We start from the raw sequence: 72,089 nt of genomic DNA on the forward strand, positions 1-72,089 counted from the left end.
TTTATATCGATGATGTAGCCAAAAACAGCATTATGAACAAGCTCATGTCACATTTCAACATAGTACCCGAAGAGGGGGGTGACGCTGAAAAGGCCAAGATGGAGCAGGCCCTCCGCGAGTTTGGCAAGAAGAAGATGGCCGAACTATTCAAGCACCACAAGAAAAGATTGCGCCGCCTTATCAAGGTAAAGAAGACTCCGGACAGTGAGAAGGTAAAAAATCACTGGGACGAATTCGTGAAGTACAGCACGGAGTCAGAAGAATTTAAGAGAAGGTCGGAAATAAATAAGGCAAATGCTGTGTTGAAGCTATATCACCAAATTCTGGGTCCAGGTGGATACAGGGCTAACCGTCCTAAGTGGCAGGCAGCTAAGGCGGAACTGACCAGTAAAGGGATCAGATTAGGGACACACGGTTGGATCGAACGGTGCAAGGAGTGGTTCTACGGGATTGGGGGAACGTTGGATCCAGAAACAGGGAAGTGCATCTATAAGAAAGCTCATCTGAAGGTTCCCATTGATGCCCTGGAAAGAGCACATAGGGACGTGGAGGCGGGGTTGTTCCAGCCCGAAAGAGAGAACGATGAGCTGACACGCGCCCTTGGGAACAAAGAACACGCCGGACGAACACGAGGCACAGAAGGCTCCGTTCCGTGGAAGTATGGCTTTCCTGCGGAAAGGAAGAGATTTCCTGATAAAAGCCATGAGAGGAGGAAGGCAAGGGAAACAGACCGCCTGGCTAACTTAGAGGAGGGTATGAGCACCATGAAAGCCCAATTAACCATGGTAACCCAAGTATTTACATCTCAGATGGCTCAGGGGCAGGCTGTAGATCCTGCATTGCTCAATGCCCTCGCCCCGCTGCAATCTCAACCACACCGGAAAAGCAGCGTGGCTTCCTCTCAGCAGGTGGATAATGATGATGATGACCAGGTGGTCGAGCCTCCTCGCTACCCCCCCGTGGATGATCTCACTGAGAGCCGTCCTTGTGAGCTGCATGTTAAAGTTTTCAACCTATCCTTCAAGGCGGCGGTCGGCATCCTCTTACCTACAAGGTCTTACCATTGCCGTCCGGTCCAAGACGACTTTGCTGTTGTGATGGTGGATGAAGTGTTGAGAGATTATGAGGGGTTGGTGCTTGAGCACCCTGCAGGTGAAGATGGGGAAATCAAAGAACTGGGAGAAGCCCGTAGAACCACCGTGCAATGGCGGAAGGAGAACATTGTGTTTCCAGGTGAGAAGCCAACAAGCAGGCCACCTCCGCCTCCTCCGCCACCTGTGCAGTCTCCTCCGCGTGATGATTCTCCTCTGCGCGATAATGATTCCCCTATCCATGACCAGTCTCCTCCGCGTGAAAATACTCCGCCGCCTCCTCCTCCTCCTCGTCAGGAGACTCCGCCGCCTCCACCTAAGCAAAAGAGGAAGCGGTCCGCGGCACCTCCTATAGCTCCGAAGAGATCATCAACTCCAATGAGGGCACAGACTCCAGAGTTGTTACCACATGAGCAGACTGAAGAGCAAAAGGCGTTTCTTGCGCCGAGGAAGATGTTTATTCCACCGCAGACAGTGAAACACTTTGCCGAGACGAGAATGAAGAGACCTGAGCTGAGAGCTGATTATGACCGCTCTCTTGGACAGTCCTCTAGAGCGAGCAAAGAAGCAAAAAAAAGTCGCCCAGCTTGGACAGCACGACATTCAGGCCGTACCCCACTTCATCGTGGAGCCCTATCATGATCCAGAGACGGCATCGATGATCGAACGGGCGGCTAGAGCTCAGGGAGCATCAGTTGAGTACGAAGATTACTATCCAACGGCTCAAGTGGTAAACAAGTATAGATACGGATCTGATCTCGTCAAACCTGGCGAGCTCGCGCGTCTAGGGACTCAGATGCGAAGCTTGCATGAATGGTACCCGAAAGCCTGTCGAAGAGGTGATGCCTACCTCACAGTGTATCTTAGAGATGAGCATTACTTCCGGGGGAAAGACGAGATAAACCTTGAGTTAGAAGAACTGTTTCAGTTATTCAATCAAGACGCCCTCGACAAAGCTGTCATCAGTTGCTACTGCCTGTAAGTGATTTATTTGTGTAATTAAGTTTGTAGCTCATTCATTTGCACTAACAATTATCCTCATTATATTCTTTGTGTATGCTATACATTTAATTATGCAGAATGAAGAAGCTGGAATACAAAAGAGGCAAGCTCCTACCGCTGGGGTTCATAGACCCAAACACAGTTCATGAAGTTACGGTTCGAGACTTCGCCAAGGACACAGAGGACAACATCGTAATGTTTTTAGAGAAGCAAGCAGACAAAGAGGATATATTCTTTCCCTACAACTTCAAGTGAGTGTTATATATAACATACATTATGCTTGTGCACCTTCCACTTTATTCTCGTAATCATTGAGCTATGCTTGTGCAGTTTCCACTTTATTCTCCTAATCATTGATCTTCACCTTGGAGTCGTAAAAGTCATGGACTCGAAACGTAAAGAATATGCGGAATGGGCGGACATGGCTGCCATCCTCCAGAGGTAGTTTCAATCAATTTCGTATTGGCATCTTCATCTGCTCTAATTCGAAGATATCATCAACTAATCAATTACTCATTTACTCATTATTTTTTGCCGGGCAGGGCTTGGAAACGGTTCATCAATACTGTTCCGGGTAAATGGAAACCGGAGCTTACATTTGAAGATTACCCTGTAAGTAGTACTATATATATAGCTATGTCCGTGAAACTTTATATATGATATTTACTTTCAATACGATGCTTGATTATTAGTTTGATCGAACTATTTTTTCGTAAAGTGTATGAGGCAGGAACAAGGGAATAACTTATGTGGATACTACGTCTGCACCTTCATGCGTGACATGGCCTGTCCCAAGGGTGGGGATGCCCGTATACACCACACTCGTGTACGATAACAAAATTTCACAATTAATCTTAATTAGTACCATCTATTGTATTGAGTTCCATTCATATATTGATCTCCTTTTTTAAATATAGATGACACGCCTGCGGGACACTCTCATAACAGCGGATCAAATAAAAGCAATTCAAGAGGAAATCGCGGGATTCTTTATTACCGAGGCCCTTACCCCAGGTGGAGAGCACTATCGGCAGATCGTGACGGCGGAGGATATTCGTCGAGGAGATGTTGTATTGTAAATATGCATGCATTACGTGTACTGTGTTGACTATGTCGTGTACTGTTGACGATGTCTATATATATTCATGACGATTTTTTGTGGTTTCTTGAATGATATATATGCATTGCTGAAACTCTGCGCAGCAGAAACGCCGGTACAGCCTAAATCTGTGCCGCGCAGAAATAGCAATTCTCTGCCGCGGCAGAGAAACCTAGGCCCGGTTCGTACCACGAACCGGGACCAAAGGCCTTCCACCGCGAGCTCCCTGGCCGCACCACGTGTCGAGGCCTTTAGGCCCGGTTAATCTTTGAACCGAGACTAAAGGGTACCCCTTTAGTCCCGCCTAATTGGTCCCGGTTCGGGAACCGGGACTGAAGGCCCAAATGGACCGGGCCTATTGCCCCCTTTTCTACTAGTGTACGTGTACTTGTGTAACAAATATCTCAGTATATATTTATATAGTGAATTTTTGTTGTCTAGATTATGTGTGGCTAGACATGTTAGCATAACATAGTATATATATGAGATGTACACAACTACACAACTCACCTTAGATCATTGGCATTGCTAATTTCCTGGTTTTCTAATATAAACCAAATAAAGTTCTCAAATAGTACCTGCTGCCAACCCACATTTGCTTTGCACTTGGTGCCGAATTGGATCTTTTTTAATACAGACAAGATAATTCCGGATACAATATATAGCTTTGACTTTTTAGACATTTTGATACACGATGATATTTTTTCAAACATTCTTTTTCAGAATACAGATTTGAACCATCTTACTTACATGGTAGGTCACTCGCGACAGGCGACGTAAGCTATCAATACACGTACACACACGAACCGGATGAAGTGTACGATCCGATCGATGGCACGAGACGGAAGAGCCAAGAATGGTTGCAAGCGCTGATTCTGCATGAATGTGGCGCTACGTACGCCGCGTACCACGGCCGCAGTTCCAGGGAGCACGGGAACGGAAAGGAGAAGACTTTCTGAGGCTTTTACACGTCCGGTGTGCCGCCGGAATGGAAACCGGTATGGCGCGCCCCGCAATCGTCGCTCCCCTCGCGTGCCGGTGCCGGGAGCAGAACGAGCCCAATCCGAAAACTTCTTTTTACAGTCAACGGTACCTACAGCAGTGACGTCAGCAATGACGTCAGCCATGTGCTGACCAATTTTGTCACAAAATTGTGAAACAAATTTGAAACATAACTGAAACACTAATATTTTTGTGAAATAAACCGTAGTGACGTCAGCAATGATGTCATCAGTTTCACTTTTTGTCAGACTGTTTCACAATATTTTCCATGTATCACTTTAGTTTCAAAAAAGTTTCACTTATGTTTCAATTATTAGTTTTATATTACACAAATGTCAAAAGGCTAACCAATCTCAAAGCAGAGAGTGGATGGTACCGGCTCCTTTAAAATCGCCGCTCTCGAGCCCAATCCTCTTCTCCAGGAGCTTCCGCGTGGAAACCGGTTTGAGGACTCGTGCATGTGATGCTTATCTGCTTGTGTGTAAGTTTGGGCCGAAAATGTATAATTGACACCAAGTTGACCTTCTTCAGAATTTTCTTTGTAAAGGGAACAGTATTAATATCCAGCAGATACCAATTGCATCTACTTTTTGCACCAACATAATATTAACAACTTTCTCAAGGTTGGCATACATGATACATAGCATAGAAAGGTGGCGCTTGAGATATCAAGGATGCACACATCCATAAAACATTAGAAAAAAGGAAAATGATGGGAATCCCCCGGGGCTGGAACGTCAAGCAACCTCCTGCGTCCGCGCGTGACGCGTGTCCACAGGACCCACCAGACCGCACTCCTCCCTTCCTTCCCTGGCCACCCATTTCCTTGCCTTATCCTCCCACGTTCCCCATTCTCTAATGGTTTTCCTGCATACCATGGAGCTGAGGCGGAGGAAGCCGGCGGAGGAGGCTAGCGAGGGAGCCTCCCCTCCCTACACGAACTCGAGCTCCAGCGGGGGTGGCTGCTCCGCCGCCGGGGAGGGCATCACAACGCGTGGGCCGCCCTTGCGGGTGTCGGCGGCGAGCTCCGTGAGCGCCGCCAGGCAGAGCCCCGCGGGCGCGACCCGCGCCACCATAGCCGTACGTGGCAGCGCCATCGTGCGACCCTGCGGTATCGTTCGACAGACCTATCTGTCACCGAATCCGGCAACGGCGGCGGCGCTCCTCGCGGCGATGGCGAGGCCTGCACGTGCGGCAGCTGCGGCCGCAGCTTCGGCTTCGGCGGGACCCATTTTTGTGGCTGCTGTCGCGTCTGCGGATACAATGGTGTCGGCTGCTGCTGCCTAGGAGGAGGGCGGCGGCGGTCCTTGGTGCGGGTGCCGTTCCAGGAGTACCACGACCGGCCTGCCACCCAGACCTCGTCTCTTCCTCAAGTGCGGCAACCTCGCCACAAGTTTCTCCGCCCTTCGTTGCCATGGCCGCCTCGATCTCACGCTCCTTGCTTCGTCAGAAGTTTTGCTGCCTTAGGCCCAGCGGCGTTGCTACATGCAGAGGCCGGCAAAATCGAGATTTCTTTTGCTACCCGGCAGCAAAAAAAGACACGTGTCAACACGGGGACCCGGGGGCTGGGAAATCAGATCCCCGGGGGACGCCCAGCACTGTCAACCCTGCCAAGTGATTTGCTACAAGAACACAGTCTAGATGTAGATATCGCCACGCTAACAGAAACGTATTCGCACAATAGATGTGAAGCATCATCTCCATCACGATCCAAAAACCCTGCCTCCGCCAATGTCTCGAACTCATCATGAGCCATCGAGAGAGAGGGGTATTCCGCAACTAGTTGCGCCCGCACCTTATTTTTGTTGTGACACTTCCAAGTTTTCGAAAAATGCAAACTAAAATTTTAGACATACATTATGTTGGGTTTTGTGCATCTGTGAAGTTTCATTCAAAAATATAACAATATGTGACCTACACAAAAAGAACAAATGATGTGTACATAGTACGTTACACTATTTACGTATGTCTTCTCTTTTTTTTACACAGGTCGCATATTGACATAGTTTTAGATGAAACTTTACAGATGCACGAGATACAACATAATGTATGTCTAGAATTTTAGTTTGCATTTTTTACAAACTTGAATGTATCACAAAAAATATGCCAACGTGTCCAACTCAACATGAGCCATCGAGAACCTTTGGCCATCCAGGCATTACCGCCATGATATTCCCCACCCCTTAAATATCCAAGCGCTGGCTGAGTTCTTTTTGTTGTGGCACATACTAGCCGATGTTGTTCTCACCCATGAGCGAGAGGATAAGCTAGTATGGAGGTGGTCTGGCGATGGCTGCTACTCTTCTATGTTTTTTTCGTCGGGATCAGAGTCCCAGGTGTGGATGAGATTTGGCGCTCCAGAGCGCCCTACAGTTGTAAGTTCTTCGTGTGGCTGGTGTCGAAGAACCGCTGCTGGATGGCGGACATATTATAGCACCGAGGTATGTCGGCTCCCGCGGCTTGCCCTCTTTGCGATCAGGAGCCGGAGACACTGCAACACTTGCTCCTTGGGTGTGTCGTCGCGCGGGAGGTTTGGTCGTGGGTCCTCCGCAGGTGGGACATGACGGATTGGCTTCCGGCGGCTAATTCGGATTTTGTGGAGTGGTGGACATCTAGGTCCTTCCCACTGGCGCATGGGTGGGACCTATGGACGGCTATCATCCTAGTGTTCTGGTGCATTTGAAGGCTTCAGAATGATCTGTTCTTCAAAGGGGTTGTAGCTTCCCAGGCGTGCATTAAGAAGAACATAAAGAGAGTTCGATAGATGGAAGCTCGCAAAGCTCTTTCATAGTTTTGTTTTTTGTTTTTTCAGACCCTGTAGTAGCACCGTGGCATTTAGGAGAGTAGGCTTATGGTGAGGAGCTGCCACCTCTTGTTGGCAGTCCAACTTTGCCTTCTTGGCACCCCTTCTATGTGATTGATACACCTCTCCATGGTGTATTCTCGAAAAAAATAACACCATGGTAATTGTGGCGTTGGTGAGGTCGTTGTGACTGATGGCGCAACCAAAAAGTATGTTTTTCGCAACGCGCCACCTCATACCCGCACGGGCAGAGGTTTGCAGAAGCCCACGACCAGATCTTCTCCAATCCAGAGGTCTTGGAGCGCTATGCGCTTGTCATGAACTCCACCGGCGAAGATGGTCCAGAATTGGCCATCGAGACTATGGACCAAGATGACGAGTCGACGAGCCTTAGCCCAAGGAAGTACCTTCAGCTTGGATGAGTCGCCATCCCCTAGCAGATCGGGGTCGGCATGCTACAAAGGCAGCATTGTTCTTTATCTAGCTCGTTGGATGGTGGGGGCGAGGTGGACTTGACGGATACATTTAGGGGCTTGGAAAAGGGAGAAAAATGGCTACACGAGATCCCTGGCCGCCGCCAGATAGCCTCTTCCAACATCGGTGGGGGTAACTAGGCGGCGAGGGAGCGGGGTTGTAGCTGTCGGCGGCGGTGCCTCTGGAGCGACGTCTAGCAACATGGAGGTTATGTCTTTTCAGCTTGGATGCTAAAAAAAAAGAGAAGTTCAGTAGCTCATTTGAATGAAAGAATAACCTTCGTCAGAAATCTCTCGCATGATTCCCACGGTGAAGCTAATTAGTCCAAAATTTTGGTAAGGACGAACTAAACTGGAACAGGAAAATCTTAGTTTCTCTCGTCTACTTTTCATCTTCACTTAACGTACTAGCGCACGAGTTTGACAGCTGAAACTTGGAAGAGCATGCAGAACGTGACACGTCCCTCTCCAATGTGCTAGTGCTAGGTCGGGCCTGAATGCCTCGCCGTCAAGATTGGGCTCAGGACAACAAGACGTCGGAGCAGCCGTGGCGGGGCCACGCCGGAGCAAGAGTTTCCGTTGCCAGTGCGGCGTGGTCATTGCGAGATGGGTCCAGTGCAGACAGCCCAAGCTTTTCTCCCTCGCAACCTTTCCTTTACTCTTTCGCAAAAAAAAAAAAAAAAAAAAAAAAAAATCCTTTACTCACTTTCTACACCTGCTGCATCCTCGCAAACTTTTTTTAGGAACACAGAAGACGTACGCTCACAAATACTACTACTCCATTTTAATTAATATGGCATATAAATTTAGTCAATATTTAAAACTTACAAAGTATTGCCAAATATACAGTTATAAATATTTACAACAGGACACAAATATATTGGAAAGTATTTTTAGATGAATTGAATAATATAGATTTGGCATCGTAAATGATCATATTTTCATCTATATGTGATCAAAACAATAGGACGTCAATTTTGTACAAAACTTGCACGTCTTATTTATTGGAAAAGTGGGAGCAAACATATACTCAAACACTTTAAACCTATGAATACACACATAACCTCAAAAAATTGGCGAAGCCACCATAGAAATCTCATCATTGACAACACCAAATGGTCAACCATGAGGTTTGATCCATGCTTGACTGCCCTCCGTACCATCAACCACATGTTTGGTTTTCGCGAACTTCTTTTCACCACTACAATGTACGACAATTAATTCACTCTAGGAGGTGTGTTTCCACCATTGAGAGTCCCGGAATTGAGAGCGTGCCCCTGAGCTGCGTTTGATTTTCCCTCTGGCACTTTATTGGGATAGTAGCTTCCTACGACAATCCTTCATGCAAAGGAGGGAGTAAGACTAGTCGCAATCGGAATATCATATATAATATCATACATATGATACTAATACCTCCATTCTAAAGCTTAAGATTTATATTATTTTGAAAAGTCAAACCAAGTAAAGTTTGATCAAACTTTTATAAAAATCTATCAACTAATATAATATTGTGTACATACCATACAAAAATATATTTCATTATCAATTTAATGATATTAATTTTGTATTTTACGTGTGAATGATTTTTGGTAAAAACTTAGCCAAACTTGACATAGTTTGACTTTCTAAAAATAATATAAGTCTTAAGTTTTGGGATGGAGGTGGTACTATATTATACTACCTCTCCAATGGATGGTATCATGCACTCCCTCTGTCTTAAAAATAACTTTCTCAACTTTATCTAGATACAGAACGATAAAGATGCATTTTGGTTATAGATAGATCATCGAGTAGGTTATTTTGGTACAGAGGGGTAGTAGTAGTATCATAGTTTTTGCATATTTATTGATTTGCACAGTATTAATGCAAAATTGTGTACAATCTCTATTTGATACTACTATTATTTTTAGCTCTGCACGTTATGACATAGTATCTAGTTATCATAACAATTGACATCTCTTATCATTCACTATACGGACATATTAGATTTTACATGCATGATACTACCAATAATACCTATTGTTTGTAGGAAAATACATCTACGCTTATGGGTGACAAGCACCAGGTACATTCAAGAAAAAGAATTAGTAACTAAATTTTATTTTAAAAAATAGGTACTTTTAGAAGCCAATGATGACAAAGTATTGTACTTGTATAAAAATATTTTGCGATGTCCATGTATTATTCACGCTATATTTGTCATAAATTTGCCTTTTTGTCAAGAATACCATGAGAATCAAAAATCCTGATGTCCATGTATTATTCACGCTATATTTGTCGTAAATTTGTCTTTTTGTCAAGAATACCATGAGAAACATTTCAAGCCCATGAATTTTTATACGAGTACAATACTTGATCATCTTTTGTTTTCAGGAGATTAGGATTTTTTCTTAATTTTTGAAATTACTACGAATTTTAGGATTTACAATATGTATAGCACCGATGTGCCAAAAAAATTGTGTCCTTGTTTGTTGTTTAACATTAGAAGTGTAAGGGCATCTCCAGCGGCGCGACGCATTAGCGTCCGCGCGCGTCCGTTTGCGTCGACCCTTTTGGTCGAAATCGACCGCGCGTCCGTTTGCGTCGGGGGTGGCTCCAGCGGCACGACGCATTTTTTTAGGACGAATCCTTTTTTTTTAACATGAAACATAGTTTACATACTTAAAAAATAAACCTAAAACGCCTACTGCTCCTCGCCGTTGTGCTGCTCCTCGTCGCTATCGAGCACGATGAGGTCCGGTACGACCCAAGGCCAGTTGGCATCCGGGGGAGCGTACGTCGGGCGCGCTGTCGGTGCTCGAGGTTGAGGAGGCTGCGGCATCCATTTGCCGTGCATGAGCCTCCCCACCGAGACGGGGAGCGGGATCTTCTTGCTGCCGCTGCCGGAGGTCTCGAAGTCATTCTTCTTCCCCATGGTTGCTGCGGCGGTGGTGGTGGTTGTGGAGGTGTGGGCGAAGGAGCGACGAGGCCGGTGGACTTTTATGGGCGGGCGCGCGCGGGATACGATGCCATTGAAGCCACCGCAGAAGCCCAGCCGCCGTCCGCCAGTGCGCACGCAGAACAGGCAGCCGCGCCATTGATGGCGAAGGCTGCGGCGCAGACGCGGAAGCGCTGACCGCCTGAATCGATGCCCTCGATGCAGACTCGCTGCCAGGCGGGCCCGGTGGGGAAGCGAGCGGACACTTTGCGCGTCCGTCCGCGGAGACGCAAACCTGGCGCATATTTGGGCCAGGTTTGCGTCTCCGCGGACAGCCCGGTCACTTTGCGTCGCCCCGCTGGAACAGGCCCCAGACGCATTTCCGGTCACGGCGGACGAAAACGGTCGCTCAGCGACCATTTGCGTCGCGCCGCTGGAGATGCCCTAATACTAACTCCACTGCTACACGCTGCCGGCCACATCACTACATCCCCGATTTAAGTAGCGTCCAAAATTTTCGCTGGGTTAAATCAGGAGTTGTCGATTCTTCAATTTGGCTTTATAGAATCACAACAGCAGTGTAGCGCCACCACCAGTTTTCTTGGCGAGTTGGCTAGGCATCCAAAACGATTTGTGCTACATGTCGGGTACGGACCAGATGAGATCTTTCAAAATTTAGACTGTTCTTTCACTCTGTGAATCAACACCCGGTAAGATTTCCTTCGAGAGGTTCTACTCCGCAAGGGGTTCTCAGGGATGATGGTCCACCGCCTGATGCAGCTGGTCATGGGAGACCAAACTGCTATCAACGTTAACGGGGAGGTCGGGGCCTTCTTCCGTAATGTTCGGGGTGTGCGTCAGGGCGACCCACTCTCCCCCATCCTCTTTGATTTTATGGTCGATGGCCTGGCAGCTATGCTGTCTAAGGCCAATGAGGCCGGCCACATCGAAGGGGTGGTGCCGCACCTGATCCCCGGGGGGGTTACTCATTTGCAATATGCGGACGACACGATGGTGTTGATCCAGCCGTCCGATCTGGGGACCGCTAACCTCAAGTTTCTCTTATTAAGCTTCGAGAACATGTCGGGGCTAAAAATCAATTTCGACAAGAGTGAGGTCTTTGTGACAGGGGTCACTGCTGTGGAGAAGCATAGAGTAGCGGACATGCTCAATTGCAAGCTGAGCTCGTTGCCAATGAAATACTTGGGACTGCCAGTGAGCGATCGCCCGCTTAGGGTAGCGGACTGGTGCTTCCTCCCCGAGAAGGTGGGACATAGGGTCAACCCATGGCAAGGCCTTTTTTTGGCCTCGGTCGGGCGCCTTGAGCTGACTAACTCGTGTTTATCCAGTTTACCTATGTTCGCGATGGGCATTTACTTGCTCCATGACGCGACCCATCTGGCCATGGACAGACCGAGATCCCGCTTCTTTTGGGAAGGAGTGGGAAACAAGCGTAAATACCATATGGTTGATTGGGCTACGGTCTGTAAGCCGAAAGAAGTGGGGGGTTTGGGTATCCTCAACACGAAGCTTATGAACATCGCGCTAATGCTAAAATGGATATGGAAGCTTTATCAGAACGCAGAAGGGCTGTGGGCTGATTTGATACGCGCGAAGTACCTAGGGGATAGGGACTTGTTCGATAAGGAGGTGCCAGTTAGGGGCTCCCAGTTTTGGAACGCCATTCACAAGATCAAGTGGTATTTCAAATTGGGAGCAAGGCACAAGGTCCGAAATGGGAAAAGGACCTTTTTTTGGCTCGACTGGTGGTCGGGAGCCGGCCCCCTCAGGGCGAGATTCCCTAGGCTGTATAACTGCTATGATCAATCGTTCATTACGGTGGATGTGGCAAGGGTTAGGGGCGGCGCGCCAGGAGCGTGGCGCATCCGCTTTAGAAGGCAATTCAGCCTGGCGGAGACGGTCGAGTGGGACAACCTTTGTCGCGAGATACAGGATTTACCCAGTGATGACCAACATGACGTAGTTTCCTGGTCCTTGGAGCCCTCAGGGGTGTTCTCGGCTAAATCGGTTTACTACGGCCTGACGCAGGGGGCGCCGGTGTCACACTTTAGAGATGTTTGGCGGGCACGGGTGCCTCCAAAAATTAAGGTGTTTCTTTGGCAGCTTATTAGGGGCAAGCTACCATCGTCTGAGCAAGTGGCCAAGCGGCATGGCCCGTCTAATGACCGTTGCTCCTTGTGCGGAGAGGTGGAAGACTGCAACCACATCTTCTTCACTTGCCACATGGCGGGATTCATGTGGGCGGGAGTTAGGGAACTGCTGCACTGCGAATGGAACCCGGGCGGGATAGGGGATTTCATTGCGCTAGCTCAGGGCATTTCAGGCCCTCTTCGTAGTTTAGTTTGGTTCACCTTTGCGGCCATGTCTTGGTCTCTTTGGAATATTAGGAATAAACTAACTATTGAAGGAAAGCTGATTAACAACCCGACTGACGCCTTCTACCATATGATGCTTCACATGCAGTCTTGGAGGGTACTGGTCAGACGGAGGGACAGGGCGCTGCTGGACGAGGCGCTCGAGGCGGTATGACTGCTGCACGCGAGGAGTAGAGCTGGAGGGTAGAAGACGCCATCAGAGACTTCTTATGCTACTACTTTATTCGACCCGCTCCAGGGCTTTCCACTTGATGTATCTTTGCGAGACCATCGTGTGGGCATGTGTGCTGGCCTAGGCAGGGTTGCCGTGCAGACTTGATGAGATTGTGGGTGTGTTGTATCTGACTCTTATGCGGTTCCGTTGGGGCTTTATATATAAAGCCGGGCTCATAGCCTTATGTTTAAACTAGTAAATTGCCCGTGCGTTGCTACGGGATAAAACAAATGAGACATATGAAAACATTTCATCATGGCAAACACTACATCTCTAGTTCCTCCCTTCTCAACTGTCGAGCGCATGGGTAACATCCAATTTATCCCCTGGATGTCTCATTCGTTTACCCTCTCCTCAAAAGAATGCAAAACATCATTTACCCTCTTCTCGAAGGAAAGCAAAACATCAAAGTGTCAACTTTGGATTTTAGTCTGCCTGTACAAACATTGTTTCTTTCATGTGAAAATGTCTCCTCGTTGAGATCCCTCCTTAAAAAGAAACAAAAATTGTGGCCCAAGAATATCTCATATATATAACTGGAATATCATTCATTGATAGAATGCTGCAACATCAACATATCAACTTGGGAACAAATCCAAAACCGCAGCAAAGAAACAAAATTCCATATCAACCGGTGCAAAAGTTCATGATGCAAAGGAATTAATAAAATTTGAACAGATCTCAATCAATTTCATAATATATATTCCGATGTCGTGATGAGTGCAGGGGTGCAGATTAGTAACATATGCTATACATATATAGAAGCTGATGAGGCTCAAGATAACCCAGCTCCAGACTCTCTCTAGCGTTATCCCCAAAACAATTTAAAAAAATACCTAATCAGTCTCCATTTCCACTCGTTCCTCCTATGTTTGCCACTCGCCTCCAGCATTCAGCTCCAAGCCTCCAACGCTGCAGCATTATTGTTGATTTGTGTGCAGAACTCGACTTACAACGACAAAACAGTATAAGATGTTGTAGCATTATCGACGGAGGTCATGGTGGTGCACATGACACACCAAATGATCCCTTTATAATGGGATGTCACCATAAGCAAAAGAGCAGAAATTTAATGTGTCGACCACAAACCTGGATCCTTCATTATTGCATGACAATGAAGTAAATCTCCAGAGTTTTGCACTTGACAATACACACACTCATCTTGTGTTTATAATCAAGATTGAAGTAGATATTGAGTATTGTCTTCTTAACTTTTTTCGCTGGAGAATCTCACTCGAGTTCAGAAACTTCTGAAGAAGTGAAGAGCATACTATGCCAACACTTGGCAATTGATCAAAATATGCAGTAGTGCACCTTGGAAATAAATAAATAGTTAAGTAAGCATACTGACCAAAATAATTCGAAGTTATCTAACAGCCAAGAGTAAGCAACAGACAAAAGAGCAGAGACAACAATGTATTTTGACATAAGTGCAACAATTGAATGTTAGGTCATCTAGCATCGATGCTCTGGCAAAATATGAACACTAAACTGAGACTAATACAATATTCAGAAAAGATCTGAAGTGATTCATGCTATCAGTGGAGGACTTGCATAATCATTTTGTCAAACACAAGTTGAGCAAATGAACCTTGATTCTGAAAGAGCATAACTATATCTTTTCTGAATGCATCCTGAACAAAGGGATGCAATCTTTCGGCTATAGGCAACAACCACTATATTACCTTGAAACTGGAGGGTGCCCGCATGAGTGAACCTACAGGCAAACAAGGGTATAGAGCGAGTATTTCATCTAGCCTAGAGTAGCCACTGATGCACCACTACTCTGATTATCTACACTTGCATTAAGATCGGAGGTACTACCGTGTTGAAAACCAGGAGCATGTCCAAACTGACGTTTCTCTAATTAACTCTATGCAAGCCCACTGTGTATTGTAATCAGCTAAGGGTTTCCATTTTGCCTTTTAGATAATGAAAAGCAGAAGCGCATCCATGCTAAATTGATGGTACCTCGGTTCAGCTGCAGCTGAAGATTAGCTGTGACCCTCAGCAATCAGAGCCCGGAACATATTGGTGCTCCTTCCGAAGGGTTCACCAATGGTCAGAAAAAACGTATATATCCTGGAACGAAATAATTGCAAGATTTTATTAACGGTTTACAGATTGACATCATACCAATGATAAGAAGGAAGAAATATTTGAGGGAAGCATCTAACCTCATCTAAGATTTACACAGTACACAAATCACTCCAGCGAGGTACATTAGTTTGGGCCAGGTTTCATATGAGAGGCAACCTCGCAGGCACAATATTATCATCCCCGTTGTAGTCAATTTCACGGTCGGGATCAAGGGCCCAAAGTATCATATCAAGAATGATTCATAATACCTGCAAATAATCAAATAAACTATCTTTAGAGACATAATATATTATGCTCAAAAGTTACTGCTCTCTTTGAAAAGTACAGTGGCAATTATAAGACCATGTGAAGTCCTACTTGCACAAAGCAAATTGGTCAGCGTTCCATATAAGATAAAAGCCACTACAAGCAGCTTCCATGATTATAAACAGGCAAGAGTTCCTCAAATCCTACCTTAGCATAACTATTGTATATGATAGAATTTTACACACGCGAGTGGTGTATAATTTTCAAGCATAGTGAAATATCGTAATCTATTCATGGCTCAGGCTGGCATTTTTTGAGCGAATCTCAGTTCTTGGGCTACAAGTGTAAGAAGCAAAATAGAATGAAGGATTGACCTTCAGTGTGCAGAATCTCTCACCTAAGAACCCACCACGCTCGGGTATCCATAAAGTATCCACATGTTTCTTGATGAGTTCATTATGCAGTAACAAAGTGGGCCATCATTGCTCTGTCAAAACGTACAATATCTAGTGGCCTATGTTAGGCATGACGAACAACATCAGGAAACATTGGCATGTCAATATTCAGTGTAATATGATGAGCAGAACTTAGTTTCTCCAATATTCCCAAATTTGACTGAAAACACTCCTTATCAAGGAGATCTTTGTTATATATCAGTCCATCTGCCACCATACCTCGTGAGACTTTCACATCATTTTTTCAAGCAATATTCAGAGGTATGATAGCTTATGGCATAATGAAGCAAGGAGATCCACACACCCTCACCGTTTGTTTTACTGAATTGCAAATTTAGAACAATAGAACAAAACTGTAACTGTGTGTTGCAATGCTGACAAATAAAATAAGGAATTTGCTTTCAAGAAACAATGACATAAAGTTGAGAATTATTACATAAGTGAGAAGAACCTTCTATTGTGAAACTCCTAAATCTAGTAGGAACATGAATTAAAAGTATGGCTTGCCATAGATTGAAACAATTTCAACCAATTAGGACAAATAAAGGATAAGAGTAGGTGGTAGCTTTTGGGGAAATGGGTCAGTTGAACATATGTACCAACTCGCATTAACAAAGGTTAAAAAATCTTTAAAAACGGTAGAGAAAAAAACTGATCAGTATGGCAACTAATCCATGCATGCAGGATACCAGATCCTTAAAAAATTCTAGTGATTTTGAACAGATCGCTAAGAAAAGTAGCCACCGAAAACAAAAGTTACCAAAACAAAAATTCTGGCTAAGAAAAGTATCCACTGTTAGGAGCCTTTCACTGGAGACCAGTACCTAAGCCATCACTGGAAGGGAGAAATATGACGCTGTGTGCCATCCACATGCCGCAAGGCCATCCTGCAGCCATGAACCGCGACACCGTGGAGGCGCTGGCTGCCGGTAGCGGCCACATTGCCCATGGCCAAGGCAGCGGCAAGAACAGAGATAGTACTACGCATCCACAATCTAGTGTTTCATGATCGACAACCTACATAAAACTTCATATCTTTATCAATATCCAAAATAGGCTACTGCAGATAAAGTTAATATGAGCTAGATACTTCCGAATTAAAGTAAAAAACATGGTAACCAGAAGATCACATTTTCAGGATTGGAGGTCCTCGGCGAGGATTGCACATCTGGTAATCATAAAGAGTTATGATGTTACAAAAATATCAATGTCCAATGATTCCATTCACGCGAGAGCAAAATAAAACCTTATTTGACGGTTCTTAACATGTGCAGTGGCCCTCGCAGTCAAACAAGAAACATCCATGAATTTTCACCATATAATAAGTGATTTAAGGAATATCAAATTGCATAAATTAAGGGGAAGCCTACATATACATCTAAACCTGACCCAAACAAATCAATACTCTTAAGAAATAAAACCCAAAATATCTTCAACTGCATAGCAGACCAACAGTTTATCGGATAAATTCATGTGGTGCTACGCGCCTACTCAAGTACACAAATCATCTGTGCGCATCATATGTAAAACTACAGACCTTAGTGTGCAACAATTATATATAGATGAACAATTCAGATTACCCCAAAATAATAGCAAGGTGCTTCCTGATTAAAAAGATGAAAGATTCAGATGATAGTAAACGCAAAGTGGTAGGACATTAGGCATCAAGTCAAGAAAAAGAGGAGAATAGATAATGCACCTTGCTACGGTAAGCAGATTATTATGTCTCTCATCAATCCGGGTGCAATTAGATTCTGAAAAAAATACAAAAAATCCGTTGTCTTATTTCCTTAGATCTTTTAGAAATTAGAATTCTGTTAGGATCGCAGCGGTGATGACCTTGCATGGTCGTATCTCCACCTAATCCGCTCTCCCATGTACAGCCCCAAGGTTCTTTTACTTCACATGAACCAAAAGCACTATTGCGACCATCTCCCTAGCAATTATGCCTCAACAATCAGTGCCGCACAATGGTCACGCAAGACAACAAATACAAAGCAGATGCATTAAATCAAACACTTGAAGAGCAATCGACTTACCTCATCAGACTGTCGTGGAAACGATCTGGAGCAGGGTGTGGAGGTATCCCGTATTCACAGCCTACCTGATTAGCCGGACCGCAGGAGCACGGCGCCACCCATGCCTGGATGCTCGCTCCCTTACAAACAATGCAGTTCTTAAATTCGATATTCGTTCTAGGATCCACAAAAATGCAGATCGAGCAGAATTTGAGGACCACGAGTACGGCCTTGTAGATCTTGAAGGGGACGACAGTGCCGAGGCAGAGCGTGAGTGCAGCTTGATGGGGTCAGAAATTGGCGAGCACTTCATGATTCCCACCGCTCCGCGCATGACCTGGCAGAGAGAGGATGACGGGTAGGTTCTCGCGGATGTGGACGCAATCGAGGTCGATTGGCTCGGGTGGGAGTGATGGAAGGTGCGTGACGGGAGCTGGGATCGGCGGTGTAGGGGATCGTGATTTTCTTCTTCTCGGTGACAGACGAGGAAATGGCGACGGCGGCCGGATCCACACGGTGGAGGCGGTGACATATGAGGAGATGGCAATGGCAGCCGGATCTGGTGCTGTGGAGGCGGTGATATACGAGGAGGAGGCAGATGCGGTGGTGCCCGGATTCAAGAGGAGAAAGCGGAGAATGTGGTGCGGGAGAGAAGGGGTAGATTGAGGTGGGGCCAGACTGCCAGAGTGATGGGAGCGACGAATCGGACGACGTACCAGTTGACGACGGAACGCCTTCCCCTTTTTTAAGTAGTAGATAGAGATTAAAAACACCCGGTAAGACTGTAAAGGAGTAACGCCACAGTAAAGGAAAAACTGCAGACGACGCCGACGCCATTACTTCAAGGTTCAAGCACCAGTGAACAACGCCCCGATGTGTACAGATTTGCCAAGGTTAGAGCATCTCTAACACAACCCGTAAATTCCGTTGGAACCGAACTTTTCCGGTGGATTTACGGGTTCAGGCCAAAACTCGCGCCGATCAGTGGCCGAAAACGTGGGTCGGCCCGAATACGGAGTTCGGGGGCCCGAGAAACTCCCCGCACGGCCACTATTAAAAGGGATCGCGGAGGGGAGTTCGGTTCGCAAACCCTACTCCCCTCCGCCGTCTTCTCTCCCTCTGCCGCCGCCAGTAGCGCGCTCCGACGAGCAATCGACGCTTAGCCAGACACCGATCCTCCGCCCGCCGCCGCGCGATGTCCTCCCGTGGAGGTTCGGAGGACCGTGCCGCGGGATTGGGCGGCAGCGATTTGCCGCCGCGTCCGCCCGTCTTCCGCACCGAGACGGAGTGGCGGAAGTGGAAGCGGAGCGAGGGCGCGTGCAAGAGGAGAGCTCGCCGGTGGACCAACTAGGGGTTCACGCCCCCAGGGAAGCTCGCCCGCTTCGGCAACCAGGCCAAGGGCTCCTCCTCCGGGCAGTCGAGCCGCGCACCGCGGCTGCCCGTGGCAGCGAGCTTCGAGGAGGACGACCTCGTCCCTGCTCGTTCGCCAACCTTCTCCGCCGGGGACTACGTCCACGGCAGCGACGAGGAGGAGACGGTGATGGCGCAGACCTTCGCCATCAGCGAGGCGGAGGCGAGGGCGCTTCCGCCGGGAGGAGGCCGATGCCGTCCGCCAGGTACGGGAGTACGAGGCGGCCCGCCGGGAGGCCCGCGTCCGCAAGGTCAACCTCGAAATAGTCGAGCTTGACAAGGAGGCCCACGTCCGCAAGGTCAGTTCCATTTTACGGGTTCTATTCTGCGCCACTGCAAATTTCGTTAGAACTAGCGTTTTCGGTAAACTGAACTCTCGTGCTTTTCGGTTTGCGTCTTTTCGGGCTCTACTAGAGATGCTCTTTGGTCAATGCCACCTGCCGGCCTAGCTACTGCTCTACAGGCTTTCGTGAGCCAGGGTACAAGTACGGACCAAAACAAATACAGACGACGCTGACCGCCCGTGCATACATACAGACTAGACTACGTGCACGCACTTGTAGAACATCATTTCCTGTGAAGTATAGAAGGACAACTGCTCAGAAGTTTTTATTTTTAAAATATCTGCTGTTAAAGACCTGAACTGGTGCACAGACGTTCAGAGTAGATCAATCACATCAAAAAGATGAGCAAGGCACGCTCATGAAACTGACCTGTCTGCATTAGAGCAAAGATTATTACCAAAAAACTTTCTCCAATCTTTACTGTTAGGTCTTGGAAGTTCTCTGATCCTGATCTGCATATTATCTAAATGTGTCACCGGTGGAATACACCGTCTACCCTAACGCAATACATGCTCGCTATCTCGTGGACTACATCATCCTCTCCATGGAACGATCGCGCACCCTGAGACCCTAGTGCGGTTACCTCCGGAGGCATGAATGACCTCATATCTTGAACCGCTCAGATACTAGTTGTTGGGATTCGTCCACATATCGATCACTTTAAAAAAGCTTAAACAAGAAGAAATAAAGAAAAATGGTGCAACACGCACCCTTTGTTTCATGTTGGGTGGTTTGTTTGGTTTTATGTGATCGATCCCTGGTTGAATCCCAACATAGAGGAACCGACGGGTAGACGGAAAAAAAAAAAAGAGGAACAAACATAAATACAGCAAGGTGATGACAGTCAGTGCATACATACTACGCAGGGACACACGGGTATAACAGCATTTCCGATGAAGTATAACAGCATTTCCGCTAGCAGCTCCTCCTGTGCTGTCGCGGCTCGCCATGGAGTATGTGGAGCATGTACCACTACCGAACATGCATGGATCTACAGCTTTTGTCCACAAATTACATGGCTTTCGACTTGCTCTCCCGGCCAGGTGCGTACACCTCCGACGAGTAGACACGGGGTCAAAAGTCTGGAGGCGGCAGGAATGACGACGAGGTCCAGCCTTGGATCGATGCATCGTGCAGTATATGCAACGGTGGCCGGGAAATAATTGGGGAGATTTGTCTCGGTACGGTCCGTGTGCCATGCATGCTAAAGGGTACACGTACTTCCATGTTAGAAGAAAAAAATCTATTTGAAACATCAAACTTGCGTCAAAATGAAATAAACACCAAACTCAAAATCTCTGTCGTTTGCACCTATAGTATTGAGCCCCGATCAAAGTCAAACCCTCGAGTTATTTGGTACACAAGAAAAACATCGATTGGATAACTGTGTGCTACCCTACTTTCATTGATGAAGCGCACATGTTATACTCATTATTAGAATAATTCTACCAACCAACTATTCCAACAAACAGATCTGATGGAAAGTGGTGGTATAATATACTTAACACCCCCTCCCCTCACGCCCTCTTCCGAGCGAAGAAATATTTCGGAGAAAACATGGGGGTGGGACTCGAACCCAAGATTTTAGACTCTGATACCATGTTAGAATAGTTCTACCAACCAACTATTCCAAAATACTGTTTTGATGAAAAGTGGTGGTATAATATAATTAACATTCATCTTCCTCACAGAACTTTCCCTTGTTCATTCACCAATTGATCGTCCTGCGGTGGCATCAACAAGAGCGGGGATATGTGGGAGGAACCAGGTACATATTGCAGCCGAGCGAAGCGTTGGACGGTGTGGGATGCTCGTGCTGGCATCCTTGGTGTTCTAGGCCTTCTGGCACGCATGGCAATAAAATCTAATCTGGATGGATGTAGTTGAGGTTTGGCGCAAAACGGACATTACATCCTCCGCTCTGGTTGGTCGAGGCATCTCGCCTCGCATAGGAAAAGGGATAGTCGACGAGGTGGAGATAAAAAAGAAAAGATATGACATGTGGGCTAATGTAGTAAGAGATACTATCAATATGGCACTTTCTTCTCTACTCTCAAAGATGAACCAAGGTTTAATTTAGACCGGGATAGTTAGTTCAGGTGCAACTATAGCAGGAATATTGAATTTAGAATTCATTTTGCCCACCTATATATACTAGTTAAATGCCCGTGCGTTGCCATGGGTTTTTAAATTTATTTTGCCGCCTAGGTAGCACATCTGTAGTTTGGCCTAACAAAATTCACTTGAATATATAGAATATTATAACTTATTAATTATTATAAGTTAAGCACATATTTTAATTTAAATTTAATTACAAATAACCTAATGTAAGTTACTTGGTACACGATTTATTCCCATGTTAAAATTAAGATAAATTTAATAGGACAGAGAGAGGAGCATATATAATTAAAAATAAATAAACATTTTTTTAAAGAAATAAAAATCTAAACGTAATTAATGTAGTGAAATAATGTAAAAATTGTTTGTATATAATAGTGCGCCTCGACTTCCGCAAGCGTGCGCTGCTAGGTGACGTTGCAGTGGCAGGACGCAGCGGTCGTTCGTCCGGTCCTTCTCCGGCCATGCCGACGCGTTCCAGCGACCGTGCGCCGGCTGCTGCTCCGGCCCTGGGATCCGTGGCCGCCTTCATTACAGCCTCCCGCGCCGGCGATCGCCTGGCCGTAGTTTCCGCAGCCTGCCTTCCTCCTCCACTGCCGACGTACCAGCTTCCATGGCTGACGCTGAAGTTCATCGATCTCGTCACCGACGATGGTAGCCATTAGCTAGGTTTTAGCAAGCCTTCATGTCTTTTTAAAGTCTTTTATGTCTTTTTATTAATGTAAATTATGATTTTTATTAATGGAGAAAAAAAGTATGCGTCGTGCCGCTGTAGTCACCCGCAAGCGGACGCGCGGTTGATTTCGATCATTTCAACCGACGCAAACGCACGTGACCTGAAATGCATCGCCGCGCTAGAGCTGCTCTAGTAACGCAAAGTGGACGCTGTAAAAGAAAGGCGTATCTTTCGCAAAAAAAAAAAAAAAAAAGCGTAGCCGAGGAATTTTCCTATCTTCCCGTCAAGGATGCGTTTGGTTCTAAGCCGACGCCGGCCTTACCGAAAAATTGTTGCATGAGTGGTATCTGGCTGGGGTTTGGTTGGCTCCAAAAAAATTGGCACGCCCATGCGTCACAGTGTAAGGGTGCGTTTGGTTCTAGCCCCAGTGCACCCTACCAATTTTCGTCTTACCAAATTGTTGGCGCTGGATTTGCCCGCCCTCACTTCGCCCAAGATTTGGCAAAAAAGTGAACTGACATACACAGAGCGGAGCGGGCTAGCCAATATTTTGGAGCTAAACCAATGAGACGCGCATGACAGCGCAGTGGCTGTGCTCGGCAGTGGCCAGCCAGCCCGCCCGTGTTCGACTCCCAGGGGGAGCGAATTTGCGGGTGTCTCACCGGGGCTCTGAGTCCCAAATAAAATCCCCTCCACACATATGTGCCACAACTACTAGCTCCTAGGGACACCCAAATTATGTGTGATGTATGTATAGTTCTAGGGTCTAACTTGTGCACTAGTGGTGTGCGTGTGTGTGGTGTGAGTGTGGTGTTGAGTTAGTGCATAAGTTCAGATACTACAGCTGTAACACAGATCGAGGGGCCTCAAAAAAAAAAAACCAAGCAGCAGCCCAGGGTCACGGGACGTACCAATTATTTGGTCAGGCTAGCTCTGGCTACAAACCAAACCTACCCTAAAATTTTGCCAATCGTGGTCGCGGGCGAAGTGTGGGCGTCCGAATCGTCTGGGCGTAAACCAAACACACCCCCTCTCTTTCCCAAATCCTCATTTTTCTGCTCAAGATCTCACCGTGGCGGTTGATTCCGGCCCCCGCTCCCGCTCCGGTGCTCGCAGCTCAAGGTTCGTTTGGTTCTCTTCCATGCCCCCGCTCCTCCCCCATAGCCTCCGCTGCCGACCACTCCGGCGCATCCTCTGACAAGGCACGGCCGACCTCGACGCCTCCCTGCTGTGCGCTCCGACGGCCGCCTCCGGCAAGCTCCAACCCGACCGTTTCTGCTCTATCCTGCTTCCATGGCAAGGCGGAAGAGGAGCTGCGTGCCCGTTCCGGCTCCAACCACCAGCGCCGGGCCTGCAGCACACGTCGCCCCTGACTGCTGCTGAAGAGGCGGACAAGGACCAGCCGATCCATACGTGCAGCATCGACGGCACAGATTTCGCCCCCCACGACAACACCATCCTCCGCGCCCTACTCTGCTATACCGCCGGCCTCTGTGCGTGCTCTCCGTTCTTCTGCCCCTTCTCGGTATATTGTTGAGTAAGCATTTTCCTTAGAATTCTAGCAGTGTTAGTCGAGAATAGCTTGATCTGCGAACTTTTCTATTGTTAAGCATGAATTGCATGATGCTGTTGTAGTTAAAATATCATCAGTAGAGTTCTTGGGGCCTGAACCTATTGCTAGTCATCTCTAAGCATCATCATGGTTTTTTACATGTCCGGCATCAGCTATACGGGGATTTGAAGAAAAATATTTGTAATAAGTAGCTTATATACCTGTTTTATGCTAAGGGATCCAAGCTTTTTTTAATGTTACAATGGTCTTTTTCTTGGCCAGAATATAGCACAACAGAATCTGATGAATTTGAGAAGCAAGATGGTGGTGACTTTACTTGTGAAGAAGAGTCTACGTTTTTTGATGCTTCAGACTACTTAACTCTATCAAAGAGCAGATCTTCAGCAATGTCAAGTTCTACAGGTTGTGGTGTACACAGTGATACTAAGATAGATAACTCAGGTGGCCTGGAAATTGTGAAAGTACAAATGCAAGATTCTGACAACATGACCTCAAATCAAACGATCATTTCTCTGTTTTTTTTTGCATCTCTAGGATGTTCACTGTTTATTGATTAAATTCTTCAGATTAGTAAATATAATCATCACTTACTTCTCTTGTTTGTGACCACATTCGTGAAGAAGACTAAAACAATAGGTGTTGACTGTTGACGTTGATTGAACTCTGTCACAAAAAATGTATTGTTTTGTCTGCTAGATTTCTTCTGATGTGAAAATATCCCCTGTTGAGTTCGAATAAGGAGCTTATATGCCTGTTTTATGCTGAGAGATCCAGTATTTGATTATTTAATCAACGAATTTTAGACTGATACTCCTTGATTTTTATTAGTTTTTATCCTGAATGATGAAGGCTGTCTCTCAACACATATTTGCTAAATTGTTACCCTTTGTTGCTGAGCATGAAATAGGTAAATGCAATATGCAATTTAGACAGGCTAAGCTCTTTACACTTCCTCTCCAGGTCCAAGTCAAGTGGTGTCTTTATTGACCTGTATCGACTGCATGGCGCATCTGTCGAGTATCCTGTGAACAGTCTGTTGTTATGCATGTGATGATGGAACTGCAATGCTGATTTTTGACTCGAGGTACGCAACATAGCTGTAGCATAAAAAATATGGTGATCTGTGTTAGCATATTTTCTGCCCATTTTCTTGTATTGAATTACATGGAAGGTCTACAATTTATATTGATATTCCTGTTCTTGTTGTCCTTACCTGCCATCAAGAAGAAAATAACAGGCTGTGATTTTAAAATGCTACATGTTAGTTAAATGATCTACCCTTTAACTTTTTTTCTGTCATCACAAATATCTCAGGTGTAGAACGTAAAGTGCACATAAATATTCATTTAATAAAAAAAATTCAAATATGTTAGCACCCATTACATTTAGAAGATATAATAACCATGAAGGAATCTGCTGAAATCCGGTCCATTGAATTCAAGTGTTAAGGACATCCTTGTAGACTATGTTCAACGTGCTCGTTACTAAGGACTTTGTTCTTTTTCGTTTCTTTGAATTCTTGGTTTTGTCCTTCCCTTCGTCCTTGATGGCGAGGATCTTGATGTTACTTTTTGCGGTGGCTCTGGACAAGGCGACGTAGAGCTGGCCATGAGAGAACACCGGCTCCGGTAGGTACACGCCTACAGTTGGGATGGTCTGCCCTTGTGCCTTGTTGATTGTCATGGCAAAGCTGAGCCTAATGGGGAACTGCTTCCTCTTGAATCTGAACGGAAACATGTCATTGTCGGATGGGCATAAAGGTATCCGAGGAAGAAACACCCTCTCTCCTGCGTGCTGTCCCACGACGATCTCTGCGTCGATGGCGTTACTCTGGAACCCACGGACCACAAGCCTCGTGCCATTACATAGCCCGTTAGCCGGGTCAAGGTTCCTCAACAGTATAACAGGGCAATTTATCTTCAGTTTAAGCTCGTGCGGGGGAAGCCCATTAGGAGTTAGGTCATTCAGGAACTCTTGAGGATAGTATCCGTGCGGATCGTTCTCCGCACTATCGAAGCTATAGTAGATCCTCTCCTCGCCCTGGAAACGCTCGATCATGTGCATGTTTATTCCATCGACGTTGTCATTCCTTGTGGAGAGGATAGCTCGAGAAGTCATGTAATTAGGATTGTCCATGTTGTGGTCTAGGGCAGGGAACACATGGTCGATCAGCTTCTTTATATCAGCCGCGTTGTCGCCTGTAGACGAGACACATATATCTTTCGGAAGCCGAATGTTTCCGTCCTCGTCAGTTTCCTCAGTGCCATTACCTACCCTTAGGAGGTAATCCGCAAAGCACTCGTCGCTCTGTGCCCTCATGTTCTTGACAAGCCTTAGCTGGCGCATGCCCTTCCAGAGGTTTGAGCTCCGCAGACTTGCATCGATTATCTGACCCCGTGACCCTTTCCTCACTACAGGAAGCACCTGCCTGAAGTCCCCACCGAACACGATAGTCTTGCCCCCGAAAGGTCGGTTTGGGCATTCCATGATGTCGCGCATGCTTCTGTCCAACGCCTCAATTGCCTGCCGTTTTGTCATGGTTGCCTCGTCCCATAGTATGAGTGAAGCCATCCTCAGGAGCTTGGCTGTCCCACTCTGCTTAGTGAAGTTGCATGATTTTCCTTCTTCAAGGTTTAGTGGGATCTTGAACCTCGAGTGGGCTGTCCTTCCTCCTGGCATGATCGAAGCGGCGACTCCTGATGTTGCTGTAGCCAACGCTATCTTTCTCTCGCTCCGAACCCTAGCGAGCAGTGCCCTATAAAGGTAGGTCTTCCCCGTGCCTCCTGGGCCATCGACGAAGAATACGCCCCCATCTCCGCCATCAACTGCCGCTAGTATCTCATCGTAGGCAAGCCTCTGGTCGTGGTTTAGTGAGGTTGCTAGAGAAGCCGCAACTGCCGCTAGTATCTCATCGTAGGCAAGCCTCTGGTCGACGAGACACATATATCTTTCGGAAGCCGAATGTTTCCGTCCTCGTCAGTTTCCTCAGTGCCATTACCTACCCTTAGGAGGTAATCCGCAAAGCACTCGTCGCTCTGTGCCCTCATGTTCTTGACAAGCCTTAGCTGGCGCATGCCCTTCCAGAGGTTTGAGCTCCGCAGACTTGCGTCGATTATCTGACCCCGTGACCCTTTCCTCACTACAGGAAGCACCTGCCTGAAGTCCCCACCGAACACGATAGTCTTGCCCCCGAAAGGTCGGTTTGGGCATTCCATGATGTCGCGCATGCTTCTGTCCAACGCCTCAATTGCCTGCCGTTTTGTCATGGTTGCCTCGTCCCATAGTATGAGTGAAGCCATCCTCAGGAGCTTGGCTGTCCCACTCTGCTTAGTGAAGTTGCATGATTTTCCTCTTCAAGGTTTAGTGGGATCTTGAACCTCGAGTGGGCTGTCCTTCCTCCTGGCATGATCGAAGCGGCGACTCCTGATGTTGCTGTAGCCAACGCTATCTTTCTCTCGCTCCGAACCCTAGCGAGCAGTGCCCTATAAAGGTAGGTCTTCCCCGTGCCTCCTGGGCCATCGACGAAGAATACGCCCCCATCTCCGCCATCAACTGCCGCTAGTATCTCATCGTAGGCAAGCCTCTGGTCGTGGTTTAGTGAGGTTGCTAGAGAAGCGTCTTCCTTGTCTACCTGGATATTTCTTTCCTCGATGACCTCCCTGGCCTCTCCATCTGTGTTGTTGTAGGTCTCGTCGATGTCTGGGAGAGGGAACGACTTTATGTCTTTGCCCATCGACTGCAGCATGCCCCTGATATCAAGTAACACCTTCTGCTCCACTACTTTTGGGCATGTGTGTTTGTGTCGGTAGTCGTCAGACATCGCCTCAAGGTGCCTATCCCAAAGACCGCGCACATCTCCGGGCTCGTAGAATACTAAGATCGTTGCGAATAGCCTCTTGAGTGAGGCTGGCATGGCGAACTGCTCTGACTCGGTAAGACACTCGTCGAGCGTGTTGTCGGCCTCGATGAGACCCCTCCTCTCGGCGGCCTCACGAAAGTTATCACATAGCACACCGTCCACTGTTTTGAGATCTTCGAAGGACCTTGAGCCTGGTACATGGTTTAGCAGCACCCTCAGAAAGTACCGTTCCCCCTCAGCAGGATGGGCTGACACGATCCGGCCTACTTGTTGACCCTTGTCCCTTTCCTTCCAGTATTTTGTTTTTTGCCATGTGAAGCTTCTCGGAAAATCTTTGTAAAGAATATCCCGAGCCCATGCGTGCTTCTGGTTGGCCACGAAATACTCAGTCAGCATGGATGGGGTTTCTCGAGCGGCGACGTCCTTTAGGTTGTCTCCTGCTTTGAACGTGACCATTTGCATATTTTCGAGATGAAGCGGAAGTGGTAGGACCGACGGGTGGTTCTCGCATAGCTTGAAGCCAAATATCCTCCACATGGCCTCCGGTGGAGTCACCCACCTTGCGTCAACGAATCTCTTGATCTCGTCTATGTTACCATCGCCGTCGGGCTTCTCAATATTGAACGAAGTCTGATCGTGGCCCTTGTATACGTACTTATATAGGTACTTGACGGCCTTTATGCTAGAGCACACCTCCACATTGATGTGGCAGTCAAACATCCGCAAGAGGTAGGGGTTGTAAGGCACAACCCATCTGTTGTCTAGCATCTGGCCTCGAACCTTCGCACAACGACCGTCCTTCCGTCTCCGATAAATGGGGTATGAGTCCTTCCCTTGTACGGTGGTTTCATTGAATTCCCGCGGGTACCTACACTTGCACGACCCATCTTGCATGCACACGTTGTTTGGCTTGAGGACACCACATGGGCCATGCATCATATGCTTCACGACTATGGCGTATAGGTCCGGGTACTTATTCTTGTCCGGGAGCTCGGCGGATATGACTCGGTCGTACTGCTCTGGCACAATGAGCTTATATTTTGAGTCCATGATCAATAGGAAATGGGCGTGCGGGAGGCCCCTCTTCTGGAACTCGACCACGTAGACGTAGGCCTTCACAACGCCCAGAATGTGCTTCTTGGTCAGCATCTCTTTCATCATCTCCAGCTTGGCCCTAAACACTCGGACCACAATATCTGGTCGGTCCTGAGGGGTTTGTCCTGGAAGTAGTGCATCTTGTATCTCCTGCCAGTTAGGGTTACAAGTCATCGTCAAGAAGATGTCAGGCTTGCCGTACGTCTGCACCAACGCCATGGCGTCCATATGTCTACGCTTCATATCTCGGAAGCCCCCCTGGAACTTCCATGGGAGAACAATCCTTGTGCCAACAGCGCTTGCGCGAGTCTCTCCGGTCGTGATGCTATCCACAATGCCTTTATATAGATCCGCACGTATCTCCGCCTGGTGCTCCCTGAACCAACTCAGCCTGCATCCCTCAATCTTTATGTACATGTCGACTGCAAACTGTTGAAACAGACGCCCGCCATGTAGTATGGGGTTGAATATAGCCGGACGCGTTTGTAGTCGGTAATAGTAGTAGTCCCTAACGGAGACGCATATATGGCCACCTCCATTTGTGTGAAAGACATAAAAACAAGGTTAGGCAAAATAGGAAAAGTATAGACAAAAATGCAGAAGTGTCTTGAACAGCCGAACCTTCGTCGTCACGGTCCTCTCTTGACTTTTGCGCAACGTGCCAAGGCGTATCACGTTTAGGGAGATTTGGATGCCAGCCGAGCTCCCCCTTGAGGAAAAATAGGGGGTACGAGAGCGGGTCATAGCATCCTTGTGTGGCCTGTATACTATGCCTCTCATTGTTGTCACCGTAGAGGATAATGCTGCGCTTGAATCTATTTGCCAGGTCGCTCCCCTCAACCCAGATCGCAGCCACCTCGGATGACAATGGTAAATTATATCTCCGTTGGTCTAGCTTCTTGTCGGTATTGAGTTCTATACGGTAGTTCTCGAGGTTGTCCTTGTAGGCGCCCAAACTCCTAAACTGCTCAGAGTAGGGGTTTCCTCTTAGTATGTCTACAACCTTCCGAACAACCTCTTGGTCCAAGTCTTTGGTGGCTTCCTTGCGATGGATTAGGCTGGGATCATCGTCGTAGAAGTAGAGTTGTAGATGTTCCGGGCGAGAGTTCGGCCCGAACGAATGCATGTTGTGGTATAATTTGCCTTGCGCCCGAAATGTGTACACTCCGGACCTCATGTTGGTGCAGCTATTGTCTAGGCTGACACCAAGAGTTGTGAATGAGAAGTGGCCGTTGAAGAATCGTATGCTTTCCCGAAAATGTCGAGAGTCTGCATCTGCGCTAGACCATAGCCTCATCAGCTCCGGGATAGGCTCTGATTCAGCTAGCTTGATAGTTCCATTTCGACAACAGAAACCATCCATTTCACGCTCAAACTTCTTGGCGTGGCAGTGTTCGCAGTCCGGTTCCGGCTTCAACATGTGTGTGCTATTTGGGAGGTTTGAGTATACAAAGTCAAAAGGATCCATAGGATCCGCGCCGGATGAGCTTGCCGATGTATCGAGGTCCATGTCATCAATGTCGAATCCTACATGCATTGGATGTCACATCAGTATGTTCATATTGACTCGTAATAGATATAGTCGATGGAAAGGTTGGCATAGTACCTTCATGGGAATACATGTAACACTCCTCGTTCATTAGGTCTTCAAGGATTGCATTCTCATCCATGATGCCACTAAGGAAGTCCTCCATGTCGCCTACAACATTCTCAATCTGATAAGCACAATGCTTTAATGCGCCATGATATTACTAAATGAATAAAGGTAGTATTGTGTGTTACCGTTGGTCCTGATTGTATACTCAGGCGTGCTCATCGAAGGTGATGCAAGAGGTGAAGCAGTTCCTTCTCTGGCAAGTGATGCATGTGTGTTTGATGCTAGTTTTACTGTTGGTAAAGTTATTGCATCTGGGCACGGCCTCGCGATGGACTCAGCGCACGGGGTGTTCCTCCTAGCTGCATCGTTTGCCCTGCGCTTGGCTAGCAGTGCTGCCCTCTGCTCTTCACTTATGCCTTTTGTAGATGAGCGTTGTTGTCGGGCTGCTCTTCTACTCTCAGTAATCTGCTTCTTTTGCTCCGCTGTCAAACTATTTTGTTTATCTCTATATTCGGCTCTTCTTCGTGTATTAATCTCCTCCTTTTGCTGGGTTGTCAAATTATGTCGTTGGGCTCTATCACGTTCACGTCTTGTTTGATTTTCACCACTTCTTCTTCTTCGTGCATTAATCTCCTCCTTTTCCTGTGTTGACAGATTATTTCGTCGAGCTCTATCACGTTCGCGTCTTGTTTGATTTCTATCTTGCGACATGTTTGCAATTGGCTGTGACATGTTTGCAATTGGATGCCTTTGATCTGCCATTAGCGTAGCTGAACAGCAAATTTTGACATGAAATTAGTGACTTTACAAGTATATAAACATCGCCTTTGAATATACTTTTTTGCAGAGAAAAGCAAAGCAATGTTCTTTACCTTTGGTGGCGACGGCGAAGTGAGCACAAGGCAAAGCAATGTTCTTTACCTTTGGTGAATCAGCGACGGCGAAGTGAGCACAAGGCGGGAGAGGCGACTGTTCCAACACGGGAGAGGCAATGTTCTCTTTAAGGCATCAGAGTCCTTTAAGGCTGGTCGTGTTCTAGCAGTATAGTTTTAATTTGATATGGTTCCGGATCCGTTCCTGAGACTGTTTTGGTGTGGTTCCGGATCGGTTCCTGAGACTGTTATTTGGCTGGGCTATTTTGTTTAGTTGGATCTATTTTGTGGGCCGGTCATTGGGCCTATTTTGTTTAGTTGGATATATTTGGCCGGGGCTGTTATGCTGGCTTAGCGATCGATTGATTGTAGGGACGTACACGCACGGGACGTACACGCACGGACGACGGATTGCAATTTAATAGTTAAGACAAGTTCAGAGTTTAAAATATTGTTTTTCCCTCTTTTAATTGTGCTGGTCCAGCAAAATCCACTCGCAAACGGTACCGGACAAGATCTCTCTCCCACGGTCAGCTACAAACGTCCTTGCGTCGTGCATCTCAGCATAATGCCCGGAGCTAAAGCAGAAGGATAATCCCGTACGGCCACCACGGAATAAACGCACGAGATAAGAGCATCTCCAGCAGTCTTTCCGGCAAAGCTTTTAGAACACTTTTTTTTTTAATTTGGATGGACGAAAATGGCTCAGTTGCGCTTCCGGATCCTCGTTTTTGCTCGGATTAGGTCTTTCATCCATCCGGCGAACCCAGGCCATCCCCGGGTCCCCGGGGAGCGCTCGGGGACTCCAAACGAGAGAAAAGCACGGGAACCGTCTGGTGGCCCTGACTTGTTGGCGATAAAGGCCGATCATCGTCGTCGTCGCATCGTCTTCCAGAGGTACGGCGCGCATGCGTTTGGGGGGGGGGGGGGGGGGGATTTTTAGTTCTACGGCAATACCCTCGTCGAACGAAAGCTTTGAACAAACTAAGTGGTGCAAACTAGACAAACTACATATAAAACTTCGAAAATACATAAAAAATACATATAAAAACTTTGAAACAAAATTAAACTACTTCTTCTTCCTAGATTGCCCCGCCTCATCGTCCTGACGGTGACACTTCCGGCTCGTAACCTCCTCCGAAGAGCCGGTGTCCTTCGACGTGTCGGAGGAAGTTGAGTCCTCCTCGTCGTCGAAGGTGCTCGCCGGCTTCGTCTTCGCCTTCGCATCCGCCTGCGCCTTTGCCCGGGCCGCCGCGTCCTCAGCCTCTTCCTCCTCCTCCTCCTCCTCAGCCTCTTCCTCGGCCTGCTCCTCGGCCTCTTCATCCTCCTCCTGGTCGGAATCCCATTCCTCCTCGATGCCCGGCGGCGGGGAATCGTCGCTGCTAGACGATGCAGCTCGATCCCACCAGTGGCGCCATCCAGGCGATTTCCCCTCGCTGTCGGTGTCCGACGGTAAAGAGAGATTGCTCATGCTAACAGAGTATGGTGACGAGAGAAGAGATGAATGGTGTCGGCCATCGGAAACCGTATATGTAGGTCTATCGACGAAGAGAGCGGCGGTTGCTCTTCCGCGGAGTTTGTGCTCCATTACGGGAGCGGTTCTCGCGTCGAGGCCACTGCGACCGTTCCCGACGAGGCGTTTGGGCTCCCTAGACCACTTCACGGACCATTACGGCGGTTCAATACGTCGAGGCCACTCTGACGGTTCCCTTCCTAGCGACTGCACCGTCGCTACGCACGCGGTGGGTGAGCGTCAGCAGGCGACCATGGGCTCACCGCTGGGAAAATGAGCCTCCCAGGCCAAAAAAAAAACATCCATCCGGCACTAAATAGCGCCTGATTTCGACCTGGAGAGCCCAACAGGGCTGGAGATGCTCTAAAAACCAATTAGCGGACGATGCCTCCAATGGGATACATACACGGAATAAAAGCTTAGCCTCATCTTTTTTTAGTTTTATCATCTGACGACGGCAGTGGTACCACTGTGCCAGAATGCCAGCCTAGCCTTAATCCGCGGTAATTCTGGACGTACGGACGAACTGGCTTACGGAAAATATACGGGCTGACGTGGGCTACATTGGTTTGTTGAAGTTTCATCCTCTCCTGAAAAACCGGGGCTGAGTTTGGATTTCCGGCTCTGCTATGTGAGTCCGTATGGTTTTTTTGTAAAATATTTTTGTAGGTGTAGCATTACTCATTAATCCGATCCATGGGGCTGCTACCGTGTTTTCGCGCCAAAACACCTTCGTCATGGTGCAGCGGTGGTCAGTACAAACCGGCCCTGCCCTAGCCGATCCACTGCAGCTCCACTGCAGCCACAAAAACGCTGCCACCGGTGATTGAGATTTTCCACCAGGTCTCATCCGCGGATTATGCTAACCGTGAGCATCTGAAAAGTGAAAACTTCAACGGCACTAAATAGGCAAATTTACGCACCTGTTTCTCAGTTTAATACGCTGAGTTTTGCATCACATTTGTTAACCGCTCGTACGTCCTAGAAAACTGATTACTCTCCATGGAGAATGAAAGATAATATATTTTTGCAAACATTTTTAGCTTTCTAAACCGTGGTATATTATGAAAAAGGTGGTAGATTATGGTATATCTAATCATGCTCACTCTATATATAACCTAGCTTCAAAGTAGAAGTTGAGTTTCCCATGACATGTTGTCTTTCGGTGTATCAATGGATAGCCAGTCGTGTATATTAGCTAAAATAGATCGCCCAATGCTTATATGTTCATAACACATTGAATAAAAATCAACACATGGTGAAAATAGAAAAAGAGTGTTGTTGAGACTTTAGGTCAATGCAGTAGTTTTCATGTTCGATTTTTTTGGTTCCCGCTCTTGTATTTTGTAAACTGCTTGTATGGATTTATCTACTTTTTATCTTGTAAGATATCTTAAATATGCATGCATAAACTTCATTAGAGTTTGTGGCATGATATCTGGTTTTTGTATGCATACATTTTACTGTGCTTGTATGATATGAAGTCATGGTAGTGGTCTAGAGTTTGGGGTAGTTATGGAAATGGCTGTTTCACGTTGACTTATCCCCATACCTACACTTGAAGGTCATTCCCTTGATTAAAAGGGTTTTGGAGTTTCTTTTTGCTCTTTGAATGATGCAACCCACGCAACGGTCTCGATCCAGTTGTGAAATCACAAGAGTTTCGGTATTTGCGGTTGCACAGTGAGAGTCATGCATGGACCACCCTGAGCCATATGTCGGCGGCGCATGTTGAGCATATTTTACTTGGGCCAATGTGTTGTTGAGTGTTTAAACGTCCTTGACTCGTAGCGGTTCAATGTGTCCCTTCAATGGTTGGATTAAACTATGGGCTCCAATAGTATAAGCGTACCAAAGTATGGTTATCCACTAAAGCATTTACAAGTAGGACCATTTTGTCAAATACGTCATAAAAATGACTATAACGGTTTATTTTGGGAGACCTATTTGGGCAATTATTCCGATATTAGCTGAGAAGTCACGGCTTAAAGAAGTAACCCAAAAGGTAAGGTAAAGTGTTATAAAATTACAACACAAATAAGGTTAATGCATGATGGTATTTTATTTGATTTTGCTCTGTGATTTTTGTTCCTTTCTTTTTGAAGACTAGTTCTACACAATTAGGAGTTATTGACTACCCAATCGTATAATATTAACATTATTTTTCTTGTTTGCAGTAACCTTTCTTAATGTTTTTTACATGATTTGCCGGTAGTTTCATTCGAGTACACCTTGTGTGGTAACCTCTCCATCTTTTTTTTTATCATGAAACCGTAGGGGAAGCCCCTACGGTATATTAACCTCTCCATCTCTAGATATCGATGATTATGCAAACAGGTAAAAAAGAATTGCTTGTGATTATATACACCAAACATTTTTAATTTAACTCTATGTGTAACAATTCTTATTACTATAATTTGGACAATATTAACCACATAACAACGGCACTCATAGAAATACATTTTAGATTATTATTTCAAAATGTACGGCCATTGATACATTTGGACCATCAAAACCATATTCTTGCAGCTAAATATATTTGTTTAAAATTGTGTCAAGAAACAGAAAACCAAAACTGATCATGGGTGCATATGCACCCTATATGTATAACACATATTTCAAAAAGTAAAAAATTAGGAACAAAAATTTAGCATGTAGAGGGACACGTTCTATGAGTACACGTAAAGTTTCACGTAAAACCGACAATTTTTGTACCCTATGTAAAAAAAGACAAATAATGTCTCGAGAAATAGACTATTTTAACACCAAAAATTTGTCTTTTTAGTACAAGACACAAAACATATCGGTTTTTTCTGAAACAACTTTGTGAATATGTAACATGTCAAGATATACACGAGGCATTTTTGTTTGTATTTTTTTGACATTTAGAAATATATTTAATATGCATTTCAAATAAAGGTGCATATGCACCCAGGTGTAGAAACACCTTCTCCGTCAAGAAAAGGCTAATAAAACCATGTTCAACGGAATATCTCTTAGGGCTAGGATAAATTCAGACATTCTTGTGGACTAATATGTGTCACTATATGTGTTATGGTGTCTTGCTATGTGTTGCTCCATTTTAGAGAGGTGTAGGTCTATTGTATAACAAAAATCATGATAGATATTTATAGAGCAATTTAGTAACACACATGTAAATAATCGTTAAAAATATTATAAGAGATGCCCACATATGCCCCTAGATGATTGGTAATTCATATTTCTTGGTTATTAAACAGATAAATATTAATCATGAAATTTGCCATGCAGGAATTAAATCGCAGCATAATGCCCGGAGCTAAAGCAGAAGGATAATCCTTTTATCCATCTGTACGGCCACCATGGAATAAACTCAGGAGCTAAAAACCATTTAGCGGACGCTGCCTCCAACGGGATACATACACGGAAGAAAAGCCTAGCCTCATCTTTTTTTTTCCTGTCGGGAGATGGCAGGTGGTACCACTGTGCCAGCCTCGCCTTAATCCGATCCATGGGGCTGCTTTGCTACCATGTTTTCGCGCCAAAACACCTTCGTCATGGTGCAGCGGTGCCCTCCACTGCAGCCACAAGCGGTGCCACCGGTGATTGAGATTTTCCAGTTCTCATCCGTGGATTCTGCTAACTGTGAACATCTGAAAACTTCAACAGCAGTAAATGGGCAAATATGCGCACCTGTTTCTGAGTTTAACACGCGAGTTTCCCATTACATTTGTTAACTGAGGACAAAAAAACGCCATCGGGATGTTGTGTGGAGTGGACTACTGGCTCGCTCGTACGTCCTAGAAAACTCATAGCTTCCCATGGAGTAATATAGTATATTTTTGCAAACTTGTTCAGCTTGCCAAATACGTGTTATACCATATATAGAAACGAGGTGGTAGATAATAATATTTTGGGGTGTGAAATACTCTTAAATCCATGTCACGTAAATTTTTGTGAATATTTATTATTCAAGATCCAACCATCATCACTCTATATATAACCTAGCTACAAAATAGAAGTTGACTTTCCCATGACATGTTCTCTTTCGAATTATCAGTGAATAGCTAACGTCACTAGTAAACATGGCTTTAGTTTGGAGCTGCCGGAGCATTATTTCCGGTCGAGTTACGGACCGAGACTAATGCTCACATTAGTCCCGAATCGAACAGTTTGGATGCGGAATTTTTTTAGTCCCGGTACGTAATAGAACCTTTAGTCCCGTTGGAGACACCAACCGGGACTAAGAGCATCTCCAGCCACGTCCCCCAAAGGTCCAAAGCCTCCTTCCTTCCGTCTGGCGTGGTCTAATACGGTGTTCGGTGCCTTGAGCCTGTCCCCGGTACATAGGGGATGTTGCGGGCACGCCGGACAGAGCGAGAAGCGAGGCGGGGAGTGGCAGGCCCGACGCGTCATTGGCACATTCAAGTTTAACCTAACCGTCGCCTACCTCACGACGGAAGTTATTGGCGCGCAGCGACGGTGCAGTTTCCGCAGAGGCACGGCGACACGTCACGTCGCGCCTAACTCTCAGTGTCGGCGTTAATGAGCGCCACCGCTCCCTGATGACCCACAAGTATAGGGGATCGAACAGTCTTCGAGGGAAGTAAAACCCAAATTTATTGATTCGACACAAGGGGAGCCAAAGAATATTTATAAGCTTTAACAAGTGAGTTGTCAATTCACCTACACATGAAAATAGACTTCCTCGCAACAGTTTATCAGTAGTAATAATTTTATAGCAGTGGTAGTAGTGAAGTAACAATTAGCGAAATAAAAACAGCAGTTGCGATGATTGCAGTAGATAGCTGGATTAAAATATTATATGCACAAGGATGGATGAATGGGCGTTGTATGAATGAGAGAGTCCATGTAATAGAAAGACATAGGCATTGCAAATAATAATGATATAAGTATCCTAGCATAATATAACCATAGGCGTGTGTTCCTATTTAGTCGCGCGTGCTTACAATGAAAAACTTGCATGACATCTTTTGTCCTACCAGCCCGTTGCAGCGGGGCATCTAGGGAAACTACAGGTAATTAAGGTACTCCTTTTAATAGAGTACCGGAACAAAGCATTAACACTCCATGAACACACGTGATCCTCACATCATAGCCATCCCCTACAGTTATCCCAATTATCGTCACTTTGGGGCCTCGGGTTCCAGACAACAATATGTGTATACAACTTGCAGATATGATCTAAAACAATAATTACCATCATGAATCAATAACATGTTCAGATCTGAGATCATGGCACTCGGGCCCAAAGTGACAAGCATTAAGCATAGCAAGTTGCAACAATGTCAAAAATACTAACAACGGATACTAGGCACTATGCCCATAACAATCTTATAGCTATTACATGACAAATCTCATCCAATCTCTACCATCCCCTACAACCTACAGCGGGGAATTACTCACACATGGATGGGGGAATCATGGATGGTTGATGGAGAGGCATCGGTGATGGCGATGGTGATGATATCCTCCAAATCCCCGTCCCGGTAGGGTGTCAGAACAAAGTTTCTAGTCGTGAATTGGGGTTTCTAGTGGCGGCGGAGCAGCGGAACTCTTTCTAGAAAAACGTCGAACCCCCTCGGTTTTTAGGTCAGGAGGCTTATATAGTGCGAAGGAGAGGTCGAGGGGGTGGCCGAGGTGGCCAAACCACCCCTAGGTGCGGCCAAGCCTAGCTCCCGCCTAGGGTAGGTGCGGCCCCCTCCGTCTCGTCTTCTGGCTCCGGGAGTCTTCAAGTGAAATATAGGTTTTTCTATATTTTCCGGGAATTTTCCTGAAAGTTGGATTCCTGCACAAAAATGAGACACCAGAGCAATTCTGTTGAAGACATCGTTAGTCCACGTTAGTTGTATTCAAAACACACAAGATAGAGGGGAAACACCACTAAAAGTGTTCGGGAAAGTAGATACGTGTTGGACGTATCACTCCCCGCCTCCCTCCGGCCTTTAAAAGGGGCGCTCTCGCATCATCCCTCACACACAAACCCTAGCGTCTCCCTCCCCAACCCTAGCCGCCACCATCTCAAGAGTCGAGGGCCTTTCCATGGCTGGTAGAGGCAGAGGCTGAGGTCACGGTCGTGGCCGTGGACATGGTCGTGCTGGAGCATCAAGGGTTGCACGGTTGACGTCTCTTTTTTTTTTTGAAACTTTAACAGTAGGAAAGGCTCCTACTATTTTAATATATTAGCAATGGGTCAAAGGACCCCTGATACGTCTCCGACGTATCGATAATTTCTTATGTTCCATGCCACATTATTGATGATATCTACATGTTTTATGCATACTTTATGTCATATTTATGCGTTTTCCGGAACTAACCTATTGACGAGATGCCGAAGGGCCAGTTGCTGTTTTCTGCTGTTTTTGGTTTCAGAAATCCTAGTAAGGAAATATTCTCGGAATCGGACGAAATCAACGGCCAGCATCTTAGAATCCCCGGAAGCATCCAGAACACCCGAGAGTCGCCAGAGTGGACCCACAGGGGGCCCAGGAGGTAGGCCGGCGCGGCCCAGGCCCTAGCCGCGCCGCCTTACCGTGTCACCGCCTCTTCGACCCTCTGACGCCGCCTCTTTGCCTATAAGAAGCCCCCTAACCTAAATCTTCGATACGAAAAAGCCACGGTACTAGAAACCTTCCAGAGCCGCCGCCATCGCGAAGCCAAGATCTCGGGGACAGGAGTCTCTGTTCCGGCACGCCGCCGGGACGGGGAAGTGCCCCCGGAAGGCTCCTCCATCGACACCACCGCCATCTTCATCACCGCTGCTGTCTCCCGTGAGGAGGGAGTAGTTCTCCATCGAGGCTCGGGGCTGTACCGGTAGCTATGTGGTTAATCTCTCTCCTATGTACTTCAATACAATAATCTCATGAGCTGCCTTACATGATTGAGATTCATATGATGATGCTTGTAATCTTGATGTCATTATGCTAGTCAAGTGGATTTTACTTATGTGATCTCCGGAGACTCCTTGTCCCACGTGTGTAAAGGTGACAGTGTGTGCACCGTGTGGTTCTCTTAGGCTATATTTCACAGAATACTTATTCACTGTTATGAAGAGCATAGTGAGGTGCTTATTTATATCTCTTTATGATTGCAATATGGTTTGTATCACAATTTATCTGTGTGCTACTCTAGTGATGTTATTAAAGTAGTTTATTCCTCCTGCACGGTGTAATGGTGACAGTGTGTGCATCGTGTTAGTACTTGGCGTAGGCTATGATTGTGATCTCTTGTAGATTATGAAGTTAACTATTGCTATGATGGTATTGATGTGATCTATGCCTCCTTTCGTAGCGTGAAGGTGACAGTGTGCATGCTATGTTAGTACTTGGTTTGGTTATGTTGATCTGTCATGCACTCTAAGGTTATTTAAATATGAACATCGAATATTGTGGAGCTTGTTAACTCCGGCATTGAGGGTTCGTGTAATCCTACGCAATTAGTGGTGTTCATCATCCAACAAGAGAGTGTAGAGTCTAGCATCTATCTATTTATTCTGTTATGTGATCAATGTTGAGAGTGTCCACTAGTGAAAGTATAATCCCTAGGCCTTGTTTCCTAAATACTGCTATCACTGCTTGTTTACTGTTCTACTGCATTTGTACTGCCTGCAATATTACCACCATCAACCACACGCCAGCAAGCACTTTTCTGGTGCTGTTGCTACTGCTCATACTTATTCATACCACCTGTATTTCACTATCTCTTCGCTAAACTAGTGCACCTATTAGGTGTGTTGGGGACACAAGAGACTTCTTGCTTTGTGGTTGCAGGGTTGCATGAGAGGGATATCTTTGACCTCTTCCTCCCTGAGATCGATAAACCTTGGGTGATCCACTTAAGGGAAACTTGCTGCTGTTCTACAAACCTCTGCTCTTGGAGGCCCAACACTGTTTACAAGAATAGAAGCTCCCGTAGACATCAAGCACTTTTCTGGCGCCGTTGCCGGGGAGGAAAGGTAAAAGGCACTCATACTCCGGTTTTAGGTAATAGTACTTTTCTGGCGCCATTGTGTTTGTGCTCGAAGCTATTTCCTTTAGATCCTGCAATTGCATCTTTTTGTTTCTTGTTTACACTAGTAAGGCATAATGGACAACAATGAGCTTCTTATTCTATTCCTGATTTAAGACATGGATGGTTTGATCCGAAAATTAAAAAACCCATGGAACATATTAGTATGAATACTTTGAACACCGTTGTTGCTAATGATATAGAAAATTCTAAGCTTGGGGAAGCTGGCTTTGATGAGCATGATCTTTTTAGTCCCCCAAGCATTGAGGAGAAAATTTACTTTGATGATACTTTGCCTCCTATTTATGATGATTATAATGATAGTAGCCTTTTGGTACCGCCTGTTATGGAGGATAAATTTGATTATGATTACAATATGCCTCCTATATTTGATGATGAGAATAATAATGATAGCTACTTTGTTGAATTTGCTCCCACTACAACTAATAAAATTGATTATGCTTATGTGGAGAGTAATAATTTTATGCATGAGACTCATGATAAGAATGCTTTATGTGATAGTTATATTGTTGAGTTTGCTCATGATGCTACTGGACATTTTTATGAGAGAGGAAAATATGGTTGTAGAAATTTTCATGTTACTAAAACACCTCTCTATATGCTTAAAATCTTGAAGTTGAGCTTGTCTAGTTTTTCTATGCTTGTTGCATTATGCTTCTTGAACTTGTTTATTTACAAGATTCCTTTTCATAGGAAGCATGTTAGACTTAAATGTGTTTTGAATTTGCCTCTTGATGCTCTCTTTTGCTTCAAATACTATTTCTTGCGAGTGCATCATTAAAATTGCTGAGCCCATCTTAATGGCTATAAAGAAAGAACTTCTTGGGAGATAACCCATGTGTTTATTTTGCTACAGTAATTTTGTTTTATATTTGTGTTTTGGAAGTTTTTACTACTGTAGCAACCTCTCCTTATCTTAGTTTTGTTGCATTGTTGTGCCAAGTAAAGTCTTTGATAGCAAGGTTCATACTAGATTTGGATTACTGCGCAGAAACAGATTTCTTTGCTGTCACGAATCTGGGCCAAATTCTCTGTAGGTAACTCAGAAAATTATGCCAATTTACGTGAGTGATCCTCAGATATGTACGCAACTTTCATTCAATTTGAGAATTTTCATTTGAGCAAGTCTGGTGCCTCTTTAAAATTCATCTTTACGGACTGTTCTGTTTTGACAGATTCTGCCTTTTATTTCGCATTGCTTCTTTTGCTATGTTGGATGGATTTCTTTGTTCCATTAACTTCCAGTAGCTTTGGGCAATGTCCAGAAGTGTTAAAAATGATTGTGTCACCTCTGAACATGTGAATTTTGATTATGCACTAACCCTCTAATGAGTTTGTTTCGAGTTTGGTGTGGAGGAAGTTTTCAAGGGTCAAGAGAGGAGGATGATACAATGTGATCAAGAAGAGTGAAAGCTCTAAGCTTGGGGATGCCCCGGTGGTTCACTCCTGCATATTTCAAGAAGACTCAAGCGTTTAAGCGTGGGGATGCCCAAGGCATCCCCTTCTTCATCGACAAATTATCAGGTTCCTTCTCTTGAAACTATATTTTTATTCGGTCACATCTTATGTACTTTACTTGGAGCGTCTGTGTGCTTTTGTTTTTGTTTTTGTTTGAATAAATGCTTGTGTGGGAGAGAGACACGCTCTGCTGGTTCATATGAACACATGTGTTCTTAGCTTTTAATTTTCATGGCGAAGGTTGAAACTGCTTCGTTAATTGTTATATGGTTGGAAACGGGAAATGCTACATGTAGTAATTGGTAGAATGTCTTGAATAATTTGATACTTAGCAATTGTTGTGCTCATGTTTAAGCTCTTGCATCATATACTTTGCACCTATTAATGAAGAAATACATAGAGCTTGCTAAAATTTGGTTTGCATAATTGGTCTCCTAAGGTCTAGATAATTTCTAGTAAAGTGTTTGAACAACGAGGAAGACGGTGTAGAGTCTTATAATGTTTACAATATGTCTTTTATGTGAGTTTTGCTGCACCGGTTCATCCTTGTGTTTGTTTCAAATAGCCTTGCTATCCTAAACCTTGTATCGAGAGGGAATACTTCTCATGCATCCAAATCCTTGATCCAACCACTATGCCATTTGTGTCCACCATACCTACCTACTACATGGTATTTCTCCGCCATTCCAAAGTAAATTGCTTGAGTGCTACCTTTAAACAATTCAAAATTTATTACCTCTGATTTGTGTCAATGTTTTATAGCTCATGAGGAAGTATGTGGTGTTTATCTTTCAATCTTGTTGGGCAACTTTCACCAATGGACTAGTGGCTTCATCCGCTTATCCAATAATTTTGCAAAAAGAGCTGGCAATGGGATTCCCAGTCCCAAATTAATTAACAAAAATAGACACTCCTCCATGGTATGTGATTGTTGGACGGCACCCGAAGGATTCGGTTAGCCATGGCTTGAGAAAGAAAAGGTGGGGAGGAGTGTCATCATAATAAAACTAAAATAAAAAGGCACTCCTTCATGGTATGAGATTGTTGGCAGGCACCCGAGGATTCGGTTAGCCATGGTTTGTGAAAGAAAGGTTGGAAGGAGTGCCACACAAAAATAAAATAAAATGGGAGCCGCTCTTTGAAGGTTTGTCTGGCAAGGGGGTTAGAGTACCCGCTACCATTCGTTGACAACAACAAACACCTCTCAAAACTTTACTTTTATACACTCTTTATGTTTTCAAAACCGAAGTTCTAGCACAAATATAGCAATCGATGCTTCCCTCTGCGAAGGGCCTTTCTTTTACTTCTATTGTTGAGTCAGTTCACCTATTTCTCTCCACCTCAAGAAGCAAACACTTGTGTGAACTCTGCATTGATTCCTACATACTTGCATATTGCACTTGTTATATTACTTTACATTGACAACTATCCATGAGATATACATGTTATAAGTTGAAAGCAACCGCTGAAACTTAATCTTCCTTTGTGTTGCTTCAATACCTTTACTTTGAATTATTGCTTTATGAGTTAACTCTTATGCAAGACTTATTGATGCTTGTCTTGAAGTACTATTCATGAAAAGTCTTTGCTTTATGATTCATTTGTTTACTCATGTCATTTACCATTGTTTTGATCGCTGCATTCATTACATATGCTTACAATAGTATGATCAAGGTTATGATGGCATGCCACTCCAGAAATTATCTTTGTTATCGTTTACCTGCTCGGGACGAGCAGAAACTAAGCTTGGGGATGCTGATACGTCTCCGACGTATCGATAATTTCTTATGTTCCATGCCACATTATTGATGATATCTACATGTTTTATGCATACTTTATGTCATATTTATGCGTTTTCCGGAACTAACCTATTGACGAGATGCCGAAGGGCCAGTTGCTATTTTCTGCTGTTTTTGGTTTCAGAAATCCTAGTAAGGAAATATTCTCGGAATCGGACGAAATCAACGCCCAGCATCTTAGAATCCTCGGAAGCATCCAGAACACCCGAGAGTCGCTAGAGTGGACCCACAGGGGGCCCAGGAGGTAGGCCGGCGCGGCCCAGGCCCTGGCCGCGCCGCCTTACCGTGTCACCGCCTCTTCGACCCTCTGACGCCGCCTCTTCGCCTATAAGAAGCCCCCTAACCTAAATCTTCGATACGGAAAAGCCACGGTACTAGAAACCTTCCAGAGCCGCCGCCATCGCGAAGCCAAGATCTGGGGGACAGGAGTCTCTGTTCCGGCACGCCGCCGGGACGGGGAAGTGCCCCTGGAAGGCTCCTCCATCGACACCACCGCCATCTTCATCACCGCTGCTGTCTCCCATGAGGAGGGAGTAGTTCTCCATCGAGGCTCGGGGCTGTACCGGTAGCTATGTGGTTAATCTCTCTCCTATGTACTTCAATACAATAATCTCATGAGCTGCCTTACATGATTGAGATTCATATGATGATGCTTGTAATCTAGATGTCATTATGCTAGTCAAGTGGATTTTACTTATGTGATCTCCGGAGACACCTTGTCCCACGTGTGTAAAGGTGACAGTGTGTGCACCGTGTGGGTCTCTTAGGCTATATTTCACAGAATACTTATTCACTGTTATGAAGAGCATAGTGAGGTGCTTATTTATATCTCTTTATGATTGCAATATGTTTTGTATCACAATTTATCTGTGTGCTACTTGATAACCCACAAGTATAGGGGATCGCGGCAGTCTTCGAGGGTAGTATAACCCAAATTTATTGATTCGACACAAGGGGAGGTAAAGAATACTTATAAGCCTTAACAACTGAGTTGTCAATTCAGCTGCACCTGGAAAAGCACTAGCAACAGGGGTGATGTGAAAGTAGCAGTAATATGAGAGCAATAGTAACAGTAACACAGCAGCAGTAATAGCAATATGAGAGCGATGGCACGAGAAGATAGTTGATACTACTTCCAATGACATGTAGAACAGGTATATTATGATGAGAGATGGACCGGGGTTCCCAGCGATCTACACTAGTGGTAACTCTCCAATAACAAGTGTTGGGTGAACAAATTACAGTTGGGCAATTGATAGGAATCAAAGGCATTAAGAAAGAATATCAGGCTTATTAATTATGTAGGCATGTTTTCCGTATATAGTCGTACGTGCTCGCAATGAGAAACTTGCACAACATCTTTTGTCCTACCAGCCGGTGGCAGCCGGGCCTCAAGGGAAACTACTGGATATTAAGGTACTCCTTTTAATAGAGTACCGGAGCAAAGCATTAACACACCGTGAAAACATGTTATCCTCACATCACTACCATCCCCTCCGGTTGTCCCGATTTCTGTCACTTCGGGGCCATTGGTTCCGGACAGTGACATGTGCATACAACTTGTAGATACAATCTAAGCAACAATATAGAGCTCAAATCTAAGATCATGCCACTCGGGCCCTAGTGACAAGCATTAAGCATAACAAGATTGCAGCAACAATAACTTCACAAACTTTATAGATAGACTAATCATAATGTATCATCCATCGGATTCCAACAAACACAACACCGATTACATCAGATGAATCTCAATCATGTAAGGCAGCTCATGAGACCATTGTATTGAAGTACATGGGGGAGAGTATACCGACATAGCTACTGCTAGAACCCGTAGTCCATGGGGGAACTACTCACGGAGCATGGCGGAGGCGGTGGCGTTGATGGAGATGGCTTCCGGGGGCACTTCCCCGTTCCGGCAGGGTGCCGGAACAGAGTTCTGTCCCCCGAATTGGAGTTTCGCGATGGCGGCGGCGCCCCTGGAGTCTTTCTGGAGTTTCGTCAATTGGTACTGTGTTTTTAGGTCGAAAGGGATTTTATAGGCGAAGAGGCGGCGCAGGGGGGCACCTGGGGGCGCCACACCCTAGGCCGGCGCGGCCAGGGTCTGGCCCGCGCCGCCATGTGGTGTGGTGGCCCCCTGGCCCCTCTCCGACTCTTCTTCGGTGTTCTGGAGCCTTCCGGGAAAAATAGGAGGTTTGGCGTTGATTTCGTCCAATTCCGAGAATATTGCCCGAACAGCCTTTCTGGAACCAAAAACAGCAGAAAAACAGAACCGGCACTGTGGCATCTCGTTAATAGGTTAGTTCCGGAAAATGCATGAAATCATCATAAAGTGCAAGCAAAACATGTAAGTATTGTCATAAAACAAGCATGGAACGACAGAAATTATGGATACGTCGGGGACGTATCAGCATCCCCAAGCTTAGTTCCTGCTCGTCCCGAGCAGGTAAACGATAAAAAGAATAATTTCTGTAGTGACATGCTACTTACATAACCTTGATCATACTATTACAAAGCATATGAAATGAATGAAGTGACTCAAGGCAATGATCTATAGTTGCTAACAAGTAGATAACATATAGCAAAACTTTTCATGGAGAATTCTTTCAAGACAAGCATCAAAAGTCTTGCACAAGAGTTAACTCATAAAGCAATAAGTTCATAGTAAAGGCATCGAAGCAACACAAAGGAGGATATAAGTTTCAGCGGTTGCTTTCAACTTTCAACATGTATATCTCATGGATATTGTCAACATAAAGTAATATGATGAATGCAAATATGCAAGTATGTAAGAATCAGTGCACAGTTGACACAAGTGTTTGCTTCTAAGGTGGAAGGAAGTAGGTAAACTGACTCAACATAAAAGTAAAAGAATGGTCCTTCAAAGAGGAAAGCATCGATTGCTATATTTGTGCTAGAGCTTTGGTTTTGAAAACATATAGAGAGCATAAAGAGTTAAGTTTTGAGAGGTGTTTGTTGTTGTCAACGAATGGTAATGGGTACACTAACTACCTTGCTAACCGGACTTTCAAGAGCGGCTCCCATTTTATTTAATTTTTGTGTGGCACTCCTTCCAACCTTTCTTTCACAAACCATGGCTAACCGAATCCTCGGGTGCCTGCCAACAATCTCATACCATGAAGGAGTGCCTTTTTATTTTAGTTTTATTATGATGATGACACTCCCCCCCAACCTTTGCTTACACAAGCCATGGCTAACCGAATCCTTCGGGTGCCGTCCAACAATCACATACCATGGAGGAGTGTCTATTTTTGTTAATTAATTTGGGACTGGGAATCCCATTGCCAGCTCTTTTTGCAAAATTATTGGATAAGCGGATGTGCCACTAGTCCATATGAGAGTCCGTCAAAAGTAAATGACAAGGTTGAAAGCTAAACACCACATACTTCCTCATGAGCTATAAAACATTAACACAAATCAGAGGTAATAAATTTTGAATTGTTTAAAGGTAGCACTCAAGCAATTTACTTTGGAATGGCAGGAAATACCACATAGTAGGTAGGTATGGTGGACACAAATGGCATAGTGGTTGGCTCAAGTATTTTGGATGCATGAGAAGTATTCCCTCTCAATACAAGGTTTAGGCTAGCAAGGTTGTTTGAAGCAAACACAAGTATGAACCGGTACAGCAAAACTTACATAAGAACATATTGCAAGCATTATAATACTCTACACTGTCTTCCTTGTTGCTCAAACACTTTTACCAGAAAATATCTAGACCTTAAGAGAGATCAATTATGCAAACCAATTTTAACAAGCTCTACAGTAGTTCTCCACTAATAGGTTTAAACTACATGCAAAAACTTATGATCTACTTGAGAGCTCAAAACAATTGCCAAGTATCAAATTATCCAAGACATATGAGGCATTTTTCTTTTTCCAACCAAACAATAAGTATTGTAGCTTCCAACTTTTATCATTGAACATTAAAAGTAAAACGAAGAACAAGTGTTCATATGAAAAAGCGGAGCGTGTATCTCTCCCAATCAAGGATTGCTAGGATCCGATCTTATTCAAACAAACAAAACGAAAATAAACACATAGACGCTCCAAGTAAAGCACATATGATGTGACCGAATAAAAATATAGTTTCAGGGGAGGAACCTGATAAGTTGATGAAGAAGGGGATGCCTTGGGCATCCCCAAGCTTAGACGCTTGAGTCTTCTTAAAATATGCAGGGATGAACCACGGGGGCATCCCCAAGCTTAGACTTTTCACTCTTCTTGATCATATATCATCCTCCTCTCTTGACCCTTGAAAACTTCCTTCACACCAAACTTCTCATAAACTTCATTAGAGGGGTTAGTACTCAAAAAATTTGAATCCACCTTGGTCCTGTAGTGGCACATTGCAAGAACTCAATAAAACATTAGCTACAGCTCTCTACGTCTAGAAAACCTCGCTTAAAGTCCACAAGAGACAATGCAAAAAAAACAGAGACAGAATCTGCCAAAACAGAACAGCCAGTAAAGACGAATTTTAATAAAATACTTCCGTTGCTCAAATCAGAAAACTCAAAACTAATGAAAGTTGCGTACATATCTGAGGAACACGTACATAAATTGGCATAATTTTCTGAGTTTCCTACAGAGAATTGGACCAAGATTCGTGACAGATAGAAATCTGTTTCTGCGCAGAAATCCAAATCTAGTATCAACCTTCGATTAGAGGCTTCACTTGGCACAACAAAACACAAAACTAAGATAAGGAGAGGTTGCTACAGTAGTAAACAACTTCCAAGACACAAATGTAAAACAAAGTACTGTAGCAAAATAACACATGGGTTATCTCCCAAGAAGTTCTTTTCTTTATAGCCATTAAGATGGGCTCAGCAGTTTTAATGATGCACTCGCAAGAAATAGTATTTGAAGCAAAAGAGAGCATCAAGAGGCAAATACAAAACACATTTAAGTCTAACATGCTTCCTATGAAGAGGAATCTTGTAAATAAACAAGTTCATGAAAAGCAAAGTAACAAGCATAGGAAGATAGAATAAGTATAACTTCAAAATTTTAAGCATATAGAGAGGTGTATTAGTACCATGAAAATTTCTACTACCATATTTTCCTCTCTCATAATAATTTTCAGTAGCTTCATGAACAAACTCAACAATATAACTATCACATGCAGCATACTTTTCATGATTTCCAAACACATAATTTTTATCAAGTTCAAGAATAGTGGAATTAAAACTTTCAAACTTTCTTTTATTAATTATATAACAAGGTGGTTGATCAATCTCAAGAGATATGGGACTCATAGAATAAGTCAAGAACTCTCCAATCCCATTTTCATTAGTAGCACAATTAATATTATCAAGTAACATAGGACCATCATCTAGAGCTTTATCATAAACATTTGCTAAGCAAAATTCTTTAGTACCATGCATTTCGACATCAGGCACAAACAAAGCATTATCATAAGATTTATCAAAATAGCATGGATTATCATAAATAACAGTAGCATAATCATTCTCACAAGTATTACTCATAGGGAATATTTCAAGAGAATCCACAGGAACATAACATTCAACCTCTTTCGGTAAGCATGGAGGACAATCAAATAATGTAAGAGATAAAGAGTTACTCTCATTAGAAGGTTGGCATGGGTAGCTAATCCATTCTTCCTCCTTTTGTTCGTCGCTCTCCTCTTCTTTTTCATCCAATGAGCTTTCTGGTTCATCAATTTCCTCCTCTTTTTCATCCAATGCGCTTTCAGGTTCATCAGTTTCTTCTTCCACCGGTTCCTGCAAATTGTGAGTGCATTCTTGTGCATTAATGTGTCTCTCTTTATAATCAATGATATAAGGATTATTACCGAAGCATTCTATGCAACAATTAAGGATAGAAGAGACATAATCTTTAAGGTCCTTACAAACAACACAAGTTTCATAATTCTCAACCATGAAGGATTCGATCTCAGAGGCTCCCATAAACACGACAAATTGTTCTACCTCTTCGAACCCATAATGAATATAGCAATTCCGATTATAGTTCTTAATTAAAAATTCCTCACTAAAGCCACATTGAAATTTAAGATGTTTAGTATCCTGTTGAGAGCAACAGTTTATATCATGGCGTTTAAGCAAGATTTTAGCAATTGTATCCACTTTTTCTATCATAGCACTCATTATTTCACCAGCTCTTGATTTCCTATAATTATTATAACATTCTATGAGTTCCAAGTAGGTTGTTGGTTCTCCCATAACAGTAGTTTTTAATTTTTTGGTTTTTCAAATTTTTATGGATTTTTGGGTATATGAGACAAATAAAACAAGACAAAAATAAACTAAGCTAAAGTAAACTACGCAAAATAATACTAGATAGAAATAAACTAAGCACAAATAAACTAGACAAAAGTAAACTAAGCAAAGCAAAACAAAACAAAATAAAAACAGAGAGAGAGGTAGAGTGTACTCCCCAGGTGAACTTATGAGTAGAGCTATGCCTCCCCGGCAACGGCGCCAGAAAACAGTCTTGATAACCCACAAGTATAGGGGATCGCGGCAGTCTTCGAGGGTAGTATAACCCAAATTTATTGATTCGACACAAGGGGAGGTAAAGAATACTTATAAGCCTTAACAACTGAGTTGTCAATTCAGCTGCACCTGGAAAAGCACTAGCAACAGGGGTGATGTGAAAGTAGCAGTAATATGAGAGCAATAGTAACAGTAACACAGCAGCAGTAATAGCAATATGAGAGCGATGGCACGAGAAGATAGTTGATACTACTTCCAATGACATGTAGAACAGGTATATTATGATGAGAGATGGACCGGGGTTCCCAGCGATCTACACTAGTGGTAACTCTCCAATAACAAGTGTTGGGTGAACAAATTACAGTTGGGCAATTGATAGGAATCAAAGGCATTAAGAAAGAATATCAGGCTTATTAATTATGTAGGCATGTTTTCCGTATATAGTCGTACGTGCTCGCAATGAGAAACTTGCACAACATCTTTTGTCCTACCAGCCGGTGGCAGCCGGGCCTCAAGGGAAACTACTGGATATTAAGGTACTCCTTTTAATAGAGTACCGGAGCAAAGCATTAACACACCGTGAAAACATGTTATCCTCACATCACTACCATCCCCTCCGGTTGTCCCGATTTCTGTCACTTCGGGGCCATTGGTTCCGGACAGTGACATGTGCATACAACTTGTAGATACAATCTAAGCAACAATATAGAGCTCAAATCTAAGATCATGCCACTCGGGCCCTAGTGACAAGCATTAAGCATAACAAGATTGCAGCAACAATAACTTCACAAACTTTATAGATAGACTAATCATAATGTATCATCCATCGGATCCCAACAAACACAACACCGATTACATCAGATGAATCTCAATCATGTAAGGCAGCTCATGAGACCATTGTATTGAGGTACATGGGGGAGAGTATACCGACATAGCTACTGCTAGAACCCGTAGTCCATGGGGGAACTACTCACGGAGCATGGCGGAGGTGGTGGCGTTGATGGAGATGGCTTCCGGGGGCACTTCCCCGTTCCGGCAGGGTGCCGGAACAGAGTTCTGTCCCCCGAATTGGAGTTTCGCGATGGCGGCGGCGCCCCTGGAGTCTTTCTGGAGTTTCGTCAATTGGTACTGTGTTTTTAGGTCGAAAGGGATTTTATAGGCGAAGAGGCGGCGCAGGGGGGCACCTGGGGGCGCCACACCCTAGGCCGGCGCGGCCAGGGTCTGGCCCGCGCCGCCATGTGGTGTGGTGGCCCCCTGGCCCCTCTCCGACTCTTCTTCGGTGTTCTGGAGCCTTCCGGGAAAAATAGGAGGTTTGGCGTTGATTTCGTCCAATTCCGAGAATATTGCCCGAACAGCCTTTCTGGAACAAAAAACAGCAGAAAACAGGAACTGGCACTGTGGCATCTCGTTAATAGGTTAGTTCCGGAAAATGCATGAAATCATCATAAAGTGCAAGCAAAACATGTAAGTATTGTCATAAAACAAGCATGGAACGACAGAAATTATGGATACGTCGGGGACGTATCACTACTCTAGTGATGTTATTAAAGTAGTTTATTCCTCCTGCACGGTGTAATGGTGACAGTGTGTGCATCGTGTTAGTACTTGGCGTAGGCTATGATTGTGATCTCTTGTAGATTATGAAGTTAACTATTGCTATGATGGTATTGATGTGATCTATGCCTCCTTTCATAGCGTGAAGGTGACAGTGTGCATGCTATGTTAGTACTTGGTTTGGTTATGTTGATCTGTCATGCACTCTAAGGTTATTTAAATATGAACATCGAATATTGTGGAGCTTGTTAACTCCGGCATTGAGGGTTCGTGTAATCCTACGCAATTAGTGGTGTTCATCATCCAACAAGAGAGTGTAGAGTCTAGCATCTATCTATTTATTATGTTATGTGATCAATGTTGAGAGTGTCCACTAGTGAAAGTATAATCCCTAGGCCTTGTTTCCTAAATACTGCTATCACTGCTTGTTTACTGTTCTACTGCATTTGTACTGCCTGCAATATTACCACCATCAACCACACGCCAGCAAGCACTTTTCTGGTGCTGTTGCTACTGCTCATACTTATTCATACCACCTGTATTTCACTATCTCTTCGCCGAACTAGTGCACCTATTAGGTGTGTTGGGGACACAAGAGACTTCTTGCTTTGTGGTTGCAGGGTTGCATGAGAGGGATATCTTTGATCTCTTCCTCCCTGAGATCGATAAACCTTGGGTGATCCACTTAAGGGAAACTTGCTGCTGTTCTACAAACCTCTGCTCTTGGAGGCCCAACACTGTCTACAAGAATAGAAGCTCCCGTAGACATCAACCCCCAGGATTTACATCTTTACAGGGGGAACTCAGAGAAGTAAGGGGGGTAGAAGAAGAAGCTAAAGAGTGGCTACCAAATTGCTAATATAAGAATGCAAATCCTTCTTTGTTCTGTGCACCAACAGAGTAAAATCTTGTTTGAATCTCCTGGACCAAAACTCAATATCTAGATCAATGCCATTGAAGAGCTTGTTGTTTCTTTCTTTCCATATGCTCCAGGAGGCAACTATAACCATTTCCATGTATAAGGGTTTTTGCCAGTAAGCATGTCCTTTTTCTACAAGCTCTAGTCTATCCCCATTGTGTGGCCAGATCATCTGTAACTTGTTCCAACAAGCTTTACTAAATACACATTGAAAAATCATATGTTCAATTGTTTCTTCAGGTGGGGGAGCACATCAGACAATTATATGAGGAATTTAGGACATAGTCTCTTCTTCTGAGCATGTTTTGGTATTCAGTCGGTCCACTAAAACTAGCCACCAAAAGAATTTGAGCTTGGGGTACATTTGGACTTCCATAACCAAGAGAAAGAAACATGAGCAGTGCAATCTCTGAAGCAGAATTTGTAGTAAGCCTTGGATGAGCATTCCACATCACCCTATTCATATTTCCAGGAATTATATGTATCACTGGAGAAATCAATGTAGGCAGTTAGGCCTTGTAAAGTTCGAATTTAAGAAAGAACGTGTGGTGATAGTGGCAAAGAAAAGTTCTATCATAGCTGCTCAGACGTTAAAAAATCTCTGACTGAAATATCTTCATGTTTGGTGAAGGAAATGCCCTTGAAAAATCTTAATTAATACCCTGCAACCATTTATCTTTTCTAAACAGAGTGGTTCATCTCTTTGTGACGCCGTTCATCGTCATCCTTAATGGCGACCCACTCGACATTCAGAGGCTGTCGGACAAGTTCACCGAGTTCGTCGCCGGCAACGAGCCGACCGCGCTACAGCTATGGGAGGCTGGCTGCAGCTTCTGCCGGTGGCCGGTGGATGTGCTATTCAACGGGAGCGGCATATCAAGGCGACGAGGAGATGAGCGTGAAGGTGTTCGAAGACACGTCCTGTAGTTGGCACTACCACAGCAACAACGAAGAGGAGGACGATTGAACATGTTGAGTGTTCTTTCTTCGCAACGAAAATGGTCACTGATGTTTCTGTATGTTCTCCCTGCAAAGGACCAACAGAGCTATCATTACCAGCTGGATTTTTTAGTTTGGGTGACTAAGAGTACCTTGGAGTGTTCTTTCTTGGCAGCGAACATACGAAATCTGCGAGGCCAACTATAGTTAGGTTTCCTCATTTTGCAATATTTTAACTATGTATTAGTTTGTAGAAACCATGTTCCAAACTATGTGTTAGTTCGTGGAAAACCATGTTCCCAATTATGTATTAATTTGTGTAATGTTCCTCCTCTTTATTTAAATGAAAATAAAAAAATAAAAAAGAATAATTTAATGTAAAAAACAAGTTTGGGGGTCGTGTTTGGGGGCGCGGTTGGGGTGCGACGTCCCCCAAAGGCGGCACGAATAAAACGCTCAATCCGTCGCCGTTTAGGGGACGCGGCTAGAGATGCTCTAAAGGGGTTGCGACAGGCTGTCTCTGGTGTGAAAGTCTTTAGTCTCGGTTGGTGTTACAAATCGAGACTAAAGGTTGACACCACACTAAAGGTTAGTTAGATTTTGTGGCTCTAGCCCCCCTATTGTCTTTTTAGCTTTATAAAATAACAAAAAAATGATAGAAAATCCAAAATTAAAAATCCTTTTACATGTAGGTAGGTTAGGTGATCTAGTTACTATGAAAAATAACAAACATGAATTTTGACTTTTTTTTTGCAAAAAACACTGTATTTTTTTGGTACAATAGGATTATCTTTTGCATACGAACTCGAAAAAATGTTTAATATACTCCCTCCGTCTACAGATAACTACACGTGCGGGTTTTTCAAGACAAATTATGAAGTGGAGTAAAAAATACATTGGGAACATGCATCTCTCCTCTTTAATCCTTTCACCTCTAATAAATTAAGTGCATGTCAAAATAAGAAGAATATGTGCTTAATATTATTGTGTGTGACTTCCGTGCGATAAGAGAGAAGAAATTAAAGTGCATTGGGACGAAGTTTAGGGCTAGACGTCCACTTATTTCAGGACGGAGGGAGTATGTGAAAGTTCAGAGATGGTAAACCTAGAGGGGGTGAATAGATTTCTACAAATTTTAATTCTTTCTTTGCAATATTAGGCTTGCGGAATAAAATGATGAGCCTAATGCAAACTAGGTGAGGCAACCTATATGATGATACTAGTAACTCGAGCACGAAGGCTCTCACAGGTAATTATATCACAAGTAAGGAGTTCGGTTAGAGATAACCGATAGCACGGAGAGACGAGGGTTTATTCCCGTGTTCCCTTCCTTTGCAAGAAGGTACGTCACGTTTGGAGGGTGGAGGTCCCACGAAGGATTCCCCAACGCCACGAAGGCTCACCCTATTATCCGAAGCCTATCCCACGAATGAATAGCTCACTCACTTGTGGTAGACTTTGAGATAGCCTCCAAACCTTCACGATCTTGTCAGGAGCAAATCCACATCCCGGATGCTTCCGGACCTCTTTTGCCCACCTAGGGTTTCCAAGGAACCCTAGAGAGCAAGTATCTTGATGAATACAAGGGGGAACAAGATTTGGCTTGGTAGAACGGTAGATCAGGTCCTCCTCTATCTTTTCCCCGGAGGGATTTGAGTTTGGGTGGAGGAGGAAGGAGATCTGAGGCTTTTGGTGTTTTTAACAATGGAGTATGAGAGAGAGAGCTCAAGAACAGCTTGTAGCGTAGTGCCTAACTGTTCAGATGTAGGAGAAGGGGTATTTATAGTGCCACTTGAAATCTGGCCGTTGCAACTTGACACCTCAACATTTTCTTCGAGGAACCCGGTCAACCGGGCCTGGGACCGGGCAGTCCGGCGCAGGGGCCGGTCAGACCAAGCCAGGGACCGGGCCTTCCGGTCCAAACCGGAGCTGGGACTAGGCCTTGACCGGGGCAGGATTTGACGCGCAGTAATAGCCTCCGGATGTTATCAGCCCAGGAGTCAGTTGGCGCCGGGGCGTCCGGTCCACAACCCGGTCGGACCGGGCGGGTGATACGCGTAAAGCACACGTCTGTTGGGAACCCCAAGAGGAAGGTGTGATGCGTACGGCAGCAAGTTTTCCCTCAGTAAGAAACCAAGGTTATCGAACCAGTAGGAGTCAAGGAGCACGTGAAGGTTGTTGGTGACGGAGTGTAGTGCGGCGCAACACCAGGGATTCCAGCGCCAGCGTGGAACCTGCACAACACAATCAAAGTACTTTGCCCCAACGTAACAGTGAGGTTGTCAATCTCACCGGCTTGCTGTAACAAAGGATTAGATGTATAGTGTGGAAGATGATGTTTGCGAAGAACAGTAAAAACAAGTATTGCAGTAGATTGTATTCGATGTAAAAGAATGGACCGGGGTCCACAGTTCACTAGTGGTGTCTCTCCAATAAGAAATAGCATGTTGGGTGAACAAATTACAGTTGGGCAATTGACAAATAAAGAGGGCATAACAATGCACATACATATCATGATGAGTAGTGTGAAATTCAATTGGGCATTAAGACAAACTACATAGACCGCTATCCAGCATGCATCTATGCCTAAAAAGTCCACCTTCGGGTTAGCATCCGCACCCCTTCCAGTATTAAGTTGCAACCAACAGACAATTGCATTAAGTATGGTGCGTAATGTAATCAACACAAATATCCTTAGACAAAGCATTGATGTTTTATCCCTAGTGGCAACAGCACATCCACAACCTTAGAACTTTCTGTCACTGTCCCAGATTAAATGGAGGCATGAACCCACTATCGAGCATAAATACTCCCTCTTGGAGTTACAAGTATCAACTTGGCCAGAGCCTCTACTAGCAACGGAGAGCATGCAAGATCATAAACAACACATATATGATAGATTGATAATCAACATAACATAGTATTCCATATTCATCGGATCCCAACAAACACAACATGTAGCATTACAAATAGATGATCTTGATCATGATAGGCAGCTCACAAGATCTAACATGATGGCACAATGAGGAGAAGACAACCATCTAGCTACTGCTATGGACCCATAGTCCAGGGGTGAACTACTCACACATCAATCCGGAGGCGATCATGGTGATGAAGAGTCCTCCGGGAGATGATTCCCCTCTCCGGCAGGGTGCCGGAGGCGATCTCCTGAATCCCCCAAGATGGGATTGGCGGCGGCGGCGTCTCTGGAAGGTTTTCTGTATCGTGGCTCTCGGTAATAGGGTTTTCGCGACAGAGAGTATAAGTAGGCGGAAGGGCAGAGTTGGAAGAGGCACGGGGGCCCCACACCATAGGGCGGCGCGGGCCCCCCCTTGGCCGCGCCGCCTTGTGGTGTTGGCGCCTCGTGGCCCCACTTCGTATCCCCTTCGGTCTTCTGGAAGCTCCGTGGAAAAATAAGACCATGGGCTTTCGTTTCGTCCAATTCCGAGAATATTTCCTGTGTAGGATTTCTGAAACCAAAAACAGCACAAAATAGGAACTGGCGCTTCGGCATCTTGTTAATAGGTTAGTGCCGGAAAATGCGTATAAATGATATAAAGTGTATATAAAACATGTGAGTATTGTCATAAAACTAGCATGGAAGATAAGAAATTATAGATACGTTTGAGACGTATCAAGCATCCCCAAGCTTAGTTCCTACTCGCCCTCGAGTAGGTAAATGATAAAAAGGATAATTTCTGAAGTGACATGCTACTATCATAATCTTGATCAATACTATTGTAAAGCATATGAGATGAATGAAGTGATTCGAATCAATGGTAAAGACAATGACTAAACAACTGAATCATATAGCAAAGACTTTTCATGAATAGTACTTTCAAGACAAGCATCAATAAGTCTTGCATAGGAGTTAACTCATAAAGCAATAAATTCTTAGTAGAAAGTTTTGAAGCAACACAAAGGAAGATATAAGTTTCAGCAGTTGCTTTCAACTTCAACATGTATATCTCATGGATAATTGTCAACACAAAGTAATATGATGAATGCAAATAAGCAAGTATGTAGGAATCAATGCACACAGTTGACACAAGTGATTGCTTCTAAGATAGAAAGAAGTAGGTAAACTGACTGAACATAAAGTAAAAGAAAGGCCCTTCGCAGAGGGAAGCATGGATTACTATTTTTGTGCTAGAGCTTTTATTTTGAAAACATAGAAACAATTTTGTCAACGGTAGTAATAATTCATATGTGTTATACATAAGACATCCTATAAGTTGCAAGCCTCATGCATAGAATACCAATAGTGCTCGCACCTTGTCCTAATTAGCTTGGATTTCCATGGATTATCATTGCATAACATATGTTTCAACCAAGTGTCACAAAGGGGTACCTCTATGCCGCATGTACAAAGGTCCAAGGAGATATATCACATTTGCTTTCTCGTTTTTGATAGATCTCAACTAAGGACATCCATACCGGGACAACATAGAAAACATATAATGGACTCCTCTTTAATGCATAAGCATTCAACAACAGATAATATTCTCATAAGAGATTGAGGATTAATGTCCAAACTGAAACTTCCACCATGATTCATGGCTTTAGTTAGCGGCCCAATGTTCTTCTCTAACAATATGCATACTCAAACCATTTGATCATGATAAATCACCCTTACTTCAGGCAAGACGAACATGCATAGCAACTCACATGATATTCAACAAAGGTGTAATAGTTGATGGCGTCCCCAGAAACATGGTTACCGCTCAACAAGCAACTTATAAGAAATAAGATACATAAGCTACATATTCCTTACCACAATAGTTTTTAAGGCTATTTTCCCATGAGCTATATATTGCAAAGACAAGGAATGAAATTTTAAAGGTAGCACTCAAGCAATTTACTTTGGAATGGCAGAGAAATACCACATAGTAGGTAGGTATGGTGGACACAAATGGCATGGTTTTTGGCTCAAGGTTTTGGATGCACGAGAAGAATTCCCTCTCAGTACAAGGCTCGGGCTAGCAAGGTTGTTTGAAGCAAACACAAAAATGAACAGGTACAGCAAGACTTACATAAGATCATATTGCAAGCATTATAAGACTCTACACTGTCTTCCTTGTTGTTCAAACACTTCACCAGAAAATATCTAGACTTTAGAGAGACCAATCATGCAAACAAAATTTCAACAAGCTCTACAGTAATTCTCCACTAATAGGTGCAAAGTACATGATGCAAGAGCTTAAACATGATCTATTTGAGCAAAACAATTGCCAAGTATCAAATTATTCAAGACCATATACCAATTACCACATGAAGCATTTTCTGTTTCCAACCAAATAACAATGAACGAAGCAGTTTTCAACCTTCGCCATGAACATTAAAAGTAAAGCTAAGAACACCAGTGTTCATATGAACGAGCGGAGCGTGTCTCTCTCCCACACAAAGAATGCTAGGATCCGATTTTATTCAAACACAAACAAAAATAAAAACATACATACGCTCCAAGTAAAGCACATAAGATGTGACGGAATAAAAATATAGTTTCACTAGAGGTGACCTGATAAGTTGTCGATGAAGAAGGGGATGCCTTGGGCATCCCCAAGCTTAGATGCTTGAGTCTTCTTGAAATATGCAGGGATGATGTAATATCCCAGGTTTAGAGGCAATAAAATGAGAGAACACCAAAGTGTGCATTGCATTCATGCATAGAAAATCCGGGGAATTTTCGCGCTTTCAAATAAAACTTACCACAGTAACTGAAGTTTCACTTGACTTGCGGGAATTGAAGTAGATCATCAAGTCAAGCGCTATAAACTTCACTGTGACCTTTGCTAAAGCCTTGTTTTGGGCAGAAATGATTTGATCTATGGGCTAGATCAAATGGAATTAGTTTTACATCAAACAACACCTTAAGTAAGGGTCAACTACAAGATCTCATAAAAGATCTCAACGTGACATTCCTTACAACAACTCATGAATAATTATTCAACTATGAATCAAAAGAACACAATTAATTAAGCCACTATTCTTTACTTACCTTATCCATGTCTTCTACTAAATAAATGTTCCTACCATGAGTCACATGGTATATCTTTTCAACTACAATGCTTGAACCCAAGCCAAGGGCATTCATATTCATTCTTCATTAACTCTTGATCATTTCAACCTTGTTTCCCAACTCATTCCATTAAATCTAGAGAAAGTAGAGAATCATTCATATGCTTATTCTATCCAGTGAATAGAACCTAGATTACTATTTAAACCTTATCCAATTGAGGTACTTGTTGATACTAACCAATGATACAAGAAATATAAGTCAAGTACTAAACCCTACTTGACCTAGCTAACACTTGATAGTAAGTAAGAACCTCTTTTACTTGTGATCCAAGAGAGAGACAAGAGTTGTGATCATTACAACTTGGTAATGATCATAAACCCTAGAGAACCCTGCCCATTCAGTAGAGCTCAACCTAAAGAGGTATACTCAAGTATATGGACTTATACTTGATCTTGGAGAGAGAACCATAATTCACCAATGAATTGTTATGAGGCCATACTTTGATCATTACAAATTGGGTGAAGATCATAAACCCTAAGAATCTAAGGGAGTGTAATGAGAGGAATAATAAAGAGAGATTAGTAAGGAATAAGTGGATCATGTTTAATGCATGATCTTACATTATAAATTGAGATGATAAGTTAAACCTATATATGTGATTAATAGATCTCATTCTTCACATGAAATAATAAATATATCAATAGTAGTTAATCCAGACCAATACTCATGCCTTATGTAGTATCAATATAGTATCTAAACCTTGCCTATCCAAACACTTGAGACAAATCTAGCAGCGCCTTGATACAATAATTCTACCTAAGTGAGGAGTAGTAATCCTAGCCAATTTAGCATAACCCCAGGTTATGCCCATACTCAAATTCTAGTTGGGTATCACTTGAGTGATCACTACTAAAACCATATGCCATATTTGAATTCCAATCCAAGTATCACTTGGGATTATAAGTAAAACCTTGCCATGCCTCATGCCTATTTCCTACTTCAAGTAGTAAAGTATTCCCAAGACCATAAACCTTTTCATATAGGATCCACCCCACATAAAATATTATGTCCTAACTTGTGTATCATGGATCACAAGTATAAACCAAGCCATATATGCTTATGGACTAAATGCCATTTGGTGAGAAGAGTAAAACCAATATCCAATTCTATTTGGTATCCCAAGTACTTGTTTAGTTAACCAAAGAGGAAAATGTATCATAGTTTGAACCATCACCTTAACAAGTGAATTGACCAATGATGAGCTTGGGAATTATCCTGAGTAATCCAAGTTACAAGTTGCTAAGCAAGATTAGTAATTATAGAGTTTGTCTAATCATCATCTTAAACTCTTAGAAATAAATTCTCCACATAAAATGATGAATCAAATTCCATCCTCATAGACAATTATTTTAAACCCTAGCTATAATTAACATATATGTGAATCATCAATATGGTTAGCACACTAGCTAAACCTAATAACATGTTCCTCATGCATATATTTAAACCACTTAAATAGATTTGGTTCTCAAATGAAAAAGGTATTGAGATAAAAATCTAAACCTATTTCTATGATAATTAAACCTCACAACATATTAATCCAATCAAAAATTCAATGTTTATTTAAACACCAAAATGATACAGTAAGTATTATTATCAAGTTATGTTGATATCCGAACAATTTAGAACCTGCAAGAACAAACAGAAATCAAATTTAAATCCAAAGCAGAATATAAGAATAGAAAAACAGAAAAAGGAAACAGAAATTTGAAAAAGAAAATGGAGGGAAACTTACCCTGGTGGCAGCCCAGCACCGCAGCAGCCCGTAGCCAACAAGCAGCAGCCCAGACTCGGCCCAAGAGCAGACCAGCCCAAACCAAAATCGATTCGGTCGCTTTAATATTCGTGCGAAGAGAAAAGCCTCGTTCTTCTTCTTCCTGGAGCTCGACAACGCGACGCCAACCATCTGCCACCTCCTCGTCGGAGATAAGCGCAAGCCGGACGTCAACGAGACGCTCTAAACCTCGTCCTATCAATCTCGCATCCGTCCTTATCATTCCGGCGCTAAGATTCGTGCCTAGCTACACACCAACATCGCCGCCACATCCAGACCATCACCGACGGTGAGAAGATGATTCCGACCGTGTCTGCGGCTATAAATAGACTAGAAGAAGCACCTCGCAACCCTAATGCCGCGCCACCTCTTCTCACTCTCTTTGATGCTCTCTAATCTCCCGAATCACCGAAAACCACTGCCAGCACATCTCCGTCTAGCTGTCGATTCAAGCCTTCCCGGAGCCCAGGGTTGGGTCGAGGAGGTGCGCCTCGAAGCCGTCATCCTGCTGCTCAAGCCATGCATCGGGGGAAGCACGGGAGACCGCGAATCGAGCACCACTCTACTGCCGACCATCACCGGGAATGGCGAGGCTGAGCTCATCTCCGACCTCAATCCTCTCCATCGATCAAACCAAAGCAACCAGGGTACAATTACGCATCGGTAGCTCTCTTATTCGCCTCATTTGGTTAGCTGTAGCCCCATTCCAAGTTTTGGCCGGCCGGCGCCGCCGCAGATGTGCTCACCGGAGCAACTCCGGTGACCATTCGGTGATTCCGTTGATACCGTTCGTCTCAGGGGGAGGATAGGAATCAAACACACTAAAAATTATAGCCTCTAGGGGTCTCTGGTGCCCTTACCATCGCTCGCCGGAGCATCGCCGGCGTTCGTTCCGACGAGGTGACGTGACCGGTGAGTCTCCTAGTCTTTCCACGCCAACATGGTGGTGGACGTGGCCATGGCCCCACTCGTCAGTCGCAGAGGCTAGGGTGTGAACCGGTACAACTAGTATTTTAGATTTAATTTAAAACCAGTAAAATATTGAAATTTTGAAAAATTATATAAAATTCATTTCAACTCAGAAAAATATAATTAATATATCAAAATGCTCACAAAAATAAACTCTATTCAAATAAAATATAAAACAAAAATGTGTGACAAAATAAAAATCCATTTATTTTTAACTTCTTTAATTATGCCTTTTTATTTATTTAAAATGCAAATTGAATTCAATAAATAATTAAGTTCCAAAATTAAATTTTAACTATTCAGTAACTAAATAAAATGTTAAGATTAATTTTCTTTATCATAGTTGCATTAACTTAATTATTAGTGGTAATTCATAAACCCTAATTTGCAAATTACCATTTTCTATTTTCTTTAAATAGTAATAACTCAAGAAAATATTAAAAGTCAATATTATTTTAGTAGCCCAACAATTATGTACTTAAGCAATTTTAGTTAACAAGTCATTATTTTAAAAACCTAACAATAATTAGGAAACCCTGATTTCTAATTAAAACCCTAACTAGTAATTATGTTAATTCTTAAACCCTCTAAAAATTAATAACATGTTAAAATTATTAATAACTCTATTTCAAGTACTTAATCACATTAGATCTAGTACCAAGTATTACTTTAAGAATTAGATCATAATTTAGAAACCCTAGTTTTATTATAAGTTAGAATCTGGATCCCATTATTTTATGTGATCATTTGAAATTGCTTTAACCCTAAACCCTAGTTGCTTATCACATGTGATCATGTGAATGTCACCTTACATAGAGAACCATATTATGTGACCAACAAATACAAGTAATGATCCACTAGCATAAAACCAAGTCACATGAGATTATCATTTCATGTTCCTATTCTTAATTAAAACCTATATGATTCACTAGTATCACCTAGGTATAAACCCTAGCTTGTTAATTATAGTAGTACCATTGATCACCACTTCTATATACCATACCATTAGGATCAACCTCAACCATCAAACCCTAGTAGAACTAAAATGATAAACCTTAGTACCAACCTTGTGTAGCAATTCACAACACATGCTCCTATTCCACTAAACCCTACTTAGGAAATGATAAGCCACTTAGCTTAGAAACCATTAGAGGTTATTTAGTAAAGAAAATGTGAAGCCATAGTAAACCCTAACTTATAGCAAAACTTTGACTATCATTCTTTAATATGTTACCCATAATCAACCATAGTAATAAACCTGCGAATACTTGCTACATATAGACCAATTCTGTTTAAGAACCCAACTAGTTCCTATTAGAGAACTAAATGAATCTAATAGTAAACTTAATTGAATCTAATAGTAAACCCTAGAAGTCACAGCTCCTATTTAAAGTAGTTCTTGCTCTTATTAACATGTTCTTCAAAAGTTATTCCTTTGAAGTACAAATGTTCATCAAACCATAGAAGCCATAGTTCTTATTTGAAATACTTACTAGTTCTTAATCAACATGTTCTTCAAAAGTTATTCTTTTGAAGTATAGTATAAGTAATCATCAACCATGATCTGTAGAACTTCAAATTGACAACTGTTCTTTACATATTATTCCATCACTGTCCTTTATATGTATTATGATGTCTTATATCACTTGGTTATGATGCTTATATAACCAAAACCTAATAAGAACCTTGTTTGAGAACCATTCTAAAAGTGCAACCAACCCTAAAGAAATCTTTACAACTCATACATCCTAAATCATCGAGGTTAGGTTACGCTCGGGACGATTGCATCTCATACTATGCATTATAGCATCTTTGCCAGTTCTTTAAACATTGTCCTTACCGGACGATGATGGTATTTCAGAATTTGGAGTTATCACGTATCGAAGATTTTGCCTGCATAATCTTGCAGTCAAGAAAGGCAAGTTCATCGCTTGCTCATGTCATTTGATTATCTGTATCAAACTATATGCAAAGTACTATACTTATCACTCATGCATTGAAAAGCAAAGTATTATTTTACAATTATGAATATGACTATGTGGTGGGCAATGGAACCATGGTATGTGTTGATATGGTGGAGGTTCCATTGCATGGGTTATATTAACCTAGGATTAATTACCAATGCCGTCCAGTGATTCTAGCGCCGTACAAACCGCGTTAACCATGAGATCTATAATGGCTCTAGGGAAGCCAGCCGTATTTTTTCCCTTCTGCACGCCAACGGACTGGTAGAGCTGCGGGGTGTTGGAGGCACTGCCGTAGGTTGGGATAGCCTTTTAAATCCCCATCCATTAGTGATGTTTAGCTCTACGGTCTATGATGGATTGTCCGGAGTACACCGTGAGTAAAGCCGTATTATCGGGAGAAGTCTACTGGGGGTGTACGGTCGGACAAAAGGGTGGGTTTGCAGTCGCGGAGAAGGCGGTGTGGGCTTGGATCTTTATACCTGGCCTCACACCAAAGGAAGTGTGAACGGGGGCAAGTCCTTGCGGATGGCAAAAAGGGTGGGATCTCTTGTGGGAAAAGTAACGCACCTCTGCAGAGTGTATCAAATTGTGGCTGTCACTCCTTGTTCCGGGAAGGGAACTGCGAACGCGGCAGGAAAGGAACTCCACGAAGTTCTGGTCAACCTGTGAAGACTGATGGGCATAGTTTTCAGAATAAAATAAACCTTTTGAAGAAATGTTTATGAAAACTTGCATTGGCCTATGACTTTCTGGTCTATGGCTGTAGCTAGTGCATGATACACCTATTTCCTAATATGAACTTGCTGAGTATGCTCGTACTCATACTATCCCATTTGAACCCCCTTCTTAGATCAAAGCACCGAAGGAGAAACTACCGTGGAACTCGAAGACAAAGGAGTCAACTGCAACAAGATGAAGAATCCAATCAAAGAAGTCAATGGAGTCAACATCTGCACCAACTATACTGGAAACCTAGACTAGTAATAGAAGGGAACCTTTCCCTAATCCTAGCACCTAAGTAGCTAGATTTCTATAGCAAGCCAATTAGCTCTTAAGCTTGAGTTAGCAACAAGTTAGACTACGAGTCGTTCTTCTGGAGCTTTATTTGAAGTTTTACCTCACTGTAAAGTAGGAGGCTGTGTGGATCTGATGTAAACAGTTCGGGTGTAATTCTATAGACATACCTTGGACTCACATATGTTTCTGTTGTACCACTCTGAGAGATGTAATATGAGTGGAACGGTGTTTCACTTGTGTTATGTCAATGACTTGTGTACTACACCATGCAGTGGTACGCTGGGTCATCACAGCTGGTATCAGAGCAAATGCATTGACCCTAGGATTAAAACCCTTTAAAGGAGACCTATAGGTTTGGTAGTGTCTATAGGAAGTTGTCTTAGCCAAACCAACTATTCTTTTGACTTGAGATGGGTATTCACTTGAGAATAATCCTGACACACTTGAGTCAATATTTCTTATCTATCTTTCTTAAGTAAAGTTAGTTAGTTATCTTGCTTCATTCCAAATAACTAGAACACCATTGGAGCTTAAGATAATGGGTGGTAGTAGACCACAGTTGGTATACAATACATGGTAGTCCAAAGAGAGGATACAACCATAAGGAAGATATCCTATTGGAAGAAGTATACCAATACAAGTATGGTTAAGTAAGAGTCCTTTAAAATGTCAAATGACTAGTATAAAATGAGGAAGATAAGACATACGAGGTAGTTTAGATCCATGATGAGTCAATCATAGGAGGTAAGGAAGAGTGATAGAAGTATTTAATTCTACTTTTCATGGTGAAGTTGGTAATCATATATGATTCACTTGAGAATCAGGATGTGAGGAAGTAGAACGTCATAATTAAGTACAATAACAGAAGTATGATAAGGAGTAGGATTTAAGGAATAGTTCGAAAGCTTAGGCCTTAAAATCCTAATAATTGAACCAAGTATGTTAGAACCATAGTCCTTAATTTAAAGAAGGCTTATTTAGAGCCTATCACATGGAGAAATCCTAGAGTTATAGGTGGTATATTCTAAACAATCATGTGTTTAGAGTAGACATGTTAGAACTAATTGTATTATAGGAAGTAGTCTTCAATAGCACATATATATGGTATACTATTTTGTTAGTACTTCCAAAGAAAACTAGGTTAACCCCAACTATCCCAGGCCATTTTGTTTCAAGTTTGTCTCATTGCAAATGTGCAATTAAGATAAATGTTGAGACAAATAGTAGAAATTCGCGTATTCGTGCTAAGTATCACAACCTAAACCTATCTTATGTGGTGTTATATACTACACATCTGATCCTGATGTTTAGGGATGTCTTACGCAACTATTATATTCAGGCATATAAAGATGTGTATTGTATGCACAAAGCTTGATTTTCTTGGATTTTATTGGATTTTCATTGTCTGACTAGATCCATACATGAAGTTTGACTTTGATATGCAAATGCATGTTGCAATATCAAGCTCTTACTTGATGTTATAGGTCTAGAGGGTAAAGGTATCCGTGCGAGGAAGTGACGAATTCTGAAGATTTTGAAGACAAGATGAAGGTTCACTAGAAGAAGGAAGTCAAATTGTGGGAAGCAACCACAATACTCTAAAGGAAGGACCAATCAAACTCACTTCTATCCTTAATCAAGGAGTACTTCAACATGGAAGTACCATGGGAGTGAGAAAAATAGTGAATATGAAGCAGTAGAAGTGGAGCCATATTCATTATGGAAGAAGGGATAGCAAGTAGAGTCACTTACGATACTATCTTCATAGTGTCAACAAGTGGTTTTCTTACAAAACAAACCCTGGAAGAAGGAAAATAGACAAGTGAAGTCGTAGCTGGTATAATAAGACCGCAGCTGATATAGGATAATCAGGAAGAGAAAGTATGTGAAGTGAGGTATATTTTAACTAAAACTATAAAAGTAGCCACAGCTGGTAGGTAGATATTGACTAGAACCATAACCTAGCCACAGCTGGTATCCAATAAGCCACATCTAGTACTAGATAGTCTGCAGCTGGTAACAGATAATCCACAGCTTAATCGTTCTTTCACTCTAAAGGAAAGAGGGATTCCGCAGCTGGTATCCCGTAGCTGGTAAACATTTAGTCGGGAGATTCACATCGGATACCCACAATTGTGTGGATACACCGCAAAGAATTCTTCTTGAGACTCTAGAAAAGTATAAACCTAAACCAGACCAAGACTAATCTTCTAACCTTGGAGTTTAATGAGTAGAAGAAAGGAAGTTTGAAGATCATTAGTAAACTCCAAGGGGGAGAGGAAGGCTAAAGGAGAAGTATTAAGATATTATTTGTAGTGTGATGGACGGAGAAAAAGGTCTGAACTGAAAGGAAGTCCGATCTTATTTTTATAAGGTTGTTGGGAAGTACCCATATAAAAGTACTCTCAAGAGGTTGTCAGACCAGAAGCCGAGGTTTATATCTCGAGGAAGTAAGGGTTAGACCTTAACTTGAGTGGGTAATTGTAATTACTCAAAACCAAGAGAACTCAAGTAAGTCTAAGATAAGGAAGTTGGATGAAGTAGATGTCGGAGGACAATCAAAGCCTAAGAAAACAAAAGACTGAAGGGTTTGACCATACCAAACCTAAGTATTATCAGAAAGCTTCCTTTCATGGAACCTAAAGAAACCAAAAGGAAGATAACTAGTATAAACTAGAAGCCATGATTGGATGGACTAAATGAATCTAATCCATTCGTAGGACTAAACAACCAGGACCATGCCTATTGTAAATACCTTACTAAGTACCATTACTTTCGTTATGGTAGTAAGGGAAAACTATACCCTACCTTAAATGAATCTTTTAGAATTAAGGTTTGGACATCACAGCTGGTACACCGTAGTGCCATATTACACCGCAACTGGATTACCGCAACTGGTAGAACCAAGCTTTGTTTATCCAAATAGGAAAATATCACCACAACCATTAGTAAAGTCCATTAACACAATAAGATGTCCTAATCCAATAATCTTTGGAGAGTAAGACTATAAGCTTAGAATGTTGGAAGAAAGCATAGAATTGAAGAAAGTATCAGTGCCAGACATCAGAAGACTTCCGGAAGGATCTGGACAAGGGATATATCCAACTATATCTAGTGTGATCACCATGGAGTTGAAGGATGGTGATCTGTTCAAGACATTTCAACATTCCGAAACATGAGAGCGTTCGAACTTCGGGACGAAGTTCAGTTTAAGGGGGAGAGGCTGTAATATCCCAGGTTTAGAGGCAATAAAATGAGAGAACACCAAAGTGTGCATTGCATTCATGCATAGAAAATCCGGGGAATTTTCGCGCTTTCAAATAAAACTTACCACGATGGCGAAGTTTCACTTGACTTGCGGGAATTGAAGTAGATCATCAAGTCAAGCGCTATAAACTTCACTGTGACCTTTGCTAAAACCTTGTTTTGGGCAGAAATGATTTGATCTATGGGCTAGATCAAATGGAATTAGTTTTACATCAAACAACACCTTAAGTAAGGATCAACTACAAGATCTCATAAAAGATCTCAACATGACATTCCTTACAACAACTCATGAATAATTATTCAACTATGAATCAAAAGAACACAATTAATTAAGCCACTATTCTTTACTTACCTTATCCACGTCTTCTACTAAATAAATGTTCCTACCATCAGTCACATGGTATATCTTTTCAACTACAATGCTTGAACCCAAGCCAAGGACATTCATATTCATTCTTCATTAACTCTTGATCATTTCAACCTTGTTTCCCAACTCATTCCATTAAATCTAGAGAAAGTAGAGAATCATTCATATGCTTATTCTATCCAGTGAATAGAACCTAGATTACTATTTAAACCTTATCCAATTGAGGTACTTGTTGATACTAACCAATGATACAAGAAATATAAGTCAAGTACTAAACCCTACTTGACCTAGCTAACACTTGATAGTAAGTAAGAACATCTTTTACTAGTGATCCAAGAGAGAGACAAGAGTTGTGATCATTACAACTTGGTAATGATCATAAACCCTAGAGAACCCTGCCCATTCAGTAGAGATCAACCTAAAGAGGTATACTCAAGTATATGGACTTATACTTGATCTTGGAGAGAGAACCATAATTCACCAATGAATTGTTATGAGGCCAATACTTTGATCATTACAAATTGGGTGAAGATCATAAACCCTAAGAATCTAAGGGAGTGTAATGAGAGGAATAATAAAGAGAGATTAGTGAGGAATAAGTGGATCATGTTTAATGCATGATCTTACATTATAAATTGAGATGATAAGTTAAACCTATATATGTGATTAATAGATCTCATTCTTCACATGAAATAATAAATATATCAATAGTAGTTAATCCAGACCAATACTCATGCCTTATGTAGTATCAATATAGTATCTAAACCTTGCCTATCCAAACACTTGAGAAAAATCTAGCAGTGCCTTGATACAATAATTCTACCTAAGTGAGGAGTAGTAATCCTAGCCAATTTAGCATAACCCCAGCTTATGCCCATACTCAAATTCTAGTTGGGTATCACTTGAGTGATCACTACTAAAACCCTATGCCATATTTGAATTCCAATCCAAGTATCACTTGGGATTATAAGTAAAACCTTGCCATGCCTCATGCCTATTTCCTACTTCAAATAGTAAAGTATTCCCAAGACCATAAACCTTTTCATATAGGATCCACCCCACATAAAATATTTTGTCCTAACTTGTGTATCATGGATCACAAGTATAAACCAAGCCATATATGCTTATGGACTAAATGCCATTTGGTGAGAAGAGTAAAACCAATATCCAATTCTATTTGGTATCCCAAGTACTTGTTTAGTTAACCAAAGAGGAAAATGTATCATAGTTTGAACCATCACCTTAACAAGTGAATTGACCAATGATGAGCTTGGGAATTATCCTAAGTAATCCAAGTTACAAGTTGCTAAGCAAGATTAGTAATTATAGAGTTTGTCTAATCATCATCTTAAACTCTTAGAAATAAATTCTCCACATAAAATGATGAATCAAATTCCATCCTCATAGACAATTATTTTAAACCCTAGCTATAATTAACATATATGTGAATCATCAATATGGTTAGCACACTAGCTAAACCTAATAACATGTTCCTCATGCATATATTTCAACCACTTAAATAGATTTGGTTCTCAAATGAAAAAGGTATTAAGATAAAAATCTAAACCTATTTCTATGATAATTAAACCTCACAACATATCAATCCAATCAAAAATTCAATGTTTATTTAAACACCAAAATGATACAGTAAGTATTATTATCAAGCTATGTTGATATCCAAACAATTTAGAACCTGCAAGAACAAACAGAAATCAAATTTAAATCCAAAGCAGAATATAAGAATAGAAAAACAGAAAAAGGAAACAGAAATTTGAAAAAGAAAATGGAGGGAAACTTACCTTGGCGGCAGCCCAGCACCGCAGCAGCCCGTAGCCAACCAGCAGCAGCCCAGACTCGGCCCAGGAGCAGACCAGCCCAAACCAAAATCGATTCAGTCGCTTTAATATTCGTGCGAAGAGAAAAGCCTCGTTCTTCTTCTTCCTGGAGCTCGACAACACGACGCCAACCATCTGCCACCTCCTCGTCGGAGATAAGCGCAAGCCGGACGTCAACGAGACGCTCTAAACCTCGTCCTATCAATCTCGCATCTGTCCTTATCCTTCCGGCGCTAAAATTCGTGCCCAGCTACACACCAACATCGTCGCCGCATCCAGACCATCACCAGCGGTGAGAAGATGATTCCGACCGTGTCTGCGGCTATAAATAGACGAGAAGAAGCACCTCGCAACCCTAATGCCGCGCCACCTCTTCTCACTCTCTTTGCTGCTCTCTAATCTCCCGAATCACCGAAAACCACTGCCAGCACATCTCCGTCTAGCCGTCGATTCAAGCCTTCCCTGAGCCCAGAGTTGGGTCGAGGAGGTGCGGCTCGAAGCCGTCATCCTGCTGATCAAGCCATGCATCGGGGGAAGCACGGGAGACCGCGAATCGAGCACCTCTCTGCCGCCGACCATCGCCGGGAATGGCGAGGCTGAGATCATCTCCGACCTCAATTCTCTCCATCGATCAAACCAAAGCAACCAGGGTACAATTACGCATCGATAGTGTTATCACCAGAATTTGACCGAGTCAGAGGTGGGCCGCGATCAAGGTGGGCTTGAAGAATATACATGGAAGGAATACAT

The 72,089-nt window shown here is 43.5% G+C and overlaps 2 protein-coding genes and 2 long non-coding RNA genes across 8 annotated transcripts in view; 2 read left to right on the forward strand and 2 right to left on the reverse strand.

Annotated features, from left to right (window-relative positions):
• LOC127349262 (uncharacterized) overlaps window positions 1–3,172 on the forward strand; it is an 18,031-nt gene extending 14,859 nt beyond the window's left edge. Inside the window, exons 2-6 of the mRNA XM_051375021.2 lie at window positions 2,171–2,344; window positions 2,424–2,534; window positions 2,636–2,705; window positions 2,812–2,919; window positions 3,011–3,172. Of these exons, the coding sequence (XP_051230981.2) occupies window positions 2,171–2,344; window positions 2,424–2,534; window positions 2,636–2,705; window positions 2,812–2,919; window positions 3,011–3,172 (625 nt within the window). The remainder of the gene's footprint in view (window positions 1–2,170; window positions 2,345–2,423; window positions 2,535–2,635; window positions 2,706–2,811; window positions 2,920–3,010) is intronic.
• A 10,485-nt stretch (window positions 3,173–13,657) lies between these two features.
• On the reverse strand, window positions 13,658–18,469 carry LOC127297309 (uncharacterized). 5 transcript variants are annotated; one of them, XR_007849064.2, is made up of 8 exons: window positions 17,838–18,468; window positions 17,638–17,734; window positions 17,498–17,552; window positions 16,929–16,966; window positions 15,741–16,815; window positions 15,175–15,345; window positions 14,969–15,079; window positions 13,658–14,311 (listed from the first exon to the last, which is right to left on the reverse strand). It is a non-coding gene; the product is annotated as an uncharacterized lncRNA (long non-coding RNA). The 5 variants fall into 5 exon arrangements; XR_007849059.2 differs by having other exon boundaries at window positions 16,929–17,552; window positions 17,838–18,469; XR_007849062.2 differs by lacking the exon at window positions 16,929–16,966.
• Window positions 18,470–23,308: 4,839 nt separating this feature from the next.
• Window positions 23,309–31,685, forward strand: LOC139830738 (uncharacterized). Its single transcript, XR_011744134.1, has 3 exons — window positions 23,309–23,901; window positions 24,199–25,021; window positions 31,336–31,685. It is a non-coding gene; the product is annotated as an uncharacterized lncRNA (long non-coding RNA).
• LOC127348127 (uncharacterized) lies at window positions 27,239–31,326 on the reverse strand. The gene is made up of 4 exons (XM_071819614.1): window positions 30,674–31,326; window positions 30,498–30,590; window positions 29,513–30,418; window positions 27,239–29,313 (listed from the first exon to the last, which is right to left on the reverse strand). The coding sequence occupies exons 1-4, from the start codon at window positions 31,248–31,250 to the stop codon at window positions 27,239–27,241; spliced, it is 3,651 nt and encodes a 1,216-aa protein (XP_071675715.1). The 5' UTR covers window positions 31,251–31,326.
• Window positions 31,686–72,089: the final 40,404 nt, after the last annotated feature.

Source organism: Lolium perenne, chromosome 4, assembly GCF_019359855.2.
Source record: "Lolium perenne isolate Kyuss_39 chromosome 4, Kyuss_2.0, whole genome shotgun sequence".
NCBI lineage: Eukaryota > Viridiplantae > Streptophyta > Magnoliopsida > Poales > Poaceae > Lolium > Lolium perenne.

What these genes read in the sequence shown, in the direction of transcription:
- LOC127348127 (XM_071819614.1), bottom strand. Translation starts at nt 31,250, where the DNA reads ATGGCAGATCAAAGGCATCCAATTGCAAACATGTCACAGCCAATTGCA. An exon ending in TTACATGTATTCCCATGAAG is followed by an intron (nt 30,419 to 30,497) that starts GTACTATGCCAA and finishes CAATGCATGTAG; the next exon opens with GATTCGACATTGATGACATG. An exon ending in AGAGGACCGTGACGACGAAG is followed by an intron (nt 29,314 to 29,512) that starts GTTCGGCTGTTC and finishes AACAGTTTGCAG; the next exon opens with TCGACATGTACATAAAGATT.